General features: G+C 31.9%; 2 protein-coding genes across 4 annotated transcripts; one reads left to right on the top strand and one right to left on the bottom strand.

Moving 5' to 3' along the window:
- Nucleotides 1-26390: 26390 nt before the first annotated feature.
- LOC114192672 (30 kDa ribonucleoprotein, chloroplastic-like) lies at nt 26391-28228 on the bottom strand. Its single transcript, XM_028082449.2, has 5 exons — nt 27796-28228; nt 27589-27690; nt 27025-27336; nt 26772-26844; nt 26391-26635 (listed from the first exon to the last, which is right to left on the bottom strand). Exons 1-4 carry the CDS (start codon nt 28132-28134, stop codon nt 26785-26787), a joined length of 813 nt encoding a protein of 270 aa, XP_027938250.1. The 5' UTR covers nt 28135-28228; the 3' UTR covers nt 26391-26635; nt 26772-26784.
- A 30503-nt stretch (nt 28229-58731) lies between these two features.
- EIN2 (NRAMP metal ion transporter family protein) lies at nt 58732-66704 on the top strand. 3 transcript variants are annotated; one of them, XM_028080788.2, is made up of 9 exons: nt 58732-58946; nt 59113-59171; nt 59738-60503; nt 61227-61313; nt 61444-61554; nt 61628-61840; nt 62533-62718; nt 62828-65539; nt 65871-66704. In XM_028080788.2, the coding sequence occupies exons 3-9, from the start codon at nt 60255-60257 to the stop codon at nt 66240-66242; spliced, it is 3930 nt and encodes a 1309-aa protein (XP_027936589.1). In that variant the 5' UTR covers nt 58732-58946; nt 59113-59171; nt 59738-60254; the 3' UTR covers nt 66243-66704. The 3 variants fall into 3 exon arrangements, with proteins under 3 accessions (XP_027936589.1, XP_027936590.1, XP_085531706.1); XM_028080789.2 differs by having other exon boundaries at nt 58740-58922; XM_085675580.1 differs by lacking the exons at nt 58732-58946; nt 59113-59171 and adding an exon at nt 59195-59213.
- The last annotated feature ends 5385 nt before the right edge of the window (nt 66705-72089 follow it).

The raw sequence follows: 72089 nt of genomic DNA, 5'->3' as shown, positions 1-72089 counted from the left end.
ATATTTCTCACCACGAATCCTACTTAACAACATCTTTTAATGTTCTTCTTGCTCTCCCCTACTCCCTTTTCAAGGATTGAAAAAGCCATGCAATCTACTTTCCTCACTTATTTTATTTGTAATGTTTAAACCACCTCTACTGATTTTGTTGTCATCTTTTCATCAATAGGTGTCATACTAATATCTCTCATTATATACAAATTTTTCGTATCCTATCATTTCTTGTGTCATCACACATTCATCTTAACATTATAATTTACGCCACTCTTACATTTTTTTTTTCATGTTTTTTCCTTTAGAGTCTAACATTCACGACAACAGCCAAAACATATAACAGTGGGATAAAACTTTCTTGGTAGTTTACTTTTTGATCACAAAACTAATGACTTTTTTTTTTCCATTTTAGTCATCTGATCATCATTTAGTAACATTGATCACAAACATTTTAGTTTAGAAACCATTGGTATACTATGTCTCCTTTTTACTTTCAAGTATGTCTCGCTAAAATTACAATGCATATACTGTCTTCTTCCAGCTTAGTGAAAACCCGTAGTTTTTGAAGCTATAAGTTCAATTTAACCATTTAACCTATTTATTCTATTAAAACTATATCATTTGTAAAAGAAAACGTTTAATAAACGGTAATTTGTGTACGCTCATGGTAAGAACATTTTAACACAGATTAAATAAGAGTATGGACTTAAAGTTCAGCTGTAATATTCTCCCAAAGAAAGGTTTAATTAACGGTGTCTTGCATGTTGCATTCCCTCTGGAATTTTAGAAATTTTCATTCTTTTATTTCATGGTCCCAATCAACCACTAATAATGTCTAGAATCATTATAAACCAAGCTTAAAACTCTTTAAATCAACTGATTCAACTGTTGGAAGCATGAACATAATTGATTAGGACAAGTCTTAAGTAAGAAAAACTTTTCTAAAACCTAATATTTGATTAGCCTACTTATTTAATTAACTATGTTGTTCACTAGAGCCATTGGACTCAACATCTGACTTCGATGATCAATTAGATTACTTCTCTAATCAATTAATCTTAGCAACAATGTTTTCTTTTTAAACCAATCTTGAGTCACATTTCAAAATGGGTCTGCTTTTGAAATCTAGGAGAGTTAGAGAGAATGAAGAAGAGAAATTCTTGAGTTTTTAGAGATCACACTATTAGGTTTTCAAACGTTTTTCAAGAAGTCTTCAAGATGGATGTGATCTTGAGAGTTCTGGCTTGGAATTAGGGATTGATTGTAATTTTTGCATAAAGAAGTGTAGTTGTTCCTTTTATTCTTTTGTGAATTTCATTTCTCTATAGTCTTTTCATCGTTTAGGTGAATAATTGATTACAATTGTGTGAAGTATTGCAATTGAGGATAGTTGTATCAAGTTCTTGGTTCAATAGAATATAAAATTATTTATGAGGACTTGTAATTCTTGAAACTCTATTGAAATAGTGGAAATCTTCTAACCTCAGGTTTCTTAGAAGAAAACTGGACGTAGATGCAATTTGAATCGAGTCAGTATAAAATTGTTGATCTTTTTCTTTTTGCATCTATTGCATTTATTGATGGTTTAAAGATGATTCATGAAAGCAAACATTTGTTAATTGATTAGAGTGCTTGTTAAAAGCTGAAAAACTGTTTCAGAACTACTTAATAGATTTTATTTTTGAAATACCTATTCACCCCCTCTTGGTTTGTGTATATTGGACTTATCTTGATGAACAATGGGCACCAGAGATGGTTAATTGAAACCTTAATCGATTAGAAAGATCCTGGCTTTGGCCAATATATCTCAAACATTTGTTGAAGAGCCTTCTATTAGCAGAACCCCTTTGTTTGTTGGTGAAAATTATGCTTTTTGGAAAATTAGAATGAAAATTTTCTTGAATTAATGGACAAAGGTGTGTGGGATTTTGTTGTAAATGGACCATTTCAACCCACTAAGATAGTAGAAGGCAAATTTGTTTCTAAAGAATTCTCTCTTTGGACTCCTGATGAAAACAAAAGAGCATATTATGATGTTAAGGCTAAGAATATCATTTCTTCTGCACTAACCTTGGATGAATTTTACAAGGTCTTTGTTTGTGCATCAACAAAAGAAATGTGGGTTGTATTGGAAGTAACACATAAAGGCATAAATGAGGTAAGAGATTAAGGAAAAATACTCTTATTCAAGAATATGACATGTTCAAAATGAAAACTGGAGAAAGTGTATGTGATGTTTAAAAAAGGTTTACTCATATAGTAAATCACCTCTTGGCACTTGGCAAGACATTTGACAAGGAAGAACTCAACATTAAGATACTGAAGAGCCTAAACAAAACATGGCAACCCAAGGTTATAACAATATCTAAATCCAAAGATCTCACAAGCTTGAACATTGCCACTCTCTTTGGAAAGTTGAGGGAACATGAACTAGAAATAAGAAGACTCAATGAAGAAGAAGATGGAGAGAAAAAACACATTGTTGCTTTGAAGACTACTGCTAAAGCTGTTGCAAAATCCACTGTTTACAAGGCTGAATTTGTGAACGATCCAAATGATTATATCTCTAATACTGAAACATTGAGTCTTATGGTAAAAAGGTTCTCAAATTTTCTAAAATATAAAAATAAATTTAATAATAACTCTGCAGGAAACATGAGACATTCTAAGAAGCAAGAACAATCCACTGATCCAACATGCTTTGAGTTTGGCAAAACAAGCCAAATCTAACCTGAATGTCCTATCCTTAGGTTGAAACAAAAACTGGAAGAGAAGAGTGAAGCACAAAAGTACAAAAAGAAAAGGAAAGCTTACATTGTCTAGGAAGACAACAATTATAGCACATCTAATGAATCTAATGAGATCCTTGAGGAAGAAACAAACTTTTATTTGATGGATGGATCATGTTCCTCCAAGAGCAACATAAGTAGTTTCAATTCAAATGATGATGAAAATAGATATTGTCAGTTGCTTGAAGCATATAAAGAGTTGCGTGAGGAAGCCACACAATTACAACATTCAAATAATAAGCATAAAAGGGGAGAATAAATGGCTAGAGAGTAGATTAAAACAAGTAGAAAAAGAAAATGAAAATCTAAAAAATTAGTCTGGAAGAATCTGAAGAAGCTAAAAAAATTATGGTGGTAATTATAAGAAAAGTATACCCACATGTGAAAATTATCCAAGACAACTAGGAAAAATATAATATCTAATGAAAACACTCACTAGGTTCACCATGGGCAGTTCCAATCTTTATGCAATAATAGGTTCCTAAATGAGTGTTCTTAATAGAGAAGGAATAGGCTATACTGGCAAGATTAATCGATTAAGTTCCAAAAAATATCTTTAGATGAGCAAGCCATCATCTGTTACCCGCTCTTACTACTCTGAACTTGGTCATGCATATAATTCTCGCTACTTCAAGAACTGTGGAGTTCATAAGGGGAAGTTTAAATGGGTACCCAAAGGAATCATGCAATCATCTAACAATAAAGGACCCAAATTTAACTAGATACATGCTTATTTTCTGAGATCTGTTTTGTAGTTAAATCTTGAGGCCAAACAATCAATGTGGTATTTGGACAATGGTTGTTTAAGACTTATAACTGGAGACATCAAAAAGTTCAGCAAGATATATTACTAGAGGAATGGACATGTTACATATGGTGACAACAACAAAGGTAAAATCTTGGGAACTAGCAAGGTAAAAGCTTCTTATGTTGTTGAAATTAAAGATGTATTGCTAGTTAATGGACTTAAGCACAACCTTCTCAACATTAGTAAGTTATGTAAAAAGAACTTAAAAGTGACATTTGAAGTTAATCATTGTTTGATTTACCATGCATCATCAAATGAGTTAATTTTTGTTGGTAAAAGATTTCAAAATATATATACATGGTTGATTTTGAAAACACTTCTTTCGACTCCATTACATGCTTATTTGCTAAAAATGATAAGCCTTGGATTTTACACAAGAGACTTGCACACATTCATATGTCACACCTAAACAAGCTTGTTTCAAAAAATCTAGTCATTAATCTATTTGAAATTAAATTTGAACAAGACAGATTATGTGATGCATGTCAAAAGGGCAAATAAGTGAAAGCATCTTTCAAATCAAAACTATGTGTCTTTTGTAAGACCCGTGAAATTAATTAATTAAATAATTAATTAATTAATAAATGCGAGTAAAAAGAGCCTTTATGACATTAATTGTTGGTTGGTGTGACGTGGAAAAGTACTAGTTCAAGTGGTTGAGTACTTTGATTATGTGAAATGACTTGGGTTCGAGTCCTATGTATGCCAATTATGTGTTGTATGGTTTATTATTATTTTGTTTTGGTAATGTAATTGTGAGTGGTGAGTGATGGTATAATCATAAGATTATAATGGTTATCGCTAAATGTGATTTGGCATGGTGGTTATGCTTTGTTCTTGTGAGTGGAAGGTCACAGGTTCAAACCTTGATGGGCATAGAGTAAGCTTTATTTTTGCTAACTGTTAATTGTGGTATGAATGTGGAAACCTAGAGAGATGATCTCGCCTAAGCGAGATAAGGTGATGCAGTCACTGTTTTTAGCTCGCTCAGGCGAGGTGGGTTAGCATAAGCGAGGCTGAGGGCTTAGCTTGGGCGAGAGTCCCTAGCTTAAGCGAGTTTATGGGAAATTCCATGTTTGTATGTGCTTGTATGTATGATTTGACTAATTTATCTTAGGTATTGGATATTTATGCATGTGGTGTGATGTTTGGGCTTGAAGGACTAAGTCCAATAGGGGTCTGAGATGTGCTCGGTGGTTGGACACGTGATGGGCATGGAACTGGTTGAGTTCCCGTCGGCTACTATTGGGCGAGGAGTCCTTAGTGTGGTGATTGCATGTGTCGGGCGCACGATGGGCAAGGAACTGTTATGTTCCCGTCGACTACTATTGGGGGAGGAGTCCATAGTATGGTGATTGCGTGCGTGCTAGGGTCCAAGTGTGAGACTTAGATGTTTCACTACAGACGAGAAGTCTGTAGGGCAAGACTATGAGCGGGATAGGCTCATAGGGTTGGACCACGAATGAGTTAGTTTCGTGGGAGTACAGTGAAGTCCCAAGATCTAGTTCGTGCATATGACTCATGAAGGACTATGAGGTCATGGTGGGATGTGTGGAAAAATATGAAAATTTAGTTATGATCATTTGGGTTGGGAAACATATTTATATCCATGTTTGTTTATGTATATATATTGTGCATAACTCACCCTTTTTGTGTGTGTGTGGCGATGATCGGATAACTTGTTATTCGGGAGCAGATGATGTGACAGGTGGGCCAGGAGATGCTTAGACTCGGAGCGAGGGCTAGCAGGGGATGTTTTGTATATACATATATTTTAGGTGTTATCATTTTAACTTTGAGAATATCATGTAAACTTGGCGGGAGCCATTGATTTTATTTCAGTTTTATGAAATTATGGACTCCTGATTTTATGGCTTATTATATATATATATTAAAGTTTTAAATTTCCCGTGTTTTGGGAAAGAGTTTATAATAAATGGACAATTATTGTATTTCGAATTTTAATTATTTAATATCAGTAATATTCCTTAGGGATGTTACATCTTTACTACTAATCCCCTAGAACTAATTCAAATGGACTTGTTTGGACCTTCTACAACTAAAAGTACATGTGGAAATTATTATGCACTAGTGTTGATTGATGACTTCTCACGTTTTACATAGACATTCTTAATCTCATCTAAAAATGATACCTTTCAAGTCTTAAGAAAATTTGTCACTATTATACATAATGGAAAGGCTTAAAATTAAGTCCATTAGAAGTGATCATGAGGTGAATTTCAAAATGAAGCCTTTGAATTTTTTTTGAAAAACATGGTATCCTTCATAATTCTTCAACTTCTATAATATGACAATAAAATGGTGTTGTAGAAAGGAAGAATAGATATTTGGAAGAGTTGGCAAGAACAATGTTAAATGAAAACTCTTTACCAAAGTATTTTTGGACAGATGTTGTAAGCAAACTTGTTATATGCTAAATAGGATTTTGAGAAGACCCTTTTTGAAACTCACCCTATGAACTCTTCAAAGGTAGAAAAACAAATATCTCATACTTTAAAGCATTTGGCTGCAAGTGTTTCATATTAAATAATGCCAAGTCTAACCTTGGAAAATTTGACTCTAAAGTCGATGAAGGTATCTTTTTAGGACACTTATTAACAAGCAAAGCATACAGAGTGTATAATAAAAGAACATTAAATGTTGAAGAATCCATTCATGTTGCATTTGATGAGCATCTAGAGAGTAAAACTAACACACTCAGACCAAGAAATAGTGCAGATCTAAATGAATCAGGTGCAAATTTGACAAAAGAGCCCTTAGAAATCCAAGAAGAAAAGCAAATTGTTAATGCAAGTCCACCTCATACAACTGACTTACCCAAAGATTGGATTGTTCCTAAAAGTGTGTCAATAGAAAATGCTATAGGAGACGTATCTAAGGGTATCTCCACTAAAAGAAAACTCAGCTAGTTTTGCTTAAATGTGGCCTTTGTATCTCAAATAGAACAAAAGTCAGTGGATGATTCACTAAAAGATCACATCTGGTTTTTAGCACTGCAAGATGAATTGAATCAGTTCCAAGAAACTAAGCTCAACAAGTCATTGGAACAAAATGGGTTTTCATAAACAAGTTGGATAATTCTGGCTCCATAGTAATAAATAAAGCTATATTGGTGTCCAAGGGGTACAATCAAGAAGAGGGTATCAATTATGATGAAATCTATACATCAGTAGCAAGACTAGAAGCTATTAGAATCTTGCTAGCCATAGCATCAATGCTAAACTTTAAGTTTTTCCAAATGGATATGGAAATTACCTTCTTAAATTGATTCATTAAAGAGGAAGTCTATGTTGAACAACCACCAAGGTTCAAGGACTTTGAATCTCCATACCCTGTGTTTGAATTGATGAAGGCTCTATACAGATTAAAACAAGCTCCAAGATCATGGTATAGAAGGTTGAGTCAATTCTTAATGAAAAGTAGCTTTCAAAGGGGTAAACACTCTCTTTATTAAAAAAAAGAAGATAATGATTTTTTTTTGGTCAAATTTATGTTGATGACATCATATTAGCCTCTACTAACTCATCCTTATGTAAAGAATTCTCTAAGTGTATGCAGGAAGAGTTTGAGATGTCCATGATGGAAGAGCTGAACTTCTTCCTTGGCGATGAGTTCATATTTATGTCATCATTTAATGTTTAATTATGGATTTTTTATTGGATTTCGGTTCTTAAGAGATTGACTTAATTAAGATATCCTATAATTAGGTTTATGGAGCATGAGATACAAAAACATGTTAAAAATAACTTTTTTTAGTTGCATAAATGTTTTTTGGATATTTTGAGGTGTGTTAGTGCAATTGTAGGTAAGTTGAGCTCATAGAGGTGTGAAAACAATTTGATTAAAACTTCACGACACCTTGAAGATAAATCAAGAATAGGAAATTATCAAATCACAAAAATCCAAGCCAAGCATTTCATGAAGACGATAAGAAAAGCTTGAAAAAGTGAAGAAGTTTGGCTAAGCCAAGAAGAAGGAACGTGCAACAAAAATTGGACCTTGCAGTTTTCTCTATTTTTTTTTCTAAAAGAAAGGCTTTGATAATTAATAAATATTTATGATAAAAGATAATTTGGGAAAATATATCTTTAGATATTTTATTTGATATTTTTAAATAATTATCTTATTTAATTATATCATAAAATATCAAAAGTTAATAAGTACCAAATCCTTTTAAATATGGCAAGATCTTCTTGAATCTTTTTAAATCTTCATAACAAACAAATATATCTTGAAGATATTAGATTATTTAGAAGATAATTGGAGGATATTACAAAAGGGGCAGAATTGGAAATTGGACAGAAATTAAGTTGTTGAATAATTAATTAAAGATTTTTTTATTAATTATCTTTGATATATCTCAAATTATCAACAAAGGAAATTTTCCAAATATTGTAGAAATTGATAAAACTGGTTAATTATTTGAGAGATATTATATCAAAAGATATACGATTTCAGCAATAGAAAATATTAGATTCAAGTCCAATCAAGTCCTATATAAAGAGACTAAGGGAAGCAGAAAAGAGAAGCTCGGAACTTCGAAGTTTAGGAACCCTTAGGGGGGGCCTAAATTCTTATTCTCTCTCTACTTTCTTCTTCTGTATTTCTTTTATTTTGAATTCCATGGAGTGCTAAACTTTTTGGGTTGATTCCATTGTCATTTCATTATGGATTCTAAGGTTAGAATGAAATAATTTATTCATTCTTTTTATTATTGTTAAGGTTTTAATTCATTTATGTCTTTTATCTATGAATCACGTAAAAAGTAATGAGTGAGATGTTTTAATCTATATGCATATCCATCATATGAGTTCAAAGATTTTTAATTTTAATTGAGAATTTATTTTGATTAAATTTAGAAACTTTTATGTGATCGAATGGGTTTTTGCCAATGACTGAGGTACTTTGATTAGAGGTGAAAACTTTAGATAAAATTAATCAAGAATGCACTTTAGTTAATTAGCTTTTTGCTTGATTTTAGAGGTAAAAGAATGGACATGATTAAACATAGTAATATTTAATTGAGAATGTACTTTGGTTAAATTTACTATGATTAATCTACAAAGTTCTTGCTTTTGATTGAAAAGTTACTTTGAGAATTTACATTAATTAATTTGTAAATTTATAACTATAATTAATTGAGCAATAATCTTTAGATAACGGATGATGGATTTATTTTGAAAAAGTAGTGGAATCAATATATTTTTTCTTTATCATTGTTTTTTATCTTTTTATCTTTTTCAAATTTTATTTCTTTATTCCTTATTTTATTTGATTAACCATTTTGTATAGTTTTTATAATAACTAATTTGTTAAAAAACAATTTCATGTTTGTTGGAAGACAACTTTGTGTTAGTTTACCCTTTCTATCTTTTTGACTACTTTCTAATACTTGTACTTTAAAAAGTTAAAGAAAATAAATTTTGAAATATGGCCAGATTGAGCCAGAAGTCACAAAATTTTCTGTCTCCTCACCAAAATAAGTCCATCAAGGACATTTTTTGAAATAAGTGTGGAGGAATAAAGGGTAAAGTAACCCAAAGTTGTCTCCCAACGAACACGAAATTGCTTTTTAACAAATTAGTTGTTATAAAAACTATACAAAATGGTTAATCAAATAAAATAAAGAATAAAGAAATAAAATTTGAAAAAGATAAAAAGATAAAAAACAATGATAAAGAAAAATAGATTGATTTCACTGCTTTTTCAAAATAGATCCATCATCGGTTATCTAAAGATTATTGCTCAATTAATTATTGTTGAAGGTTTACAAATTAATCAATGTAAATTCTCAATTAATTTGTTGGCGTTCTCACTATTAATAAAAGTAAATTCTCAATCAAAAGCAAGAACTTTGTAGATTAATCATAGTAAATTTAACCAAAGTACATTCTCAATTAAATATTACTATGCTTAATCATGTCCATTCTTTTACCTCTAAAATCAAGCAAAAAGCTAATTAACCAAAGTACATTCTTGATTAATTCTATTTAAAGTTTTCACCTCTAATCAAAGTATATACTCAATCATTGGCAAAAACTCATTCGATCACATGAAAATTTCTAAATTTAATCAAAGTAAATTCTCAATTAAAATTAAAAACCTTTGAACTCATATGATTGATATGCATATAGATTAAAACATCTCACTAATTAGCTATGATATAAAAACCATTACTTTTCACGTGATTCAAAGATAAAAGACATAGATAAATTAAAACCTCAACAATAATAAAAAGAATAAAGAAATTATTTCATTCTAACCTCAGAATCCATAATGAAATTACAATGGAATTAACCCAAGAAGTTTAACACTCCATGGAATGCAAAATAAAAGAAATACAAAAGAAGAAAGTAGAGAGAGAAGAAGAATTTAGGCCACCCTAAGGGTTCCTAAACTCCAAAGTCCGGAGCTTCTCTATTCTCCTTCCCTTGGTCTCTTTATATAGAACTTGATTGGACTTGAATCTTATATTTTCTATTGCTGAAATCTTTCATCTTTTGATATAATATCTCTCAAATAATTAATAGGTTTTATCAATTTCTACAATATTTGGAAGATTTCCTTTGTTGATAATTTGAGATATATCAAAGATAATTAATAAAAAATCTTTAATTAATTATTCAACAACTTAATTTCTGTCCAATTTCCAATTTTGCCCTTCTTGTAATCTCCTTCAATTATCTTCTAAATAATTCAATATCTTCAAGATATATTTGTTTGTTATGGAGATCTAAAAAGATTTAAGAAGATCTTGCCATATTTAAAAAGATTTGGCACTTATTATCTTTTGATATTTTATGATATAATTAAATAAGATAATTATTTAAAAATATCAAATAAAATATCTAAAGATATATTTTCCCAAATTATCTGTTATCATAAATATTTATTAATTATCAAAGCCCTTCTTCTAGAAAAAAATAGAGAAAACCGCAAGGTCCAATTTTTGTTGCACGTTCCCTCTTCTTGGCTTAGCCAAACTTCTTCACTTTTTCAAGCTTTTCTTGCCATCTTCATGAAATGCTTGGCTTGGATTTTTGTGATTTGATCATTTCCTATTCTTGATTTATGTTTAAGGTGTCGTGAAGTTTTAATCAAATTGTTTTCACACCTCTATGAGCTCAACTTACCTACAGCTGCACTAACACATCTCAAAATATCCAAAAAAACATTTATGCAACTAAAAAGTTATTTTTAACATGTTTTTGTATCTCATGCTCAATAAACCCAATTATAGGAAATCCCAATTAAATCAATCTTTTAAGAATCAAAATCCAATAAAATTCCATAATTAAACATTAAATGAGGGCATAAATATGAACCCATCACGTGGCCTACCAATCAAGGAAGAAAAGCACGATCTCTTTATACATTTATCAAAATACTACACAAAATTGCTGAAAAAGTTTCAAATGGACAACTGTAAATAATCATCAACCCCAATAGCGACAAACTACAATTTAGATGTTGATGAATCTGGAAAGAGTGTTGATCAACCACATACAGAGGTGTGATTGACACGTTCTTATATTTGACTGCTTGTTGTCCAAACATTATAAACAATGTTTGTGTGTATCAGATTTCAGTCATGCCCTAAGGAATCCCATCTAATTGCTGTTGAAAGAATTTTAAAGCCTTAAATACATTATTGGACCCAATTTTCATAAACTCTATTTCATTTGGTTCTCATTTTTTCAAAATGTTCAAAATGGTCATAATTTGTGTATATTGTTGTCAATTTGGTCCTTTTTACGAACGTCATTTAAATCGTTAAGGGAAGGTGAACAGTAACTGTCACGTGTCACTTCATGGTTTTTTTAATTTCTTTTATTTTTTTTAATTTTTAAAATGTAGTCCACATGTCAAGTTAGTATCGTGACAAGTGGCAGTGCCACATGTCAAGCTAGTGTCACTACCACGTGTAACGTTAGTGTCATTCATTGCCACGTGTTAGTGTCTCATGAAATATATTCAATTCGGTATTAATTCTCGTTAATTTTGTTCAATTTAGTCCCAATTTTCGTTATTTTTGTTCAAATCAGTCCCGATTTTGTCTCTCTCCAAATTGACCAAATTTAATCTCTATATAAATGTTATACTGAAATTTTTATTTTTATTAAAATTTAAATTTACACTAAGAATTTTCCTTATCATTTAAAAAATAATAAAGAATTTTCCTTCTAATTTTAAAAATAATTAAGAATTTTCCTTCTAATTTTCAAAACAATGAAGAATTTTTATTCTAATTTTAAACTAACTTTAACCATATTTTTTACATGTAGAAAAAATCAAACATATATATAATAATTTCCTTACAAAAGTATAGTTAGGTTTGGAATAAAAATAATGAAAGAAATATTTAAAATAAATGTGAATTTTGATAAAAAAAATTCAGTATAACATTTGTATAAAAATTAAATTTGGTCAATTTAGAGAGACAAAATTGCGACTAATTTGAACAAAAAGACGAAAATTGGGATTAAATTGAACAAAATTAACGAAAATTGGGACTGAATTGAATATAAGTCATGAGACACTGACACGTGGTAATGACACTAACTTGACACGTGGTAGTGACACTTCACAATGCTCACTTGACACAAGGATAATATTTTTAAAATTAAAAAATTAAAAATAATTAAGAAAAAAAATATTAAAAAATTAAAAAACTACGAAGTGACATGTGGCAGTTATTGTTCACCTTCCGTTAATGATTTAAATGACTTCTATAAAAGGGACCAAATTAACCACAATTTAGAAAAATTAGGACCATTTTGAACATTTCAAAAAAATGAGGACGAAACGAAACAAAGTTTACGAAAATTGGGACCAAAAATGTATTTAAGCCAATTTTAAAGTATCTAAAAGGAACTAGAACCCTAGGCCAACGGTATCCTCGAGATGCAAACATTTCATTAACTGGGTATATTGATTCAGACTTTAGGTTCTGCAAAACCGATAGAAAAAGCACCAGTGGAACTTGTCATTTGTTAGGATGTTCTTTGGTGTCATGGCATTCCAAAAAGCAACCTTATGTGGCACTTTCAAACACTGAAGCAAAATATATTGATCCTGGTAGTTGTTGTGCACAATCCATTTGGATTAAAAACCAATTGGAAGACTTTGACATCTATCTTGAACACATTCCTCTTAGGTGTGACAACAATAATGCTATAGATCTCACCAAAAACCTTGTCTTGCATTCTAAAACAAAACATATTAAGATTAGACACCACTTCATTAAAGATCATGTGGCAAAAAGGGAGTGCAAAGTTGAATACATAGACACCCAAAACCAACTAGCTGACCTTTTTACCAAACCCCTAGCTAGTGAGAGATTTTATACTCTTAGGAATTAGTTAGGCATCCTAGACGTTGCTAGCACATGTTAATTAATAAGCTTGTGTATTTTTATGCATTCAATAATCAATTATCTTAGCTCTTAATCGATTACTTTTATGTTGCAATGAAGTCAATGTTCATTAGTTTGTTAGATTATCCATTAGATTAGTATCCTAATTGCTTAAGTACTATGATGAATAAAGGTCCATTTTCAATTGTTTTCTTTTTGTTGACCCTTGTCTAAACTTAGTGATACACACCACTTTGCACATTCACACACATCGCTACATATCATTTTACATTAGGTCACCCACATTCATATTAACCCCAAAATTACCACCATTCACACTAATCTTCATCTTGGGTTGCCTTTACCTCACACCTTCTCCAAATGCCACCATTATTGCACTCATCAATGTCATCCTCTTCAACACTACTAAGAAGGGTAAGCACGCTGGTACCAAACGCACTCGTGAAGTCAATGTTGAAGGTTGAATCAGTAACAAGAAGCTCAAACAAACTTCATCTACTTCGGGTGCATACGAAGGCCCATCAACCACAAATACATTAACCTCCAATTCTTTTTCTCAAACGGGTTTGCTTTCCAAGAACTCTTATCTTTCAGGGCTTAGATGCTTTTGTTCAAATAAATGGAACTATATAACCTGACTTAGTTAAGGTATTTTATCAAACACAAAAATGGAGAATGGGGTAGTCACTTCAAGGGTTAAAGGGGTAGACATAGTCCTCGACAACAAGATATGGACTTGTTTGGCTAAATTTCGAACTAGGAGGAGAGTTACCTCATAGAGGCATCCTGGGACTTAGCAGAATCGTTATTTACCAAGCCTACTTACAGTTTCTTGATGAACCTCGTGAGTACACAATCTTCAAAGCTCAAATCACAACAGAAGACATTCTTCTTATTCATACTCTCAAAGCCAAGATTCCAACAAACTGGGCTTAGTTTCTTACAATATCGTGAAAGTCATTCAGTTATCAAATTATCCACTACCCTACTTTGTGTTTTTATGCAAAGTCTTTAAGTATTACAGTATTGACTTCACTAAAGAAGTATCCTTCGAAAAATCCCATTCCAACAAAATCGAGACAAATGCACAACACCATATATGGGCCTGGGACTAAGGGACAATGCTTAGGTATTCAAAGATGAACCCAATGAGGTTGAAGTCAAAGATATTGACTCCATATATGTAGAGAAGTCAAATGTTGTGCCTGTATTTAGGCCAACAACTGATTGTGAAAGATGCATGCTCTGAATGGTAACAATGCTCCTTGCAAATCATAACATTTATATTGAAAAGTTTGACTCCATGTTGAACACTAGTCGAGATAGAGCTAGCAATGACTAGAATTAGAATGAAACGGGAGGTGAAAGATCTGAGGCAACCACCAATGTTGATGAAGATTAGTTGTGTCCCACGTGTTTTAGCACTAATATATTAGGTTGTTTGATGCTTTTATTAGTTCTACTTTAAGTTTTCTTCTTCTTTTTTTATAATCATGCCTTATTACTGCTTTTACTGCTTTTTGGCCTGAAATGGTTTACTACTCTGAAATATTTGTACTTTATCCATTACTAACGTGCTGTAATGATTTTAATGTCATGTTGTAATGACTTTGAACTAGGCTCAACTAGGTTGTGAACTACATTTGGTGTTGTCTAATTGTACTATGATTTGGACAATACATGGCAAATGTTTAATCTACTATGATGTTATTACACTCCATATTTCGATCCCCAATTTCTTTTGCTAATGTCCAAGGGGGAGAAAGGAATCAATGTTCTTTTTCAGGATTGGCCATCATAAAAAAGGGGGAGATTGTTGAGAGGGGGAACTTGTCATGCTTATCATCATACCCATGTATTGTTTTTTATGATGCCCAAGTCAAGAGTAGTGTGTCCTAGTTCTGTCATTAACAGTTTCTAGAATCATTGTAAGCCAAGCTTAAAACTCTTTAAATCAACCAATCCAATTGTTGTAAGGATTAACATAATTGATTAGGGGACAAGCCTGAAGTAAGAAAAACTTTTTTCTAAAACCCAATATGCTGCAATATTTGTTTATGTGCTAAAATTGTTTTTCCAATCAATATTTAGAAGTCTCTGTGTTGCCTAAAGAAAATTATTTTGGTCTAGAAGTTTGTGTTTTTTTGGACCTCTTAAGCCAAGCTTGGATTTCGTAACATTTTTTACACTGATTTTTTACTCTTTGTTCAAGCTACTAGAGTTTTTGGCCAAGTGCTTAAGGGAATTTGAGTAGTAAAAGGCAAGATAGTACATTCGAGAAAAAGTCTACAAGTGTGATACATGAGTGGACTTTTAAGTGGAATACATAAGCGAGTGGTGAGGTTCTAATGATTTATATTTTATACTAACCTTTGGCAGGACATGGCATCTGCATAAAATAAGTAGCCTCTTTCACCTAGGATTGCGACACTCTTAGGGGCATTGGAAAAACTCAGTACGCATTTGACACAAACCCAACTAAAGTTGGATAGGTTTTAGAAAACCACCGAAGATGTCAGTAAAAAGCAGGAAAAATTCAACAGATGAAAAGGAAGATGTGATGAATCAGTCCATTCTTTCCATTATGACGACACTGAGCATGAAGCAACAACCAGGAGAGGCAGGAGAATGCATGGGAAATGGATAATTACAACTTTAAGAGAGAAGATGAATTTAATTTCATATCAAGAAGTGGTAGATTAATTCACGATGGAAGGGAAATCAAATACCTAAAAGATAACGAAAGATAAAAAAAAAAGATAAGCTAGATCATTGACATAATTAAATATAATTAATAAATTTAATTATATAAATTATTCTTTAATTGTATGATCTTCATGTCTTCATGTCTTTTTAATGCTAAAAGTTCCTCTTCAACTTCTTATTGTATATATTCAAGAGATAGTCCTCTATTATACTCATTCCTAAAGTGAAATTGTCCTCAACTTCGTGTTACTTAGAGATTCTTTCACCTTTGTATTGGATCAAAAGATAATCCTCTATCATACCCCTTCCTAAAGCCAAGTTGTCCTCAACTTCGTGTCACCTAAAGATTCCTTCACCTTTGTATTGGATCAAGAGATAGTCCTCTATAAAAGAGCATTCTAAATTGTTATTAAAAACTAGAAAAAGAGAGGATGAAGAAAATAGAGGAAAAGAGAAAGAAGAGAACATTTTGAATTCACTACAAAAAATCATGTATATTGTGGAAATTTTAATATGACAGTTCTTTAAAACCGCCACTTTTTGATATAATATGATAATTAAAGAACTGCCACAATTTACATGTAAAATGCGATATTTTTAACTGTTATTATTTGAACCGTCACATTTTACATGTAAAATATGTAAAATATGACGTTTTTAACTGCCATCTTTTAATTAATATCAATATAACTTTCATCAATTTCACTTTCCCTCTTACTTTTCAATTTTCATGTCCACTCTTTCACTTTCCATGTCTCGCTCTTGTGTTTTCATCCTCCCGCTATCAAACCCTGAACACCGAAAGTATTCACCAAAGTTCTCATTTTTTGCTATCACCATTAACCCAAGAATTTAAATCTCAGTTTTCTAAAACTTTTGTGGTTCAGTTCTCCATTTTCACTATCACCACAACAGAATGTGGTGTGTTTTGTTCCCTAACCATCAAACATCCACTAGGAAGCAAGAGATTTTGCTTCTCCTGCCTAGTCTTCTTTTCGTTGGCTACCCCATAACCGATCTCAAGCTCATCGAGCCACTTCATCCAGATTTAGGTTCAGATCGACCTAGTCAGCACCGTGTTCGGAGTGGTTCCGCCCAATGTTCTAATGTTGAAATCCATCAACCTCGTCAATGATGGATTCTTCTGTCGTGCATCGACCACCCAAGGTAACGTTAGTCTTCTTAATAAGTGATTGTAGCTTAGGTGTTTGTGAAAATGTCACTTAGAAAAAGGTTGAATTTTTAACTACAATGAAGTTAGGTTAATGGGTTAGTGTTGTTTGATCTGTGACAAGATTGACCGGGTTTAGTAAAATGTGGTGATTTTGTGCAGTTTGATGTGGAGAGGAGAAAGGCCAATACAAGGGTAGAGATCTCCTGTGTAGGCAAGCCAATCAAGAAGGTTTTAAGTATCACTTGATTAATGCATATACTGCACGATTTAAATAAGCAAGGGAAGAATACGAGGATAATACAAAATTGTGATCTCTCCAATTTTTGCTAGAATGGGATGAAACCCTGACCCTTAGTTTTTATAAACATTGATGTGTAGATATTGGTTTATTGGCTTATAACATTCTTGTTTCTCTGTGTTTTTTTTATTGAGTTTTTATGCACTCTGTTTATTTTGAGTTCAAACTTCATTTCTATTGATATTTGGTACTTGAGTTAAGAAGTTAACTTAGTTCAAACATGATGTTTTTTTGAACACCCAATCAACCCTTGTAAATCACATAATTACTTATTGGGTTTGGTATATTTTGATTGATAGAGAGTGATTACTTTGTTTTGCAGAGTTTCTTGGTTGATTGGTTGAGACTTGATATTGGAATATGCAATTGGTGGACTGATGTTCGGTTAGATGCTCTCAATGAAGGTGAGTAATTCATTATCGCATAATTATTTTTGTTGTATTTTGTATGTTTAGAATATCACTTAGAGGTTTTTCTCCCTTTAAATGATCACAAGAATAATACAAAAAGAGGAACAATTAGTTGGTGCGCACTGTTTTGCAATCTTATGAGGAAGATGTATGTCAACTGTCACACTCTACTCTTCTTTTATAGTTAGGTCTTCATTTCTCTATGCATGCATAAAAAACTGCTTCAAGTTTTATATGTTTTTATGTACACCAGAAGAATGAGTCTTTTTACGTAGTGAGTTGGGCATGCAATGTTGATGGAACTCCATTTGTTGTGGCTGGAGGAATTAATAAGGTTATCCCAGTCGTTGAAGTTGGCAATGAAAAGATACATAAGGTATTATATTATTATAATGAAGTGATCATTAAAGTTTTGGCCATTTCGATTAGTAAATAATAATTCCTGCACCTTATGCCTAGGTCATGTTGATGGCTATCAAATTGTTCCAATAATAATACTCCTAATAATATTCTTATTAGTTAATAAACAAACCAACAACACTAGGTGACACCATACGTAAAAAGGAATATACCCACCAAAATTAACCACAATATTTTACCAATTACTATTAGCTTAACATAAAAAATAATTTATTAATTTATTGTTTTAAGATTTGGAATTAAAGATAATGCTAATTCTTTAAAAAATAATCCTACTCTTGCTTTTCAGCACTCAACTACTCTTGCTAGTTTGATATGTCCATTAATGAGGTATAATTTACATAGTAAATTACTTAAACTTATTATATGGATCTCATAATTTATTTCAATTTAACTTACTCATATATACTATATTATTTCTTCATTGCAGGCACCAGATATTGGAAGTGGTGTGCCATCTCTGCATGAAATACTAGGATCAAGTGGTGGAAGCAAAACACCTTAGACTTAGGACTTTTAATCTTGTCCTTTTTTTCTTAGATGCTTGAATATTTTGGTACTTTTAATGTTGTCTTCTTTTTTCTTTTTTTTTTTCATATGCTTGAATTGATACTTTGGTGTAGTTATGTTATATTGATAATGAAACAATTTAGTTTATCAATTTCTATTTGATAATGCTATAATTTTTTATATATTTTAAATTATCATGAAAAAATAATTTTATCGAATTATGAAAGTATAAGAAATATTAAAAAGAATAAATAATTAAATATTAAAATTACGTCACTTGATACACTTGATAATGACGTAATTAATTTCAAAATTAATTATAATTAATTAAATTAATGACAATTAAAAATGTCATAATATAATGACAATAATGTTAGTTTAAAGCGTTATTTTTCACATTATATTTGTTATCCAGTAAAAATATTACGTCAGTTTTAATTGACGCTTTTTGTCTCTTTAAACTGTCACTTTATACGTTGTATAAAATGATAGTTGTTGCGGCGGTTCATCTATAACCGTCATATTATACTTTGTGACGGCAAGAATTACGACATTTCAGGAAACCGTCACTCAAGTAAATTATGACAGTTAAAAACGACGTAAATTACAAAAATAAACGTCAGTATTTACATGTTTTTTTGTAGTGATTGTCATTCAACAAAAGTACTAACTTCCCTTTTATTGTTTTATTACCTAGGGAAGAATTATTCATAAAAGAGCAATTACATCAACAATGGGAAGAAGAAAGGATACCATGGGAAGATTTGTTCATCGAGCAACAATGGGAAGAAGAAAGGATGATAGAAAAAGGATGGCACAAGCTTGGAAATATGTGCCCATGTATTAACTTCTTTACCCATCTCTAACAAACTTGTGGGTGATCAAAGTCATACTTATATTTAGTTGTTTGTTTGTACAATATTCATTTTTTTTCTTTCAACATTGCATCTTTAATTTAAATACTTTTGAGTCATATTATAATATAAATACTTTTAAGTCATATTATATGCATTTGCATTCTTTTAGAAAGGATTATCTTGGTTCTTGGATTAGAACTTTAATTCTTATTAAAAGTTAACATTTTTGTGGTAAATCTTCACCTGACTTATCAATTTGCTAGATTGTGGCATCTCCCATCTTTGTCTTATTCTGCATTATTCTCTGATTTATTTGTGTTGTTTGTTTGATGATTTGGTTGCAAGTAGGTATTTGACCCTGGAGGCAAACCTCTTTTAGGATCCAAATTTCATTTTAGTAGATTTTTTTTTATTATTTTATATTTGTGCTTTGATTTATGTTTTTGTTTGTAGGTATGATCTTCTAGAATTCGAGTCAAATTCTCTTCAAATAGGGAAGAATGATAAAGAATCTTCAAGTGTTCGAATTTGAGGATAAATTCTTTTTAAGGAGTGTATGATAGATGACTACCTCCTAAACTCCAAATTGTACGAATATGAGGACAAATTATCTTCAAGAAGGAGGGTGTGATAGAGGACTATCTCCTAAACATATATAAGAAGAACTTGAGGGAGAACATTTGCAATTCAAAGGATCTATGACAAGGTCAAAGATCAAAAACACATCTAATTGAAGCTTATAATGTTCTATGAAGCTTATAATGTTCTATGAAGGAGGAAACTTAAAGAACATGAAGATCATAAGCACATTTGTAGAATAGTTATTAGAAAAATTTATTTATATTTCTATGTTTTTGGGTTTTGGGTTTTCTTCTAGAAATTAGTTTGTGTTTTTATATTTTTTGGCTTGGGTTTGGGCTTTCTTTTAGAGTTTCTAGGTTTTCTTAAACTTATGTGCCTATAATATAAATACTTTTGAGTCATATTATATGCATTTGCATTCTTTTAGAAAGGATTATCTTGGTTCTTGGATTAGAACTCTAATTATTATAAAAAATTAACATTTTTGTGGCAAATCTTCACCTGACTTATCAATCAGCTAGATTGTGGCATCTCCCATCTTTGTCTTATTATACATTATTCTCTGATTTATTTGTGTTGTGCCTCTTGAAGGTTCAAATTCAGAAACGATCGTAATCTTTCCTGGATACGATTGTATCATTGAGTGTTGTCTACGTAGGAGGAGTTTCAATTTTTGAGCTCCACATCAGTAAAGAATAGTGCCACATCTACATCATTTGCCAAATAAATATGCCTAATCACGTAAATGTTAATGATTTTAACAGCATTAACAAAAAAGGAGTTGGTTGAAGCGTTTTAACGAATTTTGTGACGTAATTGAAGCAAAAAGCTAAGTGGTGAACAACTTGAAACTTTCCAACCAAAGTGTGGACCAAACGTGTAATTAAGCCTTATATTTTTTATGGTGTAACATTTTGTGATATATTATAATTTCATTTATAATGATAATAATACATATACATATGGTAAGATATTATGGGAATATTTATTATAATTATATTTATTTAGTATTATTTTATAGCTTGGACGGAGGGGAGGTACATAAGTCTCTCAAGCTCTAAAGGGGAAGCCTATGAGCTTGTATTACTTTATATACTTGTTTTCCTAAGTCCATGTTCGATGCAACTGAATTGGAGTATGTCTCTCACCATGGGTTTGAGCTTATGTGATTTGCTGGTGTGGGGTTTTCTCAATGACTAAGTAAGGGTTCCGTTTAAAGTCTCTATGTTATTGGTCGTCTTATCTCCCTTTAAAGCCTTTTAAGTAGAAACATTGATGAGGGTTTCATGATCTCTATTTCATGTTTTATCATGTCAGTCAGCGACCATTCAACATAAGGGTGGAAAAACAGCCAACCTGACCCAATTTAGCCCGATCCGACATTGGCTCGTTGAAAACAGGTTGGTTGCCAAGTGAAAACAAGTTGAGACTTACAATCCGACTCACAAGAGAACATGTTGGTCCGTCTTTTTTTTTCTTTCAAGTTTGTGACTTAGGCTTTCAACACCATCACATTTGCTACCATATATCGCACCTCCACCACCACAGATCGAGATCCACGAACACTAGTGTTGAAGTCACCAGAGACGCAAATCTCCACCACGCCCACCAACACAACATCACACAAAATTGAAGATCTTGCCTCCACAACTACAAATTATGTGCCTCCACCACCTGCACTTCACTAGAGAGACCAAAAACGTGTTCACGGTGGTCGCGTCGCGCTCGTTGCCTTGCGATAGTGTTTGTGAGTGAGTGTGAGAGATATGGAAAATGTCTTCTTTTTTCCTTTTGTCACTTTCTGCACACATCAGCACAACACAATTACATTTTTCTCATTCAAAATGGGTCGCAGGTTGGCCTGCTGGCTGGCCCAATGAGTTGACAGGTTGCGACTGGCCAAGTTGTAACGGGTTGGGGGGTTCAAATGGTTAGTCCATCAGGTCTAGCCCACTTTGCCATCTCTAATTCAATATCGTCACGTTGTTTGATAATTCAAATAACCTTACCACTTTAGTGCATGAAATGGCGTTTTAGTGCTCAGAAAAGTTTTTCCATGATTATAGGAAAGAAATAAACTTCAAACCTCACCTGTCTCACTCACAGACTCACGTGTTTCACTCACAAGATCACAACATACTCTTAATACCACTGTTAAATGGAATGGCAGAGAACCGAAAATATATAAAAGAGAGCTTAGAGTAAAAGAAGCTACTGCTTGTCTTATTCATTAAAGATAAAAGCCTTTTTACAGGCTTATACATAATATATTTACTCCTAAACTCTAGGCACTAAATCATAATAAACACATGTTCTATATAAGATAACAAACTCCGAAAATTAAGGATACATTAATTGAAATAATTCAAAACAACACTAATGTGCAGGAACATACCTAAATAATAAAACAAATGTCTTAACAAAAACAATAAGAGATTGATTTCTTTAGGGAAATTTATGGAGTTTGTCTAAGTCCTAATGATAAGTGTATGTATATTGGAAATTTTTAAGGTTTGTCGTGGGCTTACAAGAACTTGCGAAATGAATTTAGAATTTAACTTTGTTATTCCTAGATTGAATGTTTTGCTTTCAATTTTACATAACACATTGTTTTAGTCTATCACGTGAAGGAAGAAAATAAGGCAACAAGTTTTCGCAGATCTTTTTTTTTCAACTTATAAGATGGAAGTTGAATTCTTGATTTTGTTATTAGGATAACAAATAAGCATTTCTTATAAAATAATTTTTTTTTAAATATTCGTGGGTATCCAAATTGCAATATTTTTTTAAGCAAATATCCAATGAGCGAGGCGAGTAAAAAATATAATTTTTTCATACAAGTTGGATAGCCAATAGACAAACCCATTATCATCTCTAGTAGAAACTAGAAATATAATAAACAAAAAAAAAGGAAAACAGAGAAAAACTTGTGATAATTTTATACAAAATATTTCAAAATATCATCATCTCTTTATGTATAGTTATGAAAATATTTATTATATTTATATTTATTTAGTATTATTTTCGACTTTGTACAAGAAAATAAAGAAATTAAAAATCATTTTTTTATATGTTTCAAATCTAGTATATACAATTTATATACTCCAATTTTAATGGAAAGAGTTAAAATAATCATAATAATTAATAATAATAATATGTTACTATTACCATATCATTACTATTCAACTTTGTTATTAAAGAATTAGTTTTTGACGTTGATACCGAAACTATGAAAGTTAGTGTTATAGTATATAACTTTAATTTTTTTTTCATATATATATATATATATATATATATATATATATATATAATTAATTCTTCTACAAAATATTTCTTTTCATATTTTATCAATATTCGAAATATTATTTTCTTTTTTATTTATTATCAATTTGTTTGATTTGTAAAAAGTGTTTGTATCTAAAAATATATTGTTTATCGGTAAATCTTTAGGGAAAATGTGCCTAGATAAAAGGTTATAAAACTATATGTACATATCATATTCAAAAATACTTGAGCTAATTTAAGTTTAATAGTTGATTTTAAGATAATTGTTGACATGTGAATTTCATTTGTACAAGGAATGACTTATGATCTTTAGAATTAGAAGTATAGAAAATTTGAAAACTTAGTAAAAAGGTATATTAGAAAGATGAAAACTTGAACACTTAGTAAAAAGGTGGATTAGAAAAACGTTGGGATTCCTATCTCAATAGTATATTAAAAAGTAGGGGTGGGCAAAAAATTTAGTTTTTCTAATTTGTTCTCTTTTTAATATGTTTTGCTCCATTATTAATCCATTTAATCATATATGGATTTTTCTTTTATCTGTATTTTATAAACTTTTTCAGATTGGGTTTCTGTTTTAGTTATATAAACTAAAAATAAAAAGAATCCAAATTTTAAATCAGATTATATTCAGATAAAAATAATAATCTGAACCTAATTTCAATGTTCCAGATTAAAATTTTTTGAGAACCCTAAATCCCTTCTTCTTCTTTGCTCACCCCCAAAATCTCGAGAACCTCTCTTCCTCTGCTTCTTCTAGCTTCATCTGTGCTTCACCCCCAAATTTTCGAAAACCCTAAACCCTATCTTCCACTACTTCTTCTTGCTTCTTCTGTGCTTCACTCTCAAAATTTCGAGAACACTACGGTTGAGTGATTGAAGGTATTTGAATCTCTTCTCCATTTCAATAATGTTGCTAGTTTCTCCTATGTTTTATCTATTTTAAGTCTATTCATTCATTTGTTTGATTTGATTTTAGAGAAAGAATCATACTGCTGCGTTTCTCTCTTCTCCATTCCAATAATTCATGTTTCTCTTCTATTTTATCTAGATTTAAGTTTATTCATTCATTTGTTTGATTTGGTTTTAGAGAAAGAATCCCCTGCGTTTTGATCCACACTGCATTTTGATCGAGAATTGGTACCCAACACTGACTGCATCCCAGGTCTGTTTTCTGCACTTTCACAACTCAAATTTGGTAGGACAACTTGTTTTATAATACTTGAGTATAAAAGATTTTTTTATACTGTGAAGTGTATACTGCATCCCAGGTTGTTAATTATTAAAATTGAATGGTCAGCCATTTATCGATGTGGTGTATATTGTGAAGTGTGTTCATTTTATGGTTGTTTGTTACTATAAGACTTGATGTGTGCACATCTATGAAAAAAGTATGTCACTTGTCTTTGCACAACAAGGTGGATATATTCCTTTTGGACAACTGTTTTTAGCATTAAAACAACACTAGGTGTATGCAGGCTAGAAATTTTTTTATGGTTTCTTAACTATAAAGACCAGCAAGTATATTGAGACTAAAATCTTATGAGGGCCTTTTTTGCTAGTCTTCAGCTTGTGTGATTCCATATCGAAGTTCTTTATCACAACAAAAGGTGGAGGCACTTATTTGTACACAGGATTGGTTGAAAGACACACATTCACCATCATTGTTAGACTATGATTTTGAAGAGCTTCAATATGTTGACCAAGGTATTTTGATGTTTAAATTATGTAATAATATTATAATTAAATATGTATTAACTAATGATAATTTTTTTTATTTCTTAAAGAGTTGGTTTCATTAAAAATTAAAATTAAATTTATAAAAAGTTAAGTTTCATTAAAAATGGATTTAGAAATAAATCTAGATTCTTAATTGATCCAAATATTTAGATAAGGATATCTAACTTGATCCTAATATTTGGATATAAATTTTAAAATATTCAAATTGTTTTTTCAACAAAAAAGTGGATATGGATCAAAATCTGAACTATATATTTAGATTCAAATTGGATTTGGAGCGAATATCTAATTATCCAATCCATGCCCACCCTAATTGAAAAGGTTGAGATTTCAAGACGAGGTAAAAGTTTACATTCTAAACTATAATTTAGACTTAAGAAATACTAATTTTATATGTGTAAAACAAGAATTATGACCATGTGATAAATCTTGACAAAAGTGAGTGTTTTTTTAGAGACAACACAAAAAAGTGTAAAGTCCTTTGATACAACCAAATATTCTTGAATCACTCAAAAATTTAAGAGAATCAATCTCTCTAAAATAAAAAAGATAAACTCTAATTTTTTGACTAAAACTCAACTTTCTAATTTTTTAAATAAAACTCAACTTTTCTTCATTGATAAAATGGTTCATCTTATATAGAAATTTTAACCACTAAAATTGCAAAAAACACATAAACTGTAATTACATCTCACTTAAATTATTAATAATCTCATTACTTTTTGTTGATTGTAAGAACAAATTTGACAGCCCAAAAGTATTAGCTATTCATCCTGTTCGTCTCTCAAAGGCTCTGATTTTTAAGTTGACAAATAAATCTTTATTACAATTTAAAAATAAAACAAAACTAATTAATTAATTAAGAAAAACATAATTTAAACAAACTAATTACTTAAAAACTCCGGCAAGATGGTGTTAGTCCTCCTTTATTTGACCATGATGCGATTCACATCATGTTGCCTCTCACCAAAGCCACTTAAAAGTTTAAAGCTTTATCATCTCATTTGTCTCTGGATTTTGTAAATCAGAGTCTCTTGAGTGTTGTTTTCTCTTGCTACTCTTTTCTTATGCTTCATTATATCCACATATTAAACCCTCCACAAACTAAATACTGGTACAGCATTTAAGTAAAAAGAAAAGAAATTGGGCGACATACACTTTAATAGTAGTGACTGAGAACATAACTAAATAAACTGTCACAAATTCTTGCAGGAAGAAAAGATTTTCTAAACTAAAAAATTGTCCTGTATATAGTTAGAAATTAATTTTAAAATTGTATACAATCTTTCACAATATCTTCTCTAAAAGCTAACTTTTAGCATATTCATATTAACCTGTTCTATTTTTTCGTTTATGTTTTCTTCATTTGCTTCAAGTACTTATCCAAATAATAGAAAATTGTGAGGGAAGTTGGAACGGGTAAGCAATAATAATTGAGACATCTACTTCTATAGAAAATTGTGACTACAAATCAGTTTGAAATGACAACAACCAAATTTGTAACATTCAACTTCTATACAAGAGGCAGGGATGAGCTTTCCTCCAGAAAGAAACTGGTCAGATATTTTACCAGTGTTTGGACGTAGTCTCAATAAGTAGGTGTGTTTTTCATCCCCACAAACTGTTGGCCAGTGTCTACTTCAATCCGTACAAACTCCCAACTACCTGTTATGTCAACCATTATCAGAAGCTTGGAACATTGGTCACAACACAAATGTATTGCGGTAAAAAATATCATGATCATAAGATGCTATTATTGCATCAGAAAACACTTGTATTGAGAAGAGCATAGAAATGCTACCAAAATCCTCTCTTCAAAACCGCTTCGGCTTCGAATCTGCTAACGAAACTCGTATAGCTCTGCCATTCAAGTCCTGCAACAAATGTCAAATAAACACAGTTTTATACAAACCCATATGACTTTGAAATGTGAATTCCGAAAAGAAAAGGCACATCCTTGTTTTTATGCGTCTTCTAAACAAATGATGATATATGGAAGAAAAAGCAAACAAAAAATATTTGACACACCCAGTCTTCAGGATTAGGAAGCTTACCACTCCATCCAAGGACTCAATTGCATTGCTGACTTCATCGGGACTACTGTAAGTCACAAATCCAAAGCCTCTTGATCGTCCACTGTCTCTGTCATAGACTACCCTTGCTTCCAGGACATTTCCTTGTTCCCGAAACAATGACTCCAATGCTGCGTGGTCAACACCCCAAGCAAGATTACCCACATGGACTTTGTGTTTACTATCTGAAAAATCACCACCACCACCTCTGTTAGAACTTCTAAAACGAGATGAACTCTCATTCCGAGCAGGGGGTGGCCCAGCATTCACTTTCAAGGCCCTTCCATCCAGTTCCTATCAATTACCAAAATATTCATACCTTAGAAGTGATAAAGTAAATAACATACATACATGGCAGTGACAAATGAAAAATACATTCACATTTCACAACAGACAAGTTCAACCTCAAACAACACTGTTTAACCACTAGCTTGTTGGATTACAGGCAAATTGCTGTTTAACCACTAGCTTGTCTAAAAAGAAGAAAACAAACGCTAAACCTTCAAACACAAACCATGTTCATCAACAACCAAACTATAAACTCACATATCCATTGAACTGCTGAACAGCCGCTTCAACCTCCTCAGCCGTAGACATGGTCACAAACCCAAAACCCCTGCTTCTCCCAGTCGTCTTATCATAAATCACCTGTCCAAAACACAAAAACAAGTCACGACCCAATTCAATTCTGCCCAAAGGGCTTCCAAAAAACCCCTCAAAAAACCAAACTTGGAACCGAAACATAAACATCACCTCGACCACCTCCACGACCCCAACGCTTTCGAAGAGCTCTGCGAGCTGCGCACTGTCGACGCTGAACGGAAGGTTGCCGACAAAGACCTTAAGGTCGGGGGAGAAGCTCTGGCCGGCGCTGAAGGTGTCCTCTTGCTGGCCGTAGTCAGAGACGGCGACACGGGGAAGGAAGCGTGAGGGTAGGGAGAAAGTGGATTTGAGGAAAACGGTAGAAATGGAGATGGGTTTGGCGTTAGGGGTGAGGGAGAGAGAAGAGGAGAAGCATTTGGGAGAAGAGAGAGGATGATGTGTTCTGAGAGTGAGAGTTGGGAGTGCAAGAGAAGTTGCAGAGGTAGACATTGTAACGGATAAGGTTTTGGAGAAAGGAGAAGAAGTAGGGTTTATGGAGGAAGAGGAGATTTTGAGTGAGTGAGGAGTGTGATGATATTTATGAGCAAAAAGGAGAAAGCATAGTGATAAGGTTTATTCATCATCCATTTACTACTTTATCCTTCATCTTTCTCATCAGACAGATATTTTCTTCATCCTTCTAAAAACATTAGGTCTTTTCTGGGAATCAAAATATTTATCGACGTGGACATGGTAACGTTCAGACATTGAGGAGTTATTGGGCTTGGGTGTTCAGCCCAAATCCAAGTAATTGAAAATTCGATCCATTAAGATTAAAGTTGAAATGGGTATCGAGCAAGTGTGTGTTACGTTGTTTTTGTTGGTTTGTTCGAAGTAGGGCCAAACCGAAGCTGGATTTGTTGTTTTTGGTTGGCAAGTTGGTTTGGTCACAAAATCATTTTCTGCAGACACATCAGTGGACCCCATCTACCTTTGTCCCATAACTCACTATTGTCTTTTCCACAATTACATAACTTCTCTTTTCTTTCTTCACTTCTTTCTTTCTTCTCATGCACTCAATGCATCCATCCTTAAGTACCCTCACTACGTAAATCTATTACATGTAATTTAATTTAATAAAAATCATAAAAATAAAATAGTTTCTAAGATGAGATTTCCATTTTATTTATATTATAATTTATATCATCTTAATGAAAGAGTTAATCAATCTTACTTATAATGGAAAAGTCATCATTTTCACCACAGTTATATGTATAGTTATATATACGGTCTTGGATACGATGCTATCAAGAGTTATCTTAACATCAACTTTTATAATAGCATACTTTCATATTAAAAAAAAAAACATGTTATAAATTAATACTTTATAGTTCAAATCGGTTAAATTATTCATTTGATTCCAATTTTCGTATGTAAATTTGAATTTGGTCCCTTAATTTTTAAAAATATTAACTAGGTCCCTAATTTTGATAATTTGTTTCAATGAAGCCCCTTCCGTTAAAATAGCAGAAACGGCGTTAAGAGCACAGTGACATAGAGAGGTTAGACAGAACTGAACAGTGAAGTGACACATTAAATGTGGTACACATGGAATTTTGAATGAATGCTGTAATAAATAAATAATTTCGAAAAAAAGAAAAATGGTGTGCATTTAAGTCCAACAAAACAAAAAGAAACCAAATTAAATACATTTACATAAGGTTTTTCTTCAATCCAACAGGGAATGCTTTCTGATAAAAGTCTGATATATTGCTCCATTGCCTACTCTGGACTCATAATCCCAACTTTTTGCCATGCAGTCCTTAAAGAAATGACTCGGTTAAACACATCAAAGAATCTAATGGAGACAAAAACTAGAGCAAGAGGGAAAAGATTCTATTTTTTAAAAAATAAACATAAATATTATGAAATAAATAAGCAGGGTAATCATTAATCAACTACCATTTTGCTCGAGCAGAAGAGAACTTCAGTGTCAATGGCTAGGGTTCGTGGCAAGGACTTTGTGTAGCAATTTGGTAATAACCATGAAGTTTCATCTTCACTTCATTATTGAGACTATTATCGTTGATCCTGGATCTGACAAATACAATAGCAGCACCAAAACTCCTCTCCAAATCAGTTCTTTCTAATTCCTCCCAATCATCCTCATCCGAGCTCAAATGCATAACTCACCTGACAATCCTCTGCTTCCACTGAGATCGCAATTCCACTAAGAACACTCTGATTTCAGTTGTTCGAACGCCAACTTTCCAGTAATGTGATCCCACACCCTCGTGATTCTTCTGCAAACCCCTCCTTCCTCCAATTTCAGCTACGAACGCAAACCCTAGAATAATCCCCAATTTGCTGGTTAACACAAACGCTGATTCTGTTTTATTACATATTAAATGCACACCATTTTTCTTTTTTTCGAAATTATTTATTTATTACAGCATTCAAAATTCCATGTGTACCACATTTAATGTGCCACTTCACTATTTAGTTCCGTCTAACATCTCCATGTCATTGTGTTCTTCACGTCGTTTCTGCCATTTCAACGGAAGGGGCTTCATTAAAACAAATTATCAAAATTAGGGACCTAATTAACACTTTTAAAAATTGAGGGACCAAATTCAAATTTACATACGAAAATTGGGACCAAATAAATAATTTAACCGTTCAAATTTTATAATTAAATGTTTTCAACTCTTACTATTAACTTTAGAATATTCATTGCCTAAAGTTTTTACTTACTTTTTGAAGTCTACACATTATCGGTAAAAAATTTCAAACTGACTTCTGATAAATTATCAATGTTTGAAACTTTAAAAGAACGAAAAAGTTTTGAAGAAATTTGTTTATATTAAATTAGACTAAAATCATAAGGGACAATAATGTTTTTGGACATATAAGTAACTTTTTAAATATGTATATATATATAGAAAGAGAGTTATTTCAAATTCTTAAAAATATTATCATCTCATTGAAGAAAAGATTCTCTCAATATTATATTACTTCTGTGATAAATAGAATATCCATGTGATGAATTGCTTAGCAATCTTATAACTACCTTTTTTTTATAATTATGGTATATATATTAATTATATGCTTCAATCATTAAGTTGACTTTAACTGATGCCACCAATTATGTATATTGGCTTGTAGACTCAGAAAGAAAATGATGAACCCTTTCGCAATCATATGCATGTACAAGAAGCTAAAGAACTTGATAATCACGTTTCTTGACTCCAAGGGCAAGAACTCTTCATTCTACTCACAATTTTAAAAATTAAGATTTAAGGTTTAGAATGGAGTTAAAATTACTATTGTTAAAAAATTATATATAAGATTTAAATTGTATAATAAAAAATTAAAAGACGAAAATTATAAATCTATTGGTGGTAGAAAGTTCAATTGAAAACATCTCAAGACAAAAACTCCTCCGAAGAGTGTAACCTATTTATGCTCCTAACTTTGGGTTATTTTAATTTGGAGCTTACATTGAACCATGTACTATTTATAATTTATTTTTCTTAACTTTTAATATTATTTTATGTGTTTGAAAACATGCTTAGTTATCTTTAATCATGAAATAATACCTAGAAATTTCGTCTTCAGACCTCTGTTGTTGGGCATCTAAACAAATTCGTGCAGTGGTCAAATATATATATAAGGTTGCACACTCTTTCTGTTATGCAATGCTTAAATATGAAGAAAGTGGTACGTCATCTAAATTTAAGATAAGTTTTAAAAGACAGTGACATCAATTTTAATTCTATATATCTCAGCAAACTAAGCACTCATAATCGATTTTTGTATATGGTATATTCAACATATGTACTATCTTATGGTATCACATATAATTAAAATATTTTTCAGCTTGTATAAGGATTTTATGGTTGGATATTAGTTGACTTTTTCAGAAATTATTAGGTCCCTACTCTATACAGATAATTAGATATTTACTGTTGGAAAAAAATAATAAAAAATCTGTATAAAAAAATTGAAATAAACGTAGCACATTCAAAAAAGTTTATGTCAATATCATTTGTAAGTTGTTGAAATTATCTTAATGATACTTCTTTATATCTTATAAGGACATTAACCAGAAGTCAACACGTGATTGCAATATAATTCTTCAAAATCATGGTCGTGCCAAGCTAACTGCTATAAGTCATAAATAATAAACCAATAAATTGTTTTGTATTAGGGCAACGTATTTATACCATGATCAATATCTGGATAACATGATATAACTTAAAAGTTATCCAAAAACAGTTAGCTAGTTGAATGACAGATGGTGTATATTAGATAAAATTAGATTTTTTATTTTTATCATAGGCACGTACATATTTACGAAAGAAAACCATAATATTTCTTTTAAAAAGAGAAAATGTCTACATGGAAGTGTCCATGTCCCAGAGATGTCAAAATAGGAACTCGCGAGTGAATCCGGCTTATCACGAGTTCGGATCGGGTTGGGTTAAATTTTTTTTACAAATTTTAATAGAGGTTGATTTTTAATCCAGTTCATCTAGAACCTGACTCACCCGGAGTGAACCCGTAGTGAGCCGGGTTGGCTCACCAATCCGCAAACAAAGGGTCGCACAAGTATTTTTTGTTAAGTTGGTCTTTGTATTTTGGTCATGTTAGGTTTTTTTTTAGTCAACACATAGATAATTTGTATTTTTGTGATTTTGGTTTGTATTTGGATTGTATTAAAGTTTATTTAGATTTTAATTAAAATTATAATCTAATTTTGACTCAAACAAAAAATAAAAAAATTGTATTTTTTTAATTCAGTGAGCCCGTGAGCCACCCTGTTTAACCTACCAACCTGTAGTGGGCCGGGCCGGGTCGGGTTGGAATTTTTTTGGCTCGCTAATAAGTGAGTTGGATTAGGTTGACTCACTAAGTGATCAACCCGTGGTGGGTTGCCCATTTTGACAGCTCTACACGTCCTAGATGCCACTATAATAAATGGAAACAAGAGATTTGTTTGATCACTTGATTTGTAAGCAATTTCCAAAAATCACAAACTCTAGATTTGGCATTGGGAAACACATGACACAATGAAATCAAGAGACACAAAAATATGAATTGTGCAATTACAAAATGAAAATCAAGTGATAGATATGTTAAATGATGTATTTATGATGAATAAACAATATGATGTGGGTTTTGATGTATTTATGATGAATAAACAACATGATGTGGGTTTTGATGTATACGAGGGATGTTCTGAATTTGCATATGATGGACCTTCTGATGAATATGATGAGTTGCTTAAATATTGTGACGAAGAGTTGTATGCAGGATGTCAAAAGTACTCAAAGTTGTCTTTTCTATAAAAGTTGTATCATACAAAATGCTTTTGTGGTATGACTGACAAGACTATGACAATTATTTTAGAGTTATTAATGGATAATTCGAACATGATAAATTTCCTACTTCATTTTATGAGGCTAAGAAGATGATTTATAAGCTTGGCCTTATTTATACATGTTGGCCTAATGAAAATAACATGTCTTGAAAAGTCCCACATCGCTTAGGACAACCAAGGGGTGGGTGTTAGTGACTATATAATGGACTCTAAGTCCATGATGTTCATTGCCCCAAGTCAAAGACACTTCAAGCTTGTATTTGACTTTTCTTATTTCTTATACTCTTGTAATAAGAGCGTTGTAAGGTTTGGGTTAAATTATTGCTTTGGAGAGTGTGGATGTACTCGGGGTCAAAGGGCATTAGAGAGTTGTCTATGTGTTTTCTTGTGTTTATTTCATTTCTCTATCAATAAAATGATTCTCGGAGGTTTTTCCTAACAGTGGTATCAAGAGCTATGGTTCGGTGGGATTTTTTCTTAGTATGCTTTGTGGTTGCAATGAAGTCTGATCTTCCACATAAGAAAAGATTAATTCCTTGTTGTTGGAGAATCATCCTTGGTTGTTGAAGTTGCAATGAGAAATTTGATGGAAGGATCATTGTTAGTGTTGTGTTGATGAGGTGAATCTATAACTGGGTTCATGGAGGTGCAAGGACTGTGAATCGTGTTGGATCTACAGTGGAGTTTTCTTATGGGGAGATGCTCCTGAATTTGCGAAGGATGTTGTAGTTGGTGCTCGCATGGCCTGGTGAGTGATCTACTATGGAGATCTTATTTGTGTGAGTCACGATTTGTGGCATGTGCGTGGAGGAAGTGCTCTCTGGTTTACAGATCTACTTTGACAAGAGTCAATGGAGGTGTTACGTCGACAGGTGTTGCGTCTCGAGCGAGGGAGTCAAATGGCACGATGGCTGCGAAGTGCAGATGTTCGACCTGTGGCTTTTCGCAATGTTCGGTGGTTTTGCGTCGTGGGTTGTGGCTTGGTTCCAACAAAAGGTTATGGTGTTTACGCACAAGCATTGGCTAATATTTATGCAAGGTGTGTGGTGATTATACACGGACATTGGTTAGCATTGATGCAGTATGCATGAAAATTCTTGGAATGACTTAATTCGAAGTGGAAATTCTTGGAATGGTTTGATTCCAAGTGGAAATTCTTGGGATGGTTTAATTCCAAGTGAAAATTTTTGGGATGGTTTGATTCCAAGTGGAAATTTTTGGGATGGTTTGATTCTAAGTGAAAATTCTTTGAATGGTTTAATTCCAAGTGGAAATTCTTGGGATGGTTTGATTTCGAGTGAAAATTCTTGGGATAGTTTGATTCCAAGTGGAAATTCTTGGGACGACTTGAAAATGATTGCTGGTATAGACAATGAAGATGTGTGTATTTTCATCAGGGTGGAGAATGTTGGGTTGATGAAAATAACATGTCTTGAAAAGTCCTACATCACCTAGACAACCAAGGGGTGGATGTTAGTGACTATATAATGGACTCTAAGTCCATGATGTTCCTTGTCCTGAGTCTAAGACTTTTCAAGCTTGTATTTGACTTTTCTTATTTCTTACACTCTTGTAATAAGAGTGTTGTAAGGTTTGGGTTAAATTATTGCTTTGGAGAGTGTGGATGTACTCGGAGTCAAAGGGCATCGGAGAGTTGTCTATGTGTTTTCTTGTGTTTATTTTATTTCTTTATCAATAAAATGATTCTCACGGGGGTTTTTCCCAACAGTTGTTGTGGGTTGCACAATTATCCCGTGGTGGAGGCTAGGTGGGCCAAGTCACAATCCAAGTGGGATTCCTGGTAGGACAATTGCTGAGGGGGAGATTATTGCATGTGGCATCAATTGTCCTGTGGCAGAGGCCAAGTGGACCGTTTTGGCCAAGTGGAAAGCGCTCGATCCTAACAATACCAAGATAGATGCTTGTTGAATTTTAATTAATAACATGATTTAACTTGAAAGTTATCCAAAAATGGTTAGTTAGTTGAATGATAGATTATGTGATACACAAGATAAAATTATTTTTTTTTGTCATAGGCATGTAGATATTTACTAAAGTAAACCATAATATTTCTTCTAAAAAGAAAAAAAAATTCTAGAGGGAGGGAAAAGAGAAAGGGGGAATTGGTAGAAGGATGTATATTTTTCATTGTTATTGAAATATTAAAATAGGGCAATAAAAAAGAATGAACACACAAACAAAATCCTAATATCCTTATAAGCAAATGACAAGTATATTCTAATGTCATCATAATTAGAAGAAATCCAAAATGAATTAATTTTTTGTGATATGTTTTTTTACAGCCTATATACACAATGATGCTTAAAGATCATATTCGTGGCCAATAAAAAATGTACATATATATAGGTTGATTGCGGAAAAAGTATAAAAATGGTGATTTTTTTTTTCAAATTTACCCAAATGTTGCAAATTTAAAAACAAAATACAAAAGTGAGTAAGTTGTACCAATTTGGTATGACTTCATTATGAAAAATTTGTGTCAACTTGGTATAACTTTAATGTGTTATTTTTTTTTAATTTTAATTGAAGTCGTGTCAGCTTGGTGACTTCAGTACATTGTGCTATAAATTGAAGTTGTACCAACTAGCTACGAAGTCAATTCATTGTATTTTTTTAGTTTAACTAGAGTCGTGCCAACTTGGCACAACTTCACTTTAGTAAGTCAAAGTCGTATTAAGTTGATATGACTTCTTCACAATGAAGTCATATTAAGCTAGCACGACTTCTCAATTTTTAAAATTGTACCATTTTGATAATTTTGAAAACAAAATTGCACCATTTTGGTGTTTTCGTCTTCAAAGTGCTTGTATGGAGCAAGCATCATGCGTACTTTTGGGATGTAGAGTTGTAAAGTTTCTATTAGTATCAAAATCTTATAATAATTTTATTAGAATGTGTTTTTATAGCACTAGGGAACAAAAGGCTTCTTATTGGTTGTAGTTAATAAATCAATAAATCATTTGTGAAGCATATTTCGTTTTTTGAAAACCATGAAGGCTTTTTATGTATATTATTCTATACTTTATGTTCGTTTTAGGTTCGACATTAAAACAGGTGACATAAATTTATATTAAGGTTAATTCATCGACTTAAATTTACGTCAAACTACAATAGCTCCGACATAAATTTTAGTCGGACTATAATAGCACCCCCAATGTAAATTTACATCAGAGATACACACTCCGACATAAATTTGAAACTCATTGAAGGAAAAAAAAAACTCATATTTATGTTAGATAATGCATAGTCTAATATAAATCTTTATATTTTTTTTCTAAAATTAAATTGGTTTTGGCATGTAACCAAAACCTGTAAATCAGAAATTGTCCAAAATAAGATATACACTTCAAATAGAACATTTCCATAACAGAATGTACATTTCCTAAAATTATTTAACCTCAAAATAAATCCTAAATCATTGTCTTTAATAAAAAGGGTAATCTAATCTAAAAAATAAACTAAACAAATAACCTAAGTTATACATGCTGGAGGAGAAAGCTTCCCCACTATTGTCTTATTTGGGTCATGTCCTTCTATGATATAGGTGATGGATCATTAAAGGCTTCAAATAATGATACAACATTATATATGAGTGTTCAAAGTATGATACAATTCATAACATGATAGAAGGTGTTACCTCTATCCAATTTTCAATAATTACCAATACTTAAAAAGAATATTACACTCAGTAAGATCAATCCTAGAATGTTGCATATTTGCATATATTGTCGGATTTGGACCTTTGTGTTCTCATCTTTTTGAATGGCTTGAGGCTCAACAAATCCTTACATTTTTTTATCTTTGCTCCACAGTCACCTAAGATAATGAATTATATGTTCAATAATCATTACGCCCATATACCTAAGATATTGAATTATAAGTAAATGATAGATTACTACCTACATGCATCAAAGGTTGATAATAGAAATGGTTAACATTGTTTCTCCCCCAACCACCTCCAATGCATCAAGTAAGGTAATGTACAATGAGACAATAACTTTGACTCCTAATATTCTAAAGTCCTATTGTACACTACAAGAAAAACCTTAAATAATGATCAAATTTAGTGACCAAAAATAATTAGTCAATTTAGATACTAATTTACAAACTAAAAATTATTGATAACTAAACTAGTTTCAAAAAATTATAATTGGTAACTAAAATAGTTTCTATTATGAATTGGTCTCTAAATTGGTCATTAACATTAGCTACTTAGGTTTTGGTTACCAAAAGAATTGGTTTTTAGATTGGTCATCTTCCATTCTTTTTGTTGGTTTAGATTCCTAGGGTTTGTGAAGACTATTGTCATTATGAAAGTTTTACTTTGTTTGTACAAATCAAATAGTGATTGTAATATACACCATATGCATTATGTGTATTTTTTTATTAAATAGCATATGCATATTAACATTTTTGTTGTTAAGCATGATTAATAAATTAATTAACAGAAGAATACTTTTTTACTTAGAAGAAAAAAATGACATAAGAAATGAATCAAAGTTTCAATTTTACTAAAATTCCAACTAATGATTATGTTAGTAAAGTGTTGGAAATTGACCATTCTTAATGTGTACATTTCCTGGGATTAAGAGATCTTCGTAGTGATGCATTTTAGTCCACCACAAGATTTAATAGTGTATGGTGTAACTACACAAATATTGATTTGGTCGAAAGCTCTTAATTGAAAAGGGAAGTTATTAGTTTGTGGGAAAAGTTAGCAACCTCTGAAGAAAATGTGAAGACATTAAAAAGTGTCATACTTGCATACATCCAAATGAAGGAAGGACATATTCCTCCTGAATTGGGTGTCATGTTTGGTAGTACAAAAAATGTAGTTATAAGTAGATCATATTTTACATGTTAAATAAAATTATATTGTTAAATGTTTGAATATAACTTAGTATCTTGTGTATATTTTATAATTATAATAAAGTGATATGATTTTAATTTCATAAGACGAAAGTGGACAAGGCAATGCCAACATCACGGGAAGAATCTTCACTTGATAGTAGTTTTCATGGAGTTTGACATTCTATTTTGTTAGATACAATATGTTCAAATTGACATATGTGTTGTGATATTTCTAGACTCAGTAAACTAATTTGACATTATGTCAGATACATTATGTTGAAATTGACATATATGTTTGACTCCATCACCCCACTTTTTTCTTATATTTCCTTTATTTTTAATGGTTATATGACTTGTTATAGATGATAGTGAGAGGTTGGGTGGCTATCCTACTTGTGATGCATTTGTATATCTAGTTTTATTGAAATAAGTGATAAAGGTTAACTTGTTATATTATACATTTTAACTATAAGATAAATTTATAATAATTATTATTATTATCATTATTATTATTATTATTAAATAATTTTAAATAAAATAGGTAATTTATTTATTATATAATTATTGAAAAGTAATTGAATACATAATTTTTTTGAATTTTGAAAAATTTAATAGAAAATTAAAAAAAAATGTCAAAATTTGTGATATATTTTATGGTAGTGTTTAGTCGTCAAAAATGAAAGTGAATTTTGTTACAATTTTAAAGGGGACATAATAAAGCATATTGTCTAGGTAGAAATTGTTTGGGGTATTTGGAATCATATAAATGAGATTGTATTTATATTTGTGAAGGTAAATGGAGAATAAATTTTTGTTAGGCACAAATGAAGGTTTGTGCATGAATCACCTATAAAATCCTAACTGCGATATTTTCTTATTTAGATTGGTGCTTAAGGTCAAAGGCATGTATATTATCTCCCTTAAAGTACGAAGGTTAAAGAGTTGAGAGGGTTACAAAGAAGTAACAACCATGGCTACCTAAGGTTTCAAGGATGTATATAAGTGAAAGGCAATAAATGTAGTAATGCATTTAAGGTAGAGGTTTAAATTATGAAGATGGTGAAAATCCAAGCAAGGTAGGAAAGTTATAAGGATTCAACATCTAGCTGATAATAATACCTTATGTAAGATATTGGTATAGAAATAGTGGAAGTGGGAGGACACTAAAAATGAAATAGGGTATCTTAATTGTGAAGTAAAGCGTAAGTTGTTCGTTGTGATTAATCTCTAATGTTTATTTGAACCCTAGGACATTACTAGTAAAATTGTATCACTACGTCTTTGAAAGTTTAATATTCTTATTTCTAGGAAGTCAAAGGAATCTAGAAGGTTGTAGTAACTTCACATTCATTTTGTGCAGTTAACTACTTAAAGGTTACCCATTGATACCCTTTTTTCTATTCAAGGTACATTGCAATAGATGAATCATGCTTGTTTCTATAGTTATGTTTGTATAGGTATCTTCAAATTTATTTGTCATATCAAAATTGCTTATTTGTCATATCAAAATTGCGACAAGGCATCTCTTTGTCCTTTTTCTTTTAATGTAGTCCATAAGCCACATAACAGGGGCAATTATGAAGCTAAGATTTTTGCCATGGTATCATTTGCCATTTTCATATAGCTTTAGCTTAAAGGATGTAACTTATAGAAGGGTGGATCTAGAAATGTATCATCTAAAGTTTGGATGTCAAAGCACAACGATGATATATAGATCGTCAAATCTCCCATAAGTTGTCAAAACAAGTTACAAGTTGAGTGATGCTTAAGTTATCACATGAAGGTTTGTAAGAGATTTTGTTGTTAAATTCAAAGTCGTTGTTGCTATTGATAGAGGTTATGCAAGGAATATCTTTTGTAGGGTACCAAGAAGCTTGTTTATAGCGTATATTTGAGTTGACAATGTTATTTTATTAGGAAGTAAATATGAAACTTAATTCAATTCTACAAAATTGACTTACTAAGGCGAGATTTGCACATATTATAATTTGGTCATATCTCTAATCGATGTGACACACTTTCACATTAAGGACATTGAGTATTCACACCAAAGACATCGAGAAGGTGAACAAAGAGGGACTTAATAAGAATGACACAATAGATCCAATTAATCTTGCTACAATAGGCCATTGATAAACTCTGATATTATATTACAAAGTAGATTTTAAGTATAACTCAATCTTATAAAATTGACTTTGTAAAATGATATTGCACTACTCACTTATATGATTTATCTCTAATTAATGTAATATCTTTAACATGTTTTATTATAAAGTTTTTCCGGCTAAGAATCTAAAGTTAATCTCTTTGGCTAAGAGACTATGTTATGGTATGTTTTTGTTTTTTTGTTTTTTTGTTGTTTATCTTATCTTTGTATATAGGTTGTTTAAGCCAAGTGTTTCATTTATATACCAAACTATTTTTATAAAAAAAAAACTAAAAAAGAAGAAGAAATGATTTATATCATGAAGTAAAGAATGAATTATTAATGCTTATTATTCGGAGAAAATTCGATAATACTAAAAGAAGTGGCAAAACATGAGTTCAAGCATGAAAAAATCAATTACAAGAGATAAACTAAACAAAAGATATGTTTTTCCAAACACGTTATACGTCCTGTTTATAAATATATGTCTAAAGGTTTGGTATGGTAATTAGGGTATAATATTTAAAATATATTTTGAAGTTTGGTTTGGTTTTGAAATAGGTTAAAGAAAAATACTAATTTCTGATGTTATCACATTTTTAGAATCGATTCTCAATTACCTTTTTTATCAGTTTAGTTTTTAATACCTACCCACAAAAGAATAATAAAGATTTATAGTGATAATAAAAATGTTACCAAATAAATTATGTATGTAATTATATCATAATTTTACATTGTTAGTATTGACTTTTTTTTGTTGTTGTTGTCTTATATCAATAATGATTGATCGTTGATTGATATAATGCTGGAATCCTATTATTAAATTATGTTGGGAGGCCAATTTAGTAGGGGTAGTAATTATAGAGGACTGAATAGGGTAAACTTTTAAAGAGAATTATAATATTTCATTTTATAAGTAATTATATTCAATTAACTCGTTATAAATTCACATTAAAATAATATTGTGTTCATGAATGATTATAAATCGCATTAGAATGCTCCATTTATTAATATTAAATATATACCTTTTTGACAAAAGATTATTAATTGATAATGTAATTTTTTTATTCATTGATTAATCATTAATAGTGATTACATTCTGATAATATTTGAGTGAAAAAGGACGAATAAAAGTAAAAGAAAAAAAAAAGTAACAGCATTTTTTTTTTTCAAAACATCGCAATAATAATTAAATAAAACTTCAAACTTTATCAGAGAAGCTCTTGAAATATAGTTACTAGACACTGGAAAAAAAGAAGTAGTTTATCAAAGAAAATTTGATGAACCATAATACTGAGTTTATATATTTATGTGGCTTGCCTTGTCCCGTAAACAAACTAATATCAGTTTATAAAATTAGTGCGAATCTTTATGATTTAGAATCTAATATCTTAAAATTTTAAATTTTAAATTTTAATTTGGATTATATTAATTTAGTCATATTTTAATATACATGTTGTAACGTCCCATTTAAATAATAACATAATTAAATGAAACATCATACATAATCATAAAAGGGCATTGTCATGGAGTGAAAATGTCACTCCTTATAGTTATCCAAAATACTTGAAACAGAAAATTGAGACACACCATGATGTCATTAACAAGACAGAATAATAGTTCAACAATATTCAAAATAAATGCTCAAAGAGCAATACATGGACTATATTCCTAAAAGAGAACTCGGAAATAAGAGGATCCAATCCAAGACAAGCTACGCAGCGGAATCTCCATCACTCTAATGATTTTGAGGAGTTCTCACATCTGCTCATATCAATAAATTGATGATCATCGCAAAAGGAGAAAAACCACACACAAACACACAAGCAAGCAAAAAGGGTAAGACAGAGTGAAAAAGGTTTATCATACAATTGAGCATGCAACTTAAAAGTCAAGATACATAAACCAACCAAGCATGTGATGACCAATAAACAAGACACTAAGACTCAATTATCCGGATACATATAATTAGTCGGATTCACTGGATACTTGCACTTATGGTGGCCTTTACTACTCTAAGAGCCAATTGTCAATGGGTTTCACCCTACGACACACAAGGTTAGCCTTCAAACATCTAAGGTCATTATCCTGCCAAAGACTAGGGTCTCCTGTTACTCTCACCACTTGAGTTAGTACGCTCTACGTGAGACTAACTAACTCTTTAGAGTTTCAGGATGCAATCCTTACTTGAATCCTTACTAAATTATATAATAAGGCACCACCACGAAACCTTCATGGAATTACGTCCTAACCATGAGGCCCCACCATGAGCTCCCACTAACATGGTTTATGGAATTACGTCTTGACCAGGAGGCACCACCATGAAACCATCATGAAATTACGTCTTGACCATAAGGCACCATCATGAGATCTCACTTAGAGATTCATGGAATTACGTCCTAACCCATACCAAAATCATGTCTCACCAACCAAAATAAAGTCATTATACATACCAATCTCATGCCAATATATATAACCAACCATCCAATCATGTTCCATACAAAAGATCATACCAAACTCATCAATTCCAGCCCATACAGTCAGGTATTACATGCATATTCACATACCTCATGCATTTTCAAGATAAATAACCAGCCACAAACTAATTTCGGAGAGCAAAACACAAAACCTACACTGTCCTCGCTTAGGCTAGAGGCCTTCACCCAAGCGACAGGGACTGTCTCGCTTAAGCTAGGCTCCCTCGCCTGGGCAAGTGCGTTACAGTGACACTTTGCTAGCTCTCGCTTGGGCGAGACCTTCTCGCCTGAGCAAGACCTTCTCGCCTGAGCGAGGTCACCCTTCGCTCAAACAAAAGTCCCTCGCCTGAGCTATGACTCGAGTAGAAAACACAGGGTTCCCCACGAGTTCTCGCTTGAGTGAGATGGTTTGTCACTCAAAACAAGGGCTCTCCGCCTGAGCGAGATGCTCGAGCAGAACCAGGGTGAGTTCTTGTTATTCTTGCCTAAGCGAGACGAGCTCGTTTGGGCAAGAATATCAGTTCTCGTCACTGTTCCACGCATGCAAAGCCAGAGATTCATCCAAAACAGCAAACAATGCATATTTGTTCCATCATAAACACCACACAATCACAAAAATGCAAAACAAAACAAACCCTAGCTTCCCTTACCTGGAAAAAGCTAGTAGAACACTTCGACACTTAAGCAAATGAGCATGACAGCTCCGGAAGTAGATTCACGAGCTGAAAACATAGTGGAATAAATTCAGAACGAGTTACCAAAGTGAACCCTAACTAGAATCACGACAACAGAGCTAGAAACAAAGAAGGTACAATTAGAGAACCAACTTACGTGAACTGGAAAATGGAGTTGAGCTAACTCGAAGACCGGATGAGACTCAAACCCTAGCAGAGTACGGCTGCAGTTCTAAAAGAGAGTGAGGGAAGCTGATTTCTGAAAAGTGACAGCAAATGAGAGTGTTAGACTGGTTTAGGGAGTTTTAGACACCCCATAAACCAGCCTTAGACCCAACAAATAAGGGTAGCCCTTAAACATTAGACAGAAATAAAGAGACTTACACCTGTCTATTAGTTAAAAATATATTATTTTTAAAAAAATTTATCATGATTTTTATTTACAAATAAATAATAACGATCCACAAAGTTCAATTTAGTTATATTAGGTATGAACAATTTATTTCTTAACAGTAACTCAGTAAAAAATAACAATTATAGTGAATTTAATTTTATAAAATTGCGCATAATATATTAAAAGTACATCTTTCGTGTAAGCATACATGTAGAAAGCAACTTCTTAAATTAGATTATATGTTTATGGATTTTGTGTATATATATCTTTTACCATATAGCATAGTTAACCATTTTTTTTTTATGTTTAACAGTAATGGATTGTGAATGTAAATTTTTATTGTAATAATTATAAATAAATTTAATTAAATTTTAAAATTTGAATATGTTCTAATTATTTTGAAAGTATTTATAATCTGATAATGAAAATATAGGAAGTATTATATTACAAATTTAATGACAGTGATAGAATCTAGAAAACAATTACATTCATTAAATGCAAGCACCTCGTTCTTTTGATTAACATCTTTAATAAATATGCAAAACATAATTCAATGCAAATCTCGTATCTTTAAATGTTAAGAAATTAATTAAGAGCTAGACTATTAGAAAAAGACCATTGAAAACATAAAATGAAATGGCTACAAAACTAGATCCTCCAAGTAGAAGACAGAGATTGAGGAAGAGAAAAACATGAAAAATAAATTACCACAATGATTTTAATAAAATGAGAAAATATATTATATATTTATAATGTAAAATAATTTTACATATTATCCAAATCAAGAGCAATAAGTATAATAAGTTCATTGACTTTTTTTTATAATAGTATCTAAAAATGCCCACAATGATTTCTAATGGTTGGATAATGAACTGTTTTTTTACATTGTTCATGGCCAGTATATTCTTACTAAAACTTGAATGAAAAAAAAAAAACAAATAAAACTAAAAGAAAGGAAAGAAAACAAAAAGAATAAATCATTATAATAGTGTTTCCTAAAATAGTTATAGTTTGAAAAAAAATCTTACGGAAAGACAACTTTATAATTTTTATGACATTCAAATTATTTCATTTTTGAATTTTTTTTTAAAAACATAATTCAAATTTAATGAATTTAATTTTTTTTAATAAAATATTTTAATAATGTGAGATCCAGGAAATTCATAAAAATTAATAACTAAAAGAAAATAAGAGATGAAGGGTTGAGACTACCTTAGGAGAGTTCTTTGATAAATCCTAGACAAAAAATAATGTGAACCTAAGTGGTTTAGAGCACTTAATTACGTTGTGAGACTGGAAATTTCGTGGGTTAGAGAGAAAAAGTGAGAGTTGAAGAAGATACCTTTAGATGAGGCTTTGGACAACAAGCACCAAATCATTTTAATTGCAATTGGAGCGAGGATCAGAGGTAAGGGAAGCTGTTCATGTGTGTTATTCATATTTTTTTTTTTGTTCTGGAATGATTCTGTGGCTTAATAGTTGCGTTTTACCGTTTTCGCGTGAAACTCGTAAATTCTGGGCAAAATTACCAGAACCGCCTGGCGGCTAAGAGTGCTCCGCCAAGCAAAGCAACATTTTTACAGCGTTTTTTTGGTTCTGTGATGAACCGCCTGGCGGCCATGGAGGACCCGCCAGGAGGCGCGCACTGGAGCTGCATAATTTGACCTGTTTTTGATGTTTTTGGAATATGCTTGGATTGTTGCACTTGTATGATACAGATAATATATTATTGATGTGATTAAGAATTGGTGTGTGAGAATCTGATGGATATGGGGTCGGGTGCAAACCCATGATTCCTATGGAGTATGTGCGATTGCTAATGTGATGTGTATGAACCGGCAATATGATAATAAGAAACTTTGATCAGTTTATATAAAATTGAACAGTGTGTGTTAATGTATGAATACATGAAACAGAACTGGGATGAGAAGTTGAATTGAGAAAATTTAGGAATAATAGACTTCTGCAGAGGCGAGGGAACCTGAATGGTTCTGGAGTCACTAATGCGCCGCCCGACGGTGTCTGATATACCGCCAGGCGATCCCGAGATGTCAGCGGCGGTTTGACACGTTCAACGGGTTGGGGTGCGCAGTAGGGAATCATAGATTTAAGTATGGGTGTTGGGGAATGATTGTGAGTATAAAATGTGGGTACTGTGCGGGGAAAAAGTTATCTAGTGGGTTGGGTTGATGCATGAACTATATTATGTAGACTTGAGATAATTGAATGAGTATCCTGGTAGGACAATTTTGGTACCATTGTGTGTGTGTTCAGATTGCTAGTATGAAGTCGTGCATATATGAAATGTATGATATATATAGATAATGGTTAAAGTGTCATATTAAGTTGATATAGAGCGTATGAAGGATTTGGTGGTGAGTATCGTTGTAAGCTATCGGTTGGGAATAGATGATATGAAAGTAGTGTCCTTGTAAAGAAATAAGGTAATGCTGATAATGGTATTCGGGTCATAGTATCGCATGTGCAAGTTTGGGACTGATCTGTGTATGTTTAACTTCCAACGTTCATGAATGAGTACTTAACTTGGTTGAATGCTTGTGAGTTGGATGAGTTGATGATTGTAGTATTGTAAATGTTTGTGACTAGTGATCTGGATGTGAGATTTAATGGTTGAATGTGCATAAAAATCTCTGCAAGTGTATAAACCAGTAGGGGAGTGTCTTTATTGGTGTGGCGCCTGGCGGTGGGAGAAGCTCCGCCAGGCGGTGAGCCACGCAACAGAGAGAACTGGGAGGAATGACGCCTGGCAGTGAAGGGGATACCGCCAGGTGGTTTGGAGCTGTTTGTCTAACGGTTCATAGAGAGGCGCCAGGCGGGGGTGCAGTGGCAGAGGTCCTTTGCAGATGGATTTTCAAGGACGTTTTCTTTCCTGTTCTTGTTAGCTTGGTCAAGAATATGTTGGATTGGTTACGAGCGGGGAGGTTCATAACGGAGTTGTGAGATGCGTGATTGATGCGGGCGGGGAGGTCTGTATCGATTGTACTCTTGTGTGGAGATACGAGCGGGTAGATTCGTATGTTCCGTGCTCACACTTGAGGCTACTATGAGTGGGGAGGTTCATAGTAGGTTTTCACGCATGTTGGACTACGAGCGGGCAGGTTCGTAGAGTTGGACTACGGGCGGGGAGGTCCGTAGAGTTGGACCACGAGCGGGTAGGTTCGTGGGAGCATGATAATCCCTAAGGACCAAGGTTGTGGATGGATCTTTCTCATATATGTTATGAGATTGGAAGTATATTGTGATAACAAGATTACCAAACTAAAATTAACTAAGTTAGATTGGGTAAGGGACAGTTTTATTATCTTATGATTATATTGTTTTCTTCTCAGCTCACCCTTTCTTGTTTGTGTGTTTGTGTTTGGCGATGATCACGTGACTTGTTACGTGGGAGCAGATGTGAATTCAGGTGGTAATGCTGATGCTTAGCGACAGAGCGGGACTACCGATGGGGGATTTTCATTATATTATGTTTTCCTACATTTTGTAATAGACATTATGATGTTTTATCTTTTATGGACATATAATAAAGATGAGACAATATGAATGGATTATAGCAAGAAAAGTTTTAAATTTTCCCACGCTTGGGAACTTATTATAATGTCTGAATTTCTTAAAGAAATTTTATGAGAATAAGTTTTATCTAGTAATATCCATCTGGGGTGTTACAAATAACCGCAAAATTTAAAAAGTAATTTAAATATTAAATAATTGATAAAAATGATAAAATATCAATATTTGACAATCTTTTGTACTCAATATTGAATAGTGATATATTTATTTTCAAAGTTTGTTCAAGGTGTTTTATTTTATGTTTGTAATTTTTTTTTCTCAATTTTTGTTAAAAAATATTATTTTCAAGTTATAAAATTCCATATAAGGTCATACCCAAGTAAGATGGGACTAGATCATACTCATGTAAGGTTGGGTCAAGTCAACCCGAGTCAGAATCAAGTCAAGTCAATCCATATCCAAGTTGAGTCAAGTCGGTCTCGAGATTGAGCCAAGTTGACCCTAGCCCATATCGAGTTGAGTTGGCTCAGTCTAGGTCGAGCTAAGTTAGCTTGAGCCTAGGTCAAACTAAGTTGGCCCGAACTTAGATCGAATCATGATAATCTTGGTCCAAGATGTATCAAGTTAGTTCGAGCCATGTCAAGACGGGTCCACATTCACTTGAGTTGGGATCGAATCACATTTAGCCAAGTTGGGTTAGACCAAGTGGATCTTAGTTTGACCAAAACTAGATCGGGCCTAGCCCGATCAAGACTAGGTGAAGTTGAGCCCAAGTTGAGTAGAGTCAACCATGGTCTAAGTTGAGTCGAGTTTGGATGAGATCATGTTTACTCAAGTTAATCTAGGCCATGGTCGAGTCAAGTTCGATCGAGTCCAACTTGGACTAGGTCTAGGTTGAGTTGGGCCTAGATAAAACCAGACAAATCATGTCAAGTTTGGTAATGTTGAGTTAGATACATGTTAGGTCGAGACATGAGGTCAATATCATATCAAACTATGTTGGATTGATCCCCCATGAGATCAAACCGAGTTCTCCCAAGCTTAGGTCAAGCCAAATCGACTTGGACTCGAGTCTTTCCAAACTATGAACATGAAGAATTTCAAATTTGTATCTTTTAGGTGGAGTTTGAAATTCTTTAATTTTAAATAGTTCAATTACTTTAATGAACTTATAATGTTTCAATTTCTTACCTAAACAACATATCCATTTTAAATTCTCTTAAAAAAATAATTACCCGCTTAAAATATATCTTATACAAACACACTATTAATTTTTTTTAAAGAAACTCTTGAATGATCGTGGTCAACCTTTTTAAGATATAGAAAAGATGAGTTGGTGACATAGATCCTATAACTTGGATGTTATCATGCTAACATGCTATTGTATTACTTTCACACGCACATATATACACGAAATTAACATAAAAAAAATTAGTCACCATTCATGATTACATGCTTGTAATTTGATGGCAAATGGTGGGCTTGAACCAAATCTCTTTTACAAATCTCAATATGATTGTGATCATTTAATTTACTACGGATCGTTGACTCTCATATATCTCGTACTTTAAGTTAATCGTTATACAAGTTCAACTAAGTTGAACAACTTCTTAAATATCTCTAACCCTATTTATTTGCTTATTTCAGTTTTAAATTAGTTACACTTTCAAAGTACATTTTATGTTGTACCTTGGCAAATACATCGGAGAAAGTTGAGATGTTAGTGTTTTTATGTTCTTCTACGAACATGCTATATATACACATATTAGAAAGAAGAAAATTAAACTTGGAAATTATAATATAGATAGAGTAATAAGATCATTGCTCAATTATCCAAATTATGTATACTTTAATTATATATATATATATATATATATATATATATATATATATATATATATATATATATATATATATATATAAAAGAATATACAACTTGACAACATATATAGAAAGTTTACACACAATTCAATGAGTGATATAATCTAGCAAAACAAGAATAGTAATAGTAATTTATTTATTACATACAACTATATTATAGTATTTCAATTGACACTTTAATGTTGCTGAACATAATTCAACATAAATATGCAGAAGGGATAGGTGGTATTTCATGAAGAATCATGTGTTAATAGCAATAAATTCAACAACTAGAGTTAGATGATTAGAAGATCAACATGAACATAAAATAGCTATAATGAACAAAAATAACAAGTACATGATGAGTTGAAGACCAATTTGAACACAAATGATTACAAATTCTCTCATAAAATAGTAAAAGTGATCAATGACAAACAAAATGCTGTGATAATAATTTTGTTTGCCGAAAGATATAATGATTTTAGTCTCTAAACTTTAAAGCAAAATTGAAATTTGTCTATGTTGGAAACTTTGATACATTTTTTGTTCTTAAACTTTAAAAATAAGTAGGCATAGTTTTTTTAACCCAATTACTATAAACATTAGATCTAACGCGTTTCATGCTAGCATTTGAGTTGTTTATACCATTTGACACTATTAGAATAATGCTTTATATATTTGGTTATTGGTGTATGCACTGATACATTCTAGAATATGTATAGTTGTCCAAGTTGTTATATTTTCTATTTTCCTTTGACTGATGACTTACCCACTATGGGTCTATATATCCTGTACTCCTTTATTATCATTAATAAGATATTATTCTTTCTTCTTTATCTTTGTCTTTGTTCTCAAAATGGTATCCAGAGCATAACATTTATTTTTCATGGCTGATCCTGGTCCCTCCCTTCCATCCCATGTTCTCTTTTATTACACTGTATCAAGGAAACTAACATATGCCATTTTTTTACTATGGAAACAACAAATCAAATTTGTCATTAAAGCCCATCGTCTTCAACACTTTGTTGTCACTCTGCTTATTCCACCTCAGTATCTCACGATTCCAAATTTTGAATTGGGGAAAGAAAATTCTGCTTACTCTATATAGGAGACGCAAGATTAACATCTCCTCTCATGGCTTCAATCGTCATTGTTGCCCTCTTTCCTACCTAGGGTTATTGGATGTGCTCACTCTTTTCAACTATGGGACAAGATTCACTTCTATTTTCATACTCAAACGAAAGCTAAAGCTCAACAGTTTTGTACTGAGCTCTAAAATATAAAGAAAGGGGATCGCTCCATTAGTAAGTTTCTTCTTCGTATTAAAATAATTGTTTACTGCTTTCAATCAATTGGTGATCCAGTCTCCGACAATGAACAACTTCATATTCTTATTGAGGGTCTTTCGGTGGAATATGAGTCATTTATCTCCTTGATCAACAACAAACCTAACTTGTTCTCTTTTGAAGAAATCGAATCTCTTCTTGTTGCACAGGAGGCCAGAATTAACGCTTCAAACATTATGGTGATGATTTCACTCTCAATCTCACTTAGGCAAACCCACATACAACTTTCACACCTCATAATCCACTAGCTTAACATCATTCTACCGCCTTTCACAACTATCATCATCAATCACAACAACCTTCTCGTGGTGGATATCCTTTTCGTGGATGTGGCAATCGAGGTCGCTGAGGTGGTCATACTAGACGCATATTGGTTCAATGTCAAGTATGTAATAAATTTGGTCATGGTGCATCCCATTGCTACTATCGCTTTGATCCTAACTACATGAGGTTTTTGTATGGTTCTCGTCCACCATGCTCCACTCCTTATTACATCCCTCTTGTGCTATCTTAGCCACCACAATTTTATATGACAACTATTGATTCGTCCAATTCTTGTCCATTGTCCATTGCTCATGTTCCTAGTCAACAATCACAAAACTAGTTCATTGATTTAGGGGCATCCCACCACATTACCTCTAACCCTCGCAATCCTACTGAAATTGTTCCCACAGTTGTTGATGTCCAAGTTGTTATATTTTCTGTTTTCTTTTGACTGATGACTCACCAACTATGGGTTTAAATATCATGTACTCCTTTACTATCATTAATAATATATTATTCTTTCTTCTTTATGTTTGTCTATGATCTCAAAAGACACGTTCCCGCTTCAATATCTGATGGAAAATGCTTTTGACACTTTAAAAAAATTTAACATAATTAGATTAAAAAGACTATATATATTCATTTTTAAAATTTAGTGACTAAAATGCATCAAAATTCTAAATATAGACGAATTTCAATTTTACATCAAAGTTCAGACTAAAAACATACTTAACCCAAAAAAGAAACTATTTTAGAAGAGATAAATGTAACAAATAAACAACCTAATAATAGGTTTCAAAGCATTAGCTCCGAATTTAGCCAACAAATCAATTTTTTTTTTAAGATTTTGTTTGGAATTAGAATTTAACAACACATTTGAATTACTTTGATACATTATTTGAATTATTATCAAATACAAAAATCAATACTTTGATTCTCAATAAAAGTAATTACTATAAATTTTAATTAATAAAACAAAATTGTCACTACAAAAATAATTGTTTTTAATAGGGGTTATATTTGGCGTTTCTGGGGGTTTTAACCCCCACTAATGGTTTTACCAGGGGTTTGAAATTCCCCCAGAAAAGCAAGCGTGGCTAACGGATTACCGGGGGTTTTTAGCAACCCCTGGAAGTAGCGCAACTTACCGGAGGTTTCGAAAACCCCCGTTAATGCTTGGGGTTCTGAAAACCCCCGTTAATGCCTGGGGTTCTAAAAACCCCCATTAATGTCTGGGGTTCTGAAAACCCCCAGTAATGCATGGGGTTTCGAAAACCCTCGATAATGCCTGGGGTTTCGAAAACCCCGGTAATGCCTGAGGTTCCAAAAACCCCCGGTAATGTCTGGGTTTCAAAAACCCCGTTAATGCCCGGGGTTCCAAAATTACTAAATGTGATCTCTCTTTCACAACTCAAAAATCGGTATTTGAAGAATGAAATTACATAGATTTTGTTTATGATTAAATAAAATGACTCAAAGAAAAGTATACATGAATAGTAAACTCATTAATAATCAAGAGTAGTTGTAATGAATGCAAAAGATGAAAAGTAGATTTTTCTGCATTCGGGCATGGCTTATTTGTATGGATAAGCTCTGTTGCAATATTGGACAATGTTTAGCTCTCTTAACTCTATCACAAATGTTGATCATGTTGCAAAAAGTTATTTTAAGCATCATGAACTAAATCACAGCATGGTGGCAAATGACTTTTTGAGAAGCTAAATATCCAAAATGTTTGTATGCAGAACTTTGTTTCGTTGGTGCTATTATTACATAGAGCTTGCTGCCATAGCTACTAAGAATTTACAATGAATGCATTAGAATATGATGTAAGACAATTAGTGCAAAATTATTTCTAGTAATGATAGAAAATCTCCTAAAATACATATTTTTTGCTAATATAAAATGCAACTTGAAACGAAGCAAGCTACATAGTGATAATAATATGCTGAAAGACAAAGTTGCTATCTCTTTTAATAATTACCTTATTATCTGCATATAATGCCTGCATTTTGTTCTCATTTCTAGTCATACATACACATATATTCTACATTTTATAATGCTTCTTACAATACCAATTATAGTTGACTTCTATCTATCAATTATAGCAGAATCATTTCCTTCGTATCAACAAATCATAAAATCAATCATTTCTTTTATTTCATCATACACCACACACACATATAAATACCCTCAATTTTCTTCTACAATGTTTGACAGAAAAACTATAGATTATACATGTTATCTAGTCTAAGAAAATCTTAGTCTGTTTTATGTCAGTGTTTTGAATTAGTGAACTATTCTTCACTTAAAAATTTACAAATAACCAATATTTCTTTTGTAGCAGGGTCCCCTTGCTGCTCCAGTTCTTCAACACCTGACAAAAGAGGACTTAAGCAAGATGTACTTTGACAAAAGAGAAGAGAAGGAAAGAAATGCCATTCATGATGTGGTCCCCATAGCTACTACATTTACTTGGTTTCACAGAGCCATCATAAAATGTAATTGTTAAGTTACATTTAGGAACAAAACTCAACCCTTTACTTATATATTTTGATAGGTCACTTCAACGGATTAAGCTTTTTTAGTATTTGACCTTTAAAGGCTAAAAGAACTCTGTTCCATGATAATATAAGTGAACTGAGAGGATTAAAAAAGAATAATATCAAGCAACGAAGTTCTTGTGGCTCGAGGATTTAAAATGGTTCCCTAATAAATAAAGCAGTTCTTAGTTTATGTCATACACCAACCTCTTTTTCCTCTATCCATAAAAACAAACATAAAAAATGAAAGAATCTATATATCTATCATACTGAGGATTGTAGCCTCCTTAAGGCAAGTAACGCCAACCTAACTCAAAATGGGGACCAAAATACTTGGATAGAGGCAGAATACATAATCTGTAATGCAATATATTTTGCCACAGGAAGCAAAGTGCTTCTCAAACTTCATGATCAATACAGAAAGAGAGGAATAGAAAATAACCTACCATCTTAGAGGATGTCATTGATAATGCTCAACTTTGCATTTTATTGTCAGTATTTGAGAGCAGCACGACAACAAGCAATTGGTCATTGATAGGCTAAGTAATTATTCAGCAACTGCTTTGAGTGGGACATGTGGTACTAACTCCAAATAGTCAAATTCATCTTTTAGACCAACCTGCACGGAGACAAAAGGAGCAAGCCATATATGAAACAAAGAAACAAAGAGACGAGGATAGTCAAATTTAATGACCTAAATTAAGGCCATGTTTTCCAAGTTACATTCATTCCTTTCGTGTATCTATTTCATAGCTAAAAGCAGTCCTGGCAAATGACACTTTAGTTGATTATTGAGGCATTTAACTGAAATGACTAACCTCCTTGTACAAATTTTCAAGTTGTTCCTTAGCCTCGGGGAAATTGTTCGAACACCATTGCCTTAGGGTGAAAATGTTGTCTACAAATATTTGTCAACAAATAGATATTTTGTTTATTTTAATGATAATTAATGCAGTTACATATTTAGAGTTATCAACATCATTAGAATTATAAATAAGTACAACCTCTTGTATATATAAATCTCTCAAATAATATAAATATTTTCCTTCCATGTCTAAATCCCAGAAATTGAAGCCATCAAGTAATTTGTTTCCATAACTAAGCCAATATTTAACAGGGAGGTTTCAGACCAGTTTATAAGGTGATTGAAACTACTGAACTTATGCATTCATAATTTTGCTTCAGAGGACTAATCACCTTTTGTTCTCATTTCAAAAGGGAAAAGCAGAAAAACAACTCTTAAAAAATATTACAAGTATCAAGCTCAACCAATCAACCAAGAAACTCAATCCAAGAGTGTAAATTATGTTTATACTATTTTATGTGAACATGATTCTATATAATAATTTTATGTAAGTTAAAAGAACTTGGAGAAAAAGACTGAAGCAATCATCACGTCAAACAATAAATGTGGGAATTGTATAGTGAAACAAAATCAAGAAGACTTTGAAAATTGGGTCATCGCATCCAGAAAACGAAATACTTCTAGTTCTGAAGAAACATAATTCTTCAAGCCAAAAGCATATGTAGCAAGATTCTATTTTTCATTCTCTTTATATTACTTTTTTTCTCAATGATACGTTAGTTGATGCTAGTTGTGACCTATCAAATTAAGTAATTTCCATTTAGTGCTAGATATAACATTGGAACTTGGAAGTTTCTATCTGTTAAAACCATACCAGAGTTTGTTTGGTCGTAGTTTTTTAGTAAGTTCATTGATATTGCAATGTATACTTCCTTTCTGTCGTAGGAATAACATATGCAAAATCATTATTATTCCTAACGAACAAACAATCAAGTGTTTTTTTATCCTAATCTTAATTTCTAAAACCTCAAATCAAGGAGTTTGTTGTGCAGTAGCCTCACCACATATCACCAACTCCACTTCGATGTTCAATTCAATGAAACTAAACTATTTTCGGATCTATTTATTGCCATCGGGGTACGTAATAATTAGGAACAATAATAAACTACAATCTTTATTAGCAAAATTTAGTTTTTAATCATGATGCTAATCAGTACTATAACTTTAAACCTCATGATATTTGGGTTACCATAATTAAGAAGAATGAAAAGCTATACCTAAAAAGAACACTAAAGCAAAGCTCATTTAATTTCTATTGCCAAAATTTCTAACAGCTCTGAACCCCAAATTCACTTGTTCTTGCTCATAATAATCATATCCAAGTGGTTATAACTTCACTTTCCACAGAGTTAGGAAAAGAGAATCGCAATTAGTGACGAAGGAAAACAAAATCGAAACGAAACTGAAATCGAAATCGAAATTGAAGAAATATGAAGATGAAATCGAAATCGAAATAGGGAGATTGATGGAGACGAAATAGGGAGACGATATTGGAAGGACGAAGATTGATATTTGTTACCTTAAGAACGGTGGATAAGATAATGGTGGAGACGAACAGTGAAGACGAACAGTGGAGAAGATAATGGTGGAGACAAACGGTGGTGGCAAATGTATTACTCTGTTTCGATTTCTTCTGGATTAATATGCAACGCGAAAGAAAAAAAAGGAAGAGGTTTGTCTATTAAAATGATAAACATTAAAATTAAGATTTAAACTCTACGGGGGTTTTTTGGAAAAACCCCAAGTACTCAACGGAAGTTGTTTAAAAACCTCTAGCACTTATCAAGGATTTTTAAAACCTCAAGTATATCATTTTTTATTGGAGGTTGTTATACCCCCAACTAAAAAACCCCAAGTAAAATTATGTTTTTTTGTAGTGTGTTAACATCTAAACAAAAAAAAAAAAAAAATAGTCTTGTAGATATTGATTAAGAAAACTCTAAACAAACAGATGTCAATGTCGATTACAAAACTTTGATTTACATTTGTCCCAAAAAAAATAAATAATTGGCATTGAAAATAAGATCCCAGCTTGCACTAATTCGATTGAAAAATAATCCTCTTAATACTAGTTAGAAAAATATTGATTAATGTTGGTTGAGAAGTAATTTTGATCTTTGTTTTAATTGACATTTTTTTTGAAAAAAATATCATGAAATCAACTCAATTGTGTTAATATTAATAAAATAATCATGTTTGATATTTGCTGAAAAATACTATGGATATCAACAACAAAAAATCTAACTAACATCAAGTAAAAAAATACTAGTGTTTTATAATCTTTGAAAATCATTACACAAAATTAATCATGATTGATTTTGATTTAAAAGAAATTTACGATGACATCAAAGAAAATATATTGAGAATATGACACATTGACCTTAATCATGCTTACAAATTACAATATTAACTTGAGTCGAGAATATCCTGACCAAAGTAATTCTAAGAAAAGATAGAAAACCATAAATTTGAAAGAAAAGAAAGTATTAAGAATTTCATATCCTTGTTTTTCAATAAAATTTAAAATTATCTAATTTTAAATGATCAAATAATTTTTTTTAAATCATAAATTTGAATATCCAAATAATATATTATAAACCTTTTAAACTCATTATACTAATAAATTATTTTCTAATTTTTTTTTTCATCTAATAAGATAAAAGTGTGTTGAAAAGAAATATCTCAAGATAACTTTATGATAAGGTCTCTCGTAGTGGAAATGAGAGGATCACAAGATGAAAGCTAGGCACATATATGATTAGCAATGATGAATAACATAACTTGGTTCTTCCATTAAGTTGAGTAAATCTTGAATTCACCCAATTCCCCCAAAGATTTGTCATATGTGTTAAAACTAGATAGTTTGAACATTGGAAAGGATACTTGAGTTTTCTTGTAAGCTTAAAGAGATACCAAATTTGTAATCGTATTAATAATATGTTGTTATACATTATGTAGTTTCACATTGATACATCTCCTTGAACTAATCACAAATACCTTGTACCGCCATTCTTCATGACATGACACAAATACAACTCCTAAAAACCTTTGTCAGGGAAACTTTTAATACAAAAGTCATATTGCACTCCTTTAAGATGATCACCCAGATAAATCATCGACTATGATATCATTGATGGGTCTTTCAAAAAAGATTAACTACGAATATACTACAATAATCAGATATGAGTTCAAACTTATATTGATATCATTTTCAACTCAAAATCTTAAAGTAATAATTTATGATTTTCTTGTATGTTGTTTAACTTTCTCATATATACTCAATATAAAATTTAGACTCACATTCTCAATATTGACAATTATCTTATTTTCGACAAATAAATAATAATTTATTTTCAATAACAAAATATTAAATGTTAAGTATCTATTATACACTACAACAAGAATATAAAATAACTTTAAGTGAAGTGTGTTAATAAAGAAATATTAATGACTACTAAAACTCTAATTGATGAATACTTCAACCTTTGGCATTATATATATATATATATATATATATATATATATATATATATATATATATAAATATATATGATATAGATACTTTGAACACAGTATCTAAATTTATGAAACAACAATTTTTATAATAATAATAATTAATAATAATAATAATTAATAATAATAATAATAATAATTTGTATTATATTACAATATCTGTGAAAAATTGTCTTAACTTGTATTTCTACAATTACAATAATATACTAATTGTATTTTAAATAAGTGTTTTTTTTTATATACGGTATTATTATCTTTGAAATAAATATATTATTGTATGAGATACATGTACGTATATCATATTTATACATAAGTATGATAAGTGCTTAACATTATAGGGATGGGTAAACACCACACGCAAGTTCCAACATGATACATGGTGTTACGAGTACAAAGCACTAAAATTGGTTGATTAAGAACTTTTTTTTAAGCATACCAATGAAATAATTAATAATGAAATCCTTAACTTATAAGAAAGTAGGATATTTGAGTTCCAATTTCCGTGTGATAAACATGAAGAAGCTCCAAATTATAACCTCACTCCTTTCTACATAGTGAATCAAGTTGCAAAAAGAGACTTTAAAGACACCACAAATTGTATCAAATATAAACTTTTCCTTTTCCTTTAAAATAGAAGTTTGTGTGAAAAATACACTCTCTTTCAAAATAAGTATCGTTGTGTTAATTTATTATTTTGCATTTATTTATATTTATATATATATATATATATATTGTATTTTTTTTGTTTTTTTAATAAAATTTCCATGTAAACTAAAATAAAAATAAGATCACACCAGTTGTCTGAAAATAATACATCATTGAATTCCTTCAACGTATATAGGATTCGTCTGTCTCAATTTCTTCATCTGATCAGAGATATAATTAGATATACATAAGTAAAGGTAAATTTGTCTTAGTAAATCAATTTTATAAAGATAAATTAGAATTAATCTTACTTCCTACTTAGTTTCATAATGATATAAATAATAACAATAAAAATAAAATTGAAAAGAAAATTATGTATTTGTATTATGACATAATTTTACATTATTGTCCACATATTATTCAGTTTTATTAATTTCATGAATTTATAATACTTCTTGAAATTAAAATATGATTAATAGTGAACAAGTATGAATGAAATGAAAAGCACAGAAAAGGAGAAGATATAAATAAAAAAACGATAATAGCTTTGTTGGAGAGGCGTTTTGGAACACATTTATTTATGAGATGAAAGTTTTCTCTCTTTTCTCCCATCACTCACTCTTTCACTCACACTTTCTCTCTCTTCAATGTGGCCTTGAAAGTTGAAACAGCTTGAAAGTTGAAACTCCTCACCCATGCCACAATTTTCCTTTTTCGTTCCTCGCTTTCTCTCCTCTTTCCGGGAAAATCGAGTTCTCTCTTTTCTCTCTCTCATGTTCTCACAAGTTAGTAGTACACCATTTATTATGGTAAATTAATAAACAATAAATTAGAAGACATTATTATTTATTATGTTTTATTTATATATTATATATTATAGATTATAGGTATATATATATATATATATATATATATATATATGTATTTATATGTACATATAAATGATGATATGATCCCTTGAGATCTACTTTGCAGGAGTGAATAGCATAGCTGAGATAGAGACTTGTGGCAGCTGAAAAGAAAATCAGAGAAAGGTAAAGATTTCAGAACCCTAACGACTCTCAGACTCTGGAACTGTACGGTCCTTTAAATTCTGAGTCATGAAACCCTCAATCATATTCATCGTCGAAATTCGTGCTGCTTTTTTTTTTCCTTTATTTCTTCATCTTTTCTCTTTCTTCTTATTATTCTCCCTCTGCGTGTGTTTCTTCTGCATCAGATCCACGCCAACGCTCTCACTTCCCCTTTTATCTGTTATATGACCCTACACAGTAGGGTTTTGCCCTGTTTTTATGCTTCTCAGCATATATTTAACCGTTTTGGAGCATAATTTTTTTGCTTTGTTTTCTTCTAAAGATCTAATTTATTACTATTGTTATTATTTTTTAATTCTGTTGGATGCAGTACAATTTGTTTCTGTGGTGGTTTTCGTTTACTTTTGTTTTTTTACTCTGTAAAATAAATTTAAGAAAGATAAAATGATCTTTTTTGCGTTCTTCTTTGTGTTTATGGTAATATTCATTGCGCTGATGGGTTTTTCGAGGTATTTGTTATTTCTTTTATGGGGGTTATTTTGTTGACGTTAGTTAATTTGGTGCAGGATTTGAGTAGGTTGGTTTATCAGGGGGTACTTTGTTGGATTAGCATTGAGAGTCTCAAGGGGTGTTTGAGTAGATTGAGATGAACTGGATTGACTTTCAACCGTGTGAAGGATATGAGTGGAATTGTTTGTAAGGTTGTGCTGAAGAGATTTTGGAATGGTGCGCAGGTTGACTTTAGTTATAAAGTCAGATTTGTGTCTGATGATCACAGTTAATGTTGGACCATAATTGGCTGATTGCTGGGATACGAGGAGAAGCTAGTTAGTTGAATTGTGGCAATTGTGGTGTACTGATTTGCGAGTTGAAAGTTCTTTGTCCTTTAATTTATCTTGATAATTATGGTTAATGTTTCAAGCTCTTAACATCTTGGTGAATGGCATGTAAATGTTTTGCTAGTAATATACTTAACTAGCAGCAATATAATTTATGGCTCACTGAGTTTTGGTACTTCCCATTGTTTCTCCGTGTATCATTAATTCCCTGTAGCCTTACTCTTCGTTGTACTAAAAGAGTAAAATGGAAGCAGAGACATTGAATGCTAATCACCCTCCCAGTTTGCTTCACCGGTCGCTTCCTGCTGTTGTGCCTATGCTTTTGATTTCAATAGGATATGTTGACCCTGGAAAGTGGGTGGCAATTGTTGAAGGAGGTGCACGATTCGGATTTGATTTGATGGCTTTCGCACTTATCTTCAACTTTGCTGCAATCTTCTGTCAATACATATCAGCAAAGATTGGTGTTGTCACAGGAAAAGATCTTGCTCAGGTATTATACCTTCAACACGATGGGTTTATATAATTATACCGTTGATGCAGTGCAATTGTAAGATTTGAAAGCTTTCTGTGTTGATGCTTCAAAACAATAAAGAGATGTTCTGCACGGTTTTTGAACAATTTGTTGGATTTGTGATCTTTTAATATTTGTCCTTCACCCTTCTCAAGTAAGCAATTCCACTATAGGCAACTATAAGATGTGGAAGGGTAAAAGTTTCGAAGGTTCTTTATCAAGACGTAATGGAGCCCGAAAGATTTTTTATATTTTCCCACTCTTTTTATGTTTTTAATTTTATTTAATCGGGAAATAAAGAATATTGCGGTTTATTTCTACCCTCCTGCTGTGTATTGTTTGGCATATCAGTCCGAAATTTATAAAAACATGCTGATTAATGTTCATTTCTATTCAATCTTAATTCTACCCATCTAGATATAACTTGGAAGTAAGGACATTATACTTATTTTACGTTTCATCGATCCTGAAACTAATAAGTGAAGGAATGTCCATAGCAATGTGCTATATACTACATTATGCGGCGCTATTTGAGTCAAGATATATTGGATTTCTTTCATTTGCTTGTTAAGTTGAGTGCTTAGTCGGTAGTTGTTTCTGGCTTTTCTCTGTCCCTACAAACCACTCAGATACACACCCTTGTAGAAATTGCATAAATTATTCTGTTTTTTCTCATGGAGCTCCACCTTCTTTGTGCCAAAGATTTGCAGTGATGAGTACGACAACTGGACATGTATGCTCCTTGGAGTTCAAGCAGAACTTTCGGTGATCATGCTAGACCTTAACTTGGTAATATTTCTCACCCTTGATTACATTTCAATATTGCCTGGCTCTTTTTAGCAAAGAATATGATTTATCTGTGCTTTAACATGGCTGAACTTTTATCGACTTGACCCTGTGATTTTTTCTGTTTTGCAAGATATTGGGCATGGCACATGGATTAAATTTTCTTTTTGGGTGGGACTTGTTCACTTGTGTCTTTTTAACCGCTACTGGCGCTGTTTTCCATCTCCTTCTTTTTGTCTTCCTTGTAAGTATCATTATTTGATCATTCATCAATTTCTATTGATTCACAATACACTTACGATATATCCTTTGTCTAGGACATTGAGAAGGCCAAGATCGTGGGCCTGTTTGTGTCATGTTTTGTATTTCTTACATTTGTACTTGGAACACTCATTAATCAACCAGACATTCCATTATCCATTAATGGAATATTAACAAAGTTGAGTGGGGAGAGTGCATTTGTGCTGATGAGTCTTTTAGGAGCAACTCTTGTGCCTCACAACTTCTACCTTCATTCCTCTATTGTACAGGTATTGTTTCCTGTCATATCTAATTTTTCTAGCATCAACATCCATAGCATGCTTCCAAGCTTGTACCTTTCGTTGTGTTCTTCTGAATTTGTATACATCGTGTGGTTTGCTTGTTCTTAAGAATTACATGTCTGCATCCTGCCACATGGGAGTAGTCTTTCATGGCTACATGACATACTGCTAGAGATCTGTTATCTTAAATCAATCTTGTGCTCAAAGAAGACATGAAGTTAGTGTTGATGTAAATTTATTAAAGGGAATCACAACTATGATCAATTTACTCTATTTCAGAAAATTCTGTTTTATCTGTTTACTCTTTTAGGACGAGGTCACTTATGCGAAAATCATCCTTTCATGTATAAGATTTAGAAGAACTTAATAAAGTTGAATCACCAAATGTCCTACTAAATTTTTACGTTCCTCTAATTTAGCCTGTGTTAGAAGCATCTTTAATGTCCCTGTATAAATAGTTGAGTGGGGAGGGCATGATCACATTCCTTCCTCATGCTTGGCTAAGTCAGGTTACATTTGGTTTGCCTGATCTTTTTTAGGAATCCTTGGGTGAACATATATTTTTAAGCTTGTCTGATCTAACCAGCTTCTAGTATTTTTTTCGTAAAGGACTGCATTGAATGTACCATTTCATACCCATTGCTATTTTGTCAAATCTGAGATTTTGTTTACTTTTCCAGTGGCATCAGGGATCAACTACTATTTCTAAGGATGCTTTATGTCATAACCATTTTTTGGCCATCATATGTGTCTTCAGTGGCCTTTATTTGGTAAATAATGTGCTGATGAATGCTGGAGCAAATGAGTTCTACAGTATGGGTCTTGTTTTAACTACTTTTCAGGACGCATTATCTCCAATGGAACAGGTATCCTTTCCACTCAAAATTGATCTACACCCAGATATTTATTTACAACTGACAAAGCCACGACTGTCTTAAGCACTGAATAAAGCTAATTCTAAGTTCTTAATTGCAGGTGTTACGTAGTCCAATAGCCATGCTTGCTTTTTTACTCATTCTGTTTTTCGCAAACCAAACTACAGCATTAACTTGGGGTTTTGGTGGAGAAGTAGTTGTGCATAATTTCTTAAAATTGGACATTCCAGGTTGGCTTCATTATGCTACTATTAGAGTAATTGCTGTTTTGCCCGCCCTTTACTGTGTTTGGAGTTCAGGAGCTGAAGGGATGTATCAACTACTTATATTCACTCAGATTGTGGTAGCTTTGCAACTTCCATCTTCTGTGATCCCCCTTTTTCGGATAGCCTCATCTAGATCAATAATGGGGGTACACAAGATCCCTCAATTTGTGGAATTTTCGGCCTTGATCATATTTATTGGGATGCTTGTCTTGAATATTGTCTTTGTTGTAGAAATGATATTTGGTAGTAGTGATTGGGTGGGCAATTTGAGATGGAACGTGGGGAATGGTGTCTCTCTCTCTTATTCGGTTCTTCTTTGCACTGCTTTTGCATCATTCTGTTTGATGCTTTGGTTAGCTGCCACACCATTAAAATCTGCAAGTATTCAATTAGATGAAGCATGGAACTGGGACATGCCACAGGCTACACCAGAACCTCGGATTGATAACGAGGAAACAGATTTAAATGAAACAAGATATCATGGAGATGCATCTGTTCAGGTGATGGAACCATCACCAGCTCTAACAAGGACCCTGGAATACTCAGAATTACCTGTTGCAAGTTTTCATCATGAACTACCTGAAACTATTATGGAGCCTGATGTTCCAGTGACTACTGTAAGAGAGACTCATTCATTTACATCATTTCCTTGCTCCCTAACACCTGTTGTTAAGGAATCAACTTCCACTTCAGAATCAGAAGCAGTGCCAGCTACAAGTACTGATACTTCTGGTATTAGTTTGGGAGATGCCAAAACTTTAAAAACAGACATTAGTGCTCCTGTTGAGAAAACTGTAGAAGTTGAGGGAGATTCAAATGCCGAAAGGGATGATGATGATGGAGATTCATGGGAAACTGAAGAAATATCAAAAGTGGTCTCACTTGCCCCATCTTCAGCACCGGATGGCCCAGCATCATTCAGGAGTCTTAGTGGGAAAAGTGATGATGGAGGTAATAGCATTGGAAGTCTTTCAAGATTAGCAGGTTTAGGGCGTGGTGCAAGACGTCAACTAGCTGCTATTCTTGACGAATTCTGGGGGCAGCTTTATGATTTTCATGGTCAATTTACCCAGGAAGCTAAGGCTAAGAAGCTTGATGTTTTACTGGGAGTGGATTCAAGACTCACTGGTGCTTTGCAGAAAATGGATACATGTGGAAAGGAACATTCTGGGCACTGGATATCTGCAGGAAGTAGAGCGGAAACTCTGATGAGCTCCGCTCCATATGACTCTCCCAAGCAGCATAGGATGCAAAGTAATTTTGAGCCTTCCTATGAGCCTCGAAGGAGTTATCACTCCGTGAGGACAAATCCCGTGCAGTTTATGGATGAATATGTTCAGAGCTCCAACCGCAATCTCCTTAGTGCTGGTGAAAGGCGTTATTTCAGTGTGCGCAATCTACCTACATCCGGGTCCTGGGATAATCCGCCACCTACTGTACATGGTTATCAGGTTGCATCATATATTAATCAGGTTGGTAAAGAGACAAATTCTGATAACTTAAATGGTCTGATGGAATCCCCTTCCATGGGTATTATGAACAACTACAGGAATTCTATTAGTAATACAAACAACTACAGGAATTCTATTGCACTTGCTATGGGGCAAAAGTTGCAAAATGGTTCAGGTTTAAGCCAACCCCCAGGCTTTCAGAACATTGCTGTCCCTAATAAGAATAGCCAATTGCCATCTGAGAGGTCCTGTTATGGACCTACGGATAATTCAGTCGGTTCAGTTAATGCTAAGAAGTACCACAGTTTGCCAGACATTTCAGGATATGCCATCCCTCACAGGGATGCTTACATATCTGATAAGAGTACTATGTGGGATGGTTCTGTTGGTGGCCATAGATCTTCTGCGGGTAGGACTCATCATGAACAGTCATTATTTTCAAATTCCGGAACAAGGACAGGAGCTCCTTTAGCCTTCGATGTACTCTCTCCATCAAAAGTCTACACCAATGTACTTTCTTCCCAGTTGAGTTCTGGTTTGGGCACTGGATCCCTCTGGTCCAGACAGCCTTTCGAGCAGTTTTGGGTGGATGATAAAGTTCATAATGCTGCAACAGAAGATGTTGGAAATAGACCTAGTGCAATTACTCAAGAAACTACTTCGGTTGTGGATATAGATGGCAAACTTCTTCAATCTTTTAGAAGTTGTATTTTAAAACTCTTAAAACTGGAAGGTTCTGATTGGCTGTTTAAACAGAATGATGGGGCTGATGAAGATCTGATAGACCGGGTTGCTGCTAGGGAAAAATTTTTCTCTGAAGTTGAAACTACAGAGATGAATCAGGCAAATCCTATGGGAGAGGGTCGCTATTTGTCTTCTGATGGGAAGTCTTATTCTTCAATGAAGAATAATGAGGCAAATTGGTCTAATTTTTCTGTGACCTCAATCCCCAACTGTGGGGATGGATGTGTATGGAGAGCAGACATAATTATAAGCTTTGGGGTGTGGTGTATCCACCGTGTTCTTGACCTCTCACTGATGGAGAGCCGACCAGAGCTGTGGGGCAAGTACACTTATGTACTTAATCGCTTGCAGGTATAATTTTAGTAACCCTGTCGTTTTAGTTTCAGGTGCTCTATTTGTGGAGATATTGGTTGTTTCATGCCTCATGGAGAACTTGATATTTATTCTCCTAGCTGGGGTATATCCTTTTCCTTTGGTGGCTGCTCACCTGGAGATGTTGTTCCAATGTTATATTTATATGCAATCAGCACTAGTCAATAGAGAATCCATGTATAATGAGTGTTGTTTGTTGCTTGTCATAAAATGTTACAGATACAATCTTTCCTCTTGTAGAGTCAAGTCTACTCTCTAAAGTTTTGTTCTTTTCATTGATCTTATTTGCCAAATTTTGGCCTTGAATCAGGGTATAATTGATCTGGCTTTCTCGAAGCCTCGTAGTCCCATGACAGCATGCTTTTGCCTTCAAGTTCCCATGACGTACCAGATAAAATCAAGCTCACCTCCTTCCAACGGGATGCTGCCACCTGCTTCAAAACCAGGCCGCGGAAAATGCACCACTGCGTCTGTGGTGTTTGAGATGGTGAAGGATGTGGAGATAGCAATCTCTAGCCGAAAAGGTCGTACAGGAACTGCTGCTGGTGATGTAGCCTTCCCAAAGGGAAAGGAGAATTTAGCATCTGTTCTCAAACGGTACAAGCGTAGATTATCCAACAAACCAGTTGCCACTCAAGAAGGGATTCGCAAGATTCCCACATCAGCACCATACAACTCTTAGCATTAACAAAAGCAATGTTCCTTGGGCTGTTTTGATTTGTGAAGAAGCAGTTCATGCTTTAGATCGAAGGATACCATGGGCAGTTTGTCGCCACAGAACTGCTTCTCCGTGTACCAATCCTCGCTTCAGATTTTATTTCCTTGTATGTTATATACACATGATAGGGTTAGAATTACTATATGTAATTGCAACAGAATCGAAGGAAAAGAAAAATGGTTAGATGGAAACTGACTTCTACCATTTTGGCTTATTTTCCATTACTCCGTTCTCAACTGCATGCAAGGTGGGGAAACAACAAACAAAGCGCCCAAAAAAATTGTCGACATGTGGTCTTCTACACCATGAAAAAAATACTGTCGACATGTTTTTAATTGTGTGTTATTGTGGCACTTGGCTTGCTTGCCAAATTTTCGTTTTATCAAGTCTTACCATCTCTTTTTTGGTAGGCCCAGTTATTTGAAATCACCATATTTTATCTTCTTCTCATGTAAGTTTCTGTCAACATTCACTTAAAGAAAACACCCAAATGCATTTCATCATGAGAGTAGGGACTTTCTTTCATTCACTCACTGCAACTCTAACCTAGTCTACTGCCATTTCATGCATTAGTTTTGTTTGATTCTCAAACTTCTCTAGCAAATTATCTATTGAGAATTAGATTCAATAATGCAACCAGATGACAGTGTGAAATCCACTCTAGCTTACTCCATTGTCATGTATATGTTTCCATCTCCATTTATCATTATTAATGGCGTCTGAGGCCACGAGACCCAGGTTGTAGATAATAATAACACAGGACCTAGATAATATTTAAACTGATTTTTTTACATGAAATGTAAATATCTGTGTTATGAAAATTTTCTCTTAATTTATTTCTCTCGTAACTTGATGCTATTTAAATATTTTCTTGAGGAAAATTACCTATTGACAGTTTTTTTTTTTACAAAGTTAACAAAGTTTCTGAAAAAGGAATTAACAAACTTAAATTTTTATTTTTTAATTAAAATAAAATAATAAAATAATATTTTTTTACCTAAATAAGAAAGTATGTCAAAATTTTTGTTAAAAAACTGTCAATCAATAATAGCTCTTTTCTTGAACCTATATTTTCACTTTTCACAGTTTTCAGTGTTATTGGTCTTGGCACTTAGTAACGTATTTATTTTTTAGCCCATAAAATTCTTAAACGAGTCGCTTTCAATCTGGATTGGACTTTTTAGAATGTGTTTTTTACATTTCAGAAAACTGATTCCAGAAAGAATAGAAAGTGCTAAAGAATTTTATAGGGTTGGAAGTTAAAAAAAGGAGTGCAGATTGTGTTGTCCTCTGAACATTATATACACCGCTGGTATTTTAAAATTTCAAAATAATGTATTTTGAAGTCAAAGAAAAATATAGGAAAATCCAGAAAAAATTCAAATTCATTATAAAAGCTCCCATAGTATACATCTATAACAATATATATACAAAAATATTTTCTTTTGTGTCTACGTTTTATTATTTCAATTTTATCTCTAATTATTATTTTAAAAATTAATTATTTTATAAATAATTTTTTTAACTATTATTCTAAAAACTTATTTTATCTTTATCAGTTATTTTAAAAATTTCTTTTGCGTACTTATTTTATTTTTTTAAATTTGCAATTAATAACTATTTTAACTTAAATTTCTTATTAATCTTAACTTAAAATTTTATAAAAATTAAAAAATGTCAACACATGCATGACAAGTCTTTTTGCTAGTATTAATACGGCTTAAATATACATTTGATCCCTATTTTTGTTGATTTTATTCAATTTGGTCCCTATTTTCGTTTTATGTTCAATTAAGTTCTCATTTTCGTCAAATTGTGGTCAATTTGGTCCTTTTGACTAACGGTGTTTAAATAGTTAACACGTGTCAGCTCCTGGTTTTTTTTAATTTTTTTTAATTTTTTTAATTTTTTTAATTTTTTTAATTTTTTTAATTTTTTTAATTTCAAAAAGATGGTCCACGTGTCAAGTCACAATTGTGCCACATGTCAATCCTAATGCCACGTGTCAATCCTAGTGCCACGTGTCAGTTTGTGGTAGTATTATTTTTTTTTGTTCAATTTAGTCCCTATATTCGTTATTTTTGTTCAATTTAGTCTCAATTTTTGTTAAAATAAATCAATTTTGTCCCTTTCAAATTGACATTAAATTTAATATCTTTTATAAAAATTATATTAATATCTTTTCTAAAATTGACTTTTGAATTTATTATTTTTTAAATTCAATTATAAATTATTAAATTTAATTATAAATTGAATAAATTCTTATATTTAATTACTAAAAGAATATAATTATGTAAAATATTATAAGAATATAATTATTAATTTTTTTTCTAATATTTATATTCTAAAATATTTTTAAAATTGATATATAAAAATATTTTAAATATTCAAAATATTTTAGAAAAATAAACTAGTATTTGTAAAATTAACATTTACATATAAAATATTTTAGATTTTAATATCTAAAATGCAATAAAAATATTAAATATTTTAAATTTAAATGTGAATTTTACAAATGTTAATATATATTTTTAAAATTTTAATAGTTATATTTTAATAATATTTAAATAATTATATTCTATTTAAAAATTGAATCTAAGAATTATATTCAATTAATAATTAAATATTATAATTTATAATTAAATTTAAAAAATAACTAATAATAATGTCAATTTTAAAAATTAAATGCTTCTATTTACCAAAATTTGGATCTAAATTAAACAAAAATAACGAATATAGGGACTGAATTGAACAAAAATAACGAATATTGGGACTAAATTGAACAAAAATAAATAATACAACTACAAACTGACATGTGGCACTAGCATTGACACGTGGCACAATTGTAACTTGACACGTGGACACTTTTTTTGAAATTAAAAAAAATAAAAAAAAAATAAAAAAAAGCAGGAGCTGACACGTGGCATGTACTGTTAAAAACGTTAACTATTTAAACATCGTTAGTAAAAAGAACTAAATTGACCACAATTTGACGAAAATGAGGACCTAATTTAATATAAAATGAAAATAGGACCAGATTGAATAAAATCAATAAAAATAGAAATCAAATGTATATTTAAGCTTAATAATAATGTTGATCTTGATTATATCATTTGTGGGTTACATAATAAAACTAAAAGGTCCACAACAATAATCTGGGCTTCCTGTGCGTCACTCAAGTCCAAGTTTTGACTCAGAAACCGGATATTTCTTTTAGTACCTTCATACGGTGAAAAGTCCAATTATCCGCATGTTGGAAATATTCTGAATTCATAACTCAAAAGTTTATCTTCGACATGCAATCTAGAATTAAAAAATGTATTCCAAAATACAAAATTTAAATATTTATTATAAATTGTACGATTTAAAATATATTTCTGGATTATGTAAGGTGAAAATATATATTGAATTACGTAATCTAGATTACATAATTCAAAAATTTGGAATTTGTAATTAAAAAATATGAGAATGTATTCTAGATTATGAAATCGGAAAATGCATTCTCAATTTCGCAATTCAGAATCTGGAATGTATTTCTATCATAATATAAAAATGTGGAACTAAGAGTATTTTAACTTTTTCTATACCTCATAAAAGTACAGGAAGAAACAATGAGGTGCAAAAAAGTAATTAGAAAATAAAACGAGGCCTACATATTATAACGCTTACTCTAAAAACAAGCTCATTTGTGATAATATTTTCTGAAGAGGAATCAAGGAGTTAGGGCATATTTTGTGCGATTTCTCCCTTTTATTTTGATTTGCTTTTTGTAATAGAAATGGTAAAGAAAAAAAATGTTAATATATGGAAATAAAATTTATTATTATTATTATTATTATTATTATTAAATTTCGTAAAATTTTGACGGTTCATATTTTATACACACCTTTATATTTTTATTAAAGGGTGTACTTTCTATTTGTTTTATTTTAGGTTTAATTTATTTTCTTTTGTTGATAATAAATTGGATTCATTTGTAAAAATTACTTTAATTTTATATTTTTAGCTGACGTTTATTCACCATTATAACCATATTGCATATATATATATATTTTCTGATTTGAGGTTTATTGGATTCTATATTTATAAGATTTTAAAATGGACATATAAATTGTTGAATTTGACCTTTTATAATGTGCTTGATGAGTTTTAGAAATGGAGACAAATTTTGTTAAATATTTGTACAGAGAACTACGGGAATTTGATTTTACTTGTTTAAACTTATATGTTTTTAATATTTTTAGTTAGTCTTGATTTCCTCATTAACTAATATAGTGTAGTGGTTAACCAAAGATCAATATGAAAGATAGGTAAAGACAAGTGAATGATTTCTTGAATGTGTGTTGTAAAATAGAGGAAATCTATAACATCTACTAAAAATTGAACTAAAACGAACCTAAAATGTCATGAAGGTATGCAAATGCAAACTATTTGATGAAATACAAACTATTTGATGAAATGCTTAAATGAATTAGAATGGAACTAAAGTGTTTGATGAAAGTTCACTATGAATCTAGTGTATGTCTATGCATGAATCAACAATGTAGCTATCCTAAATTCAATCTAAACTTACAAAATGCTTCTAACACCTAAATGGAACATAAATCAATCACGAGAAACGAATTAATAACCAAAAACTCGAAAATAAAAAATCTGGAAAAATTCCCAAGAGGAGTTCATGTGTAAATGTACAAGGCAACATCTAAATGTGAATTATAATGCAAGAATTGGAAATGTGTAACTGTAGAACTATTCTAAATGCTTAACTATTCTAAATGCTTCATATTGATTATGCGAACTGGAATAAACCAAAATGATAGAGTAAAACTCAAGATCCTAAAATGTGAATCCTAAACTAATGAACTTAACAAAAATGGATGTGAAAATGCGATTTGCGAAAATGAAGCATGAATTGATCGTGGAATTTTTTCAAACACATCACATATAGCATCACAAATGAAATGCGAACAAGAAACAAGCACAAAAATCACCAAAAAAGAAAAATCAAAATCGAAAATAAATGGAACAATACGAATATCACCAATTCTACATAATCTGAGATTCGTGGTGCAAAACTAGTAGAATAAACTTAAAATTACTCTCAGAATACTCTTGACATGAACGAGATGACTTTACATCTACTTGAATCCATGGACTTTGCCACTGGAATTCAAGTATCGAATGAATTTCAAAGATTAGCCAACCCAAGCTTGATCATGAGCTCGAATTATGCAGAAGCGAAACTAGAAATGGAACAGTGGTACATAGACGGGAGAATTCATTAAGTCAGTGCTGGCTGTGCAGTCACTAGCTCAGTTCGATCCAAGAACGTGCTAATCCACAAAGAAAACAAAAATTGGAAAAGGATCTTTGGTTCAATGCCTACTATGCGGTCAATGATCCAACGATTTCTCCACAAAGGTACAAAATGAAAGAAAACATAACAATTGTAATGGAAAACACAATTCAATTAATAGAAAATGAAAGAAATCCTTAGGCTTAAATACATTTTTCGTCCTCATTTTCGTAGTGTTTGTTGCGAATGATCCTCATTTTTACCGAATGTTTAAAATGTTCTTCATTTTTGCAATTCGTATTTAATTTGGTCCTTTTCTATGACGCCGTTTAAATCAGTAATAGAGCACTGTACAAGTGGCATTGTTTGTATTACGTTGCATTAGGGTGTGTTACATGTACTGTACATGTGACTAATTAACGTTAACTTTTCAATTTGGGGGAAATTTTGTAATTAGGTATTTCGAATTGTGCAATTAGGGCTTGACTTCGTTGGAGGCAATTTCTTCATCGTTG

Source organism: Vigna unguiculata, chromosome 7 (genome assembly GCF_037176805.1).
Source record: "Vigna unguiculata cultivar grain cowpea cultivar isolate G323 ecotype 2 chromosome 7, ASM3717680v1, whole genome shotgun sequence".
Classification (NCBI taxonomy): domain Eukaryota; kingdom Viridiplantae; phylum Streptophyta; class Magnoliopsida; order Fabales; family Fabaceae; genus Vigna; species Vigna unguiculata.
The sequence above is the reverse complement of the archived record's forward strand: the minus strand, read 5'-3'. Positions and strand labels throughout refer to the sequence as shown.

Coding starts and splice junctions, on each gene's coding strand:
- LOC114192672 (XM_028082449.2), bottom strand. CDS start 28,134: ATGTCTACCTCTGCAACTTCTCTTGCACTCCCAACTCTCACTCTCAGA. Junction 27,691..27,795: donor GGGTCGTGGAGGTGGTCGAG/GTGATGTTTATG, acceptor TGTTTTGGACAG/GTGATTTATGATAAGACGAC. Junction 26,845..27,024: donor TTGAGTCCTTGGATGGAGTG/GTAAGCTTCCTA, acceptor CATTTGTTGCAG/GACTTGAATGGCAGAGCTAT.
- EIN2 (XM_028080788.2), top strand. CDS start 60,255: ATGGAAGCAGAGACATTGAATGCTAATCACCCTCCCAGTTTGCTTCAC. Junction 60,504..61,226: donor CAGGAAAAGATCTTGCTCAG/GTATTATACCTT, acceptor TTTGTGCCAAAG/ATTTGCAGTGATGAGTACGA. Junction 61,841..62,532: donor TTCATTCCTCTATTGTACAG/GTATTGTTTCCT, acceptor TTACTTTTCCAG/TGGCATCAGGGATCAACTAC.